Genomic DNA, 60,948 nt, shown 5'->3' with positions numbered 1-60,948 from the left:
TTGGATCTTTGGTCAAGTCCAAGAAGTGCACAGGGCCTTAACGAAGGGCTGTGGATTTCAGCCGGTGTAAGGTTCTAATAACTTCTAAAGCTCCTGCAATCATTTGGAAAAATTGTTAAGCAAAAAGCGCACAATTTCCAGCACCAGAGGAATGTTTCAGAACATGGCAATTTGCTACTACAAATCGACGTTTTCAAACATAACAAAGTTTGCTTATTGCAAGCTATTAGAGCTACTGGTTATTTTTTGAAATTAAATCAGAGAGTGCAACATTACGACTGAGTACAAACGAGCCTGCTTGAAAACAACCACAACAAGAGCCAGAACAATAACTTGATGAAGATTCGAGTTAGAGACCAGTAACCCCACAGCACAGTGCAGAAAGAAAAATGTTTGAAGTGGGCACTAAAACTATGTTCCTTCACTGAATATCATGGTACAAATGGAAACGATCTTCCTGCAGGCCTTGCAGACTGAAATTAGAATCATCCGTCTCCTAAATGAGCTTAGCTCACAAGCATTCAACAGAAATTTTCCTGCAGTGATACAGCGCTCCCGTCTCATCATAGGTCAACTCTCTGGCATGCCCCTATTACCTATCCCTGTCTCATTATGATAAGCCTCAGTTCCACTACTGAGAAGTCCGTCCATATCTTGACAGGAAAAAAAATCCCTCAGTACAAAACGTAACCTCAACTCAGCCCCAGGTGAGCTTTACATTAAATAACCATCTACAGCTCAAATTTCGTTTCCTTCAATAATAACCAGCATAGTAACCCTGCTGGGCTGGGGCTTGCTGTTGGCTATAAGCAGCTGCAGGTTGAGCATAAGTCTGCTGCTGAGGGAAGGCCTGAAAAAACTCCACAAAATTAATTCAAATATCAGATCTATTTCAGAAAACATGATAATTTCCCATACCACCTTGTTCTCACACCTGGACAGATCCAGGATAAAACAGCAGATTTGTTTTTTTTGCCAGTTAGATGTAGGGAGATATGAAAGTTGATTTTCGCCTTAACACGATTTCATCTATCCACAAGTTTCATTAATAGGTACGATTCTATGTGCAACCACATTAAAGTTTACGACAAGCACGCATGCGCACACACAATGCGATGCTTCATGGAGACACAAAATTTAGAAGGCAAGCGAAACCAGCAATCTAAGTGCACCTTGTCAATAGCAATGATACATAATGCACTTTCCGTCTTTCCTCATCTGGAGTGTAAGTGTAGGGCTAGTTCTACATATAAAGCTATCTTCATGCAAAGCGTATTATTTGGCTTCTCACAGAGATAGTGAGGGAGTTTTGTGGGATGGCAACAGAGAGCTTGATTCTGCTCCACTTCTTTCTACATCTAGCCAGACATGCCCATTTTCTCAGTGCATTAAGCTCAGGGCCATTTTCAAATTTTGGATCAAGAATGAGAGTTTATTCTTTCGACTTGTCCTGCACCAAACTTGAGAGGAAAACATCTTAAAACAGAGCTACTAGCAATGTCATTAGATCTTCAAGTTTAGGCCTCTGGACTATGCATCATTAACGATGCACAAACGACAACATAGTACAGATGCATCCAGCAGTTACCAATATTAGCAGTAAAAGAGCAGAGAGAAGAAAGTCTGAATTTAGCCTCAGAGTTCAAAAAGGCACCAAGCAAAAAGAAAAAGGTTATGCGATTAGTCTACCTTATTAGCATTCGGGATCTAAAGTTCTGTCATACAGTAACACAACGCAATAAAAGGAGGATTAGAATGGAATATATCTTTCCGTCTTTCCTCGTCTCTGAGTGTAAGTGTAGGGCTGTGCTCATGGCACCACAACTCTCAACACACTCCTCCCCCTCCACCACAACCCCCCTTCCCTCCACGCCTCCCATTTCCACCACCTCTTTTCTTCCCTCCCCCCACCCCCCTCCATCTCCACCACCCCCTCCCCCCCTCCATCTCCACCAACCCCTTCCACCACCACCACCACCCCCTCCCCCTCCCCCCCCTCCATCTCCACCACCACCCCCTCCACCACTCCCTCACCCCCTTCACCACCCCCTTCCCACCCCCCCCAATCCCTCAAGGCTTCTTGGCATTGTTGCTACGAAGTAAAAAACTCCTCTCTCTCTCATGTATAAGCCATCCTTCCCCACCAAGTTTTGTAAAACCCGCGTGGGTCTTGGTGGTTGAGGCTCTGGTTCATGTCGTGGTGTGTGTGTGTTCGATCCCTGCGGATCGCTTCGGATAAGTCTGTTAAGGCTTCTTGGCATTGTTGCTACGAAGTAAAAAACTCCTCTCTCTCTCTCTCTCTCTCTCTCTCTCTTTTCCCCCTCTCTTTTCCCCCCCCCCCCCTCTCTCTCTCTCTCTCTCTCTCTCTCTCTCTCTCCCCCCCCCCATCCCTCTCTCTCTCTCTCTCTCTCTCTCTCTCTTTTCCCCCCCTCTCTCTCTCTCTCTCTACCTCTCTCTCTCCCCCCTCTCTCTCTTCCCCCCTTCTCTCTCTCTCTCTTTACCTCTCTCTCTCTCTCTCTCTCTCTCTCTCTCTCTTCGTCCCCCTCTCTCTCTCTCTCTCTCTCTCTCTCTCTCTCTCTCTCTCTCTCTACCCCCCCCTCGTTGGCTGCTCCCTACACAAAACTAACCTACTAAGCAAGGGCCTTAAGGCCCTTGCTACTAAGGCACGACACCCGCAGCAGTGCCCATCAAAACGGCCGCGCCCGCGCGTAATCAATGCACATTCTCAAAAAGCCACCATTCTTGGCTGATAATAATACAAGGGATAAAAATGGAGAAGAACTAGGTCTTATCAACCCATCTTCCAACAATTCTTGTCTTGGAATATTCAAGATTGAGCTGGATGGAGCTCTGATAACTAGAGTAGAGGCTACTTAACCCCTAAAACCATCCATCACTTAAGATCACTCACATAGATAGTGAGGGAGTCTTGTGGGATGGCAACAGAGAGCTTGATTCTGTTCCACTTCTTTCTACATCTAGCCAATTTTCTCAGTGCATCAATCTCAGGGCCATTTTGAAATTTTGGAGCAAGAATGAGAGTTTATTCTTTCGACTTGTCCTGCACCAAACTTGAGAGGAAAACATCTTACAACAGAGCTAGTAGCAATGTCATTAGATCTTCAAGCTTAGGCCTCTAGACTATGCATCATTAACGATGCACAAACGACAACATAGTACAGATGCATCGAGCAGTTACCAATATTACCAATAAAAGAGCAGAGAGAAGAAAGTCTGAATTTACCCTCAGAGTTCAAAAAAGCACCAAGCAAAAAGAAACAGGTTATGCAATTAGTCTACCTTATTAGCATTCGAGATCAAAAGTTCTGTCATACAGTAACACAATGCAATAAAAGGAGGATTAGAATAGAATATATTCATCTGCCCATCTGTGAGAGCCCACATATGCATGCAACCACGCACGCGCACACGTCACTATGACTTGAAAACATGTGGGCAACAGATGAGGCCATTGGGTCTCCAGACTACTTGAGATGTGTCTAGCATTGTTGTCAGTTAACCCCAATGGTCCTCATCCAGTGTGACCACAAGCATTCCAAGTCCCAACACTATTTAAATACATGAATATATACCACTATCCACCCTTCTCTTCATCCTGGTCTTGAAAAGTATAACTTACCTGTGGAGCATAGTTCTGTGCATAGCCTCCATATGCCGCTGGCTGTTGTTGAGGAGGGGGCACCTGCTGTTGTGGAGGCCCATATGCAGCATAGTTCCCATATGCATTGTAACCAGCCTGCAAGAAACAAATGACTATACTTTAATACTACTTCAGTACTCAGCCAGGGCGAGTGAAATCCAATCTAAAAAAGCTCCATCTGGAAATGCTCTGATAACTACCTGCTGAGTGTTATATCCAGGATTCCATTGCTGTTGTTGCATTTGAGGGGCCTGTTGTGCTGGAGGCTGCTGCCAGCCCTGTGGCTGCTGTGCATAGCCTTGTTGCCCATAACCTGCACCCCACTGAGTTTGTCCATTGGCATATACAGGAGGTCCAGCTTGAGCTGGAGACACGGTTGTGACTGATGAACCATAGGCCTTCAGCACTTTCGCTCTGTCTGAAACATTGCCATCAGGGGAAGGCCGTTTCTTTGACTCACTGGAACTTTTCCGGAAAGGAAACAGCTGCCTGTGACGGGCTTCAGCCTTTTTGACAGCTTGAATGCCTCCAAAGAGATCTACAAACTGTTAATCGACCAAACCAGAGGTTGGATCAGTACTTAGAAACATGTCCAAATCTGGATGGACTATATCTAGTTGACTGGACCTGATGGTAAGGCACGAGCCTTCCATAAGTACACATGGCATCAAAACTCGTTTGGATACTGAATAGTCCAGTGGACATGAAATAGCATTTTAGTGTGCATATCAACATACATGCACATAAACGAGAGTTACACACTCATGTGCAAACACCACTCATGTACACCTCATCAAAGCTCTTCGAGCAACAAACATGTTGGCAAGTATTTTACCTCCAGAAAAATACTTGAAATTTCCTCTCTGTCAGCTGCACTCAAACTTGCAACATCAGGTCTGGGAGGAGCTGTTGCTTGTTCAACAAGTGAATCCAAATAATCTATTTCTTTTACTCCCGGTCGGAAAGACTCAAAATGAATTACTGCCTGGACAATCAGAGACAAATGCCAACATTTATGTCAATTCAAGGGCACCATTAGTGTTGTCAAGACATACCAGGCAAAATTATATATTCGAAACTCAAAAAACGAAATAAGACATGTTCCCTTAATACCTGTCCATAGTTTTCTCTTTGAAAAGGTTCCACACCAATACCAAATCAAGGAGAAAATCAAGAAAATAGTTATAAAATCCCTTACACTTAAGTATCCACCTGATGCTTGTTAGCTTCAATGAACCAAGCCATTCTCCTTACCCACAATTGTGGTTCTCTCGTCCCTTTATTCAGTCTCTCTATTGAATAAAGAGACAAGCTAAGGAAATTTTATTATAAAGGTGAAATTCTAGGGATCAAAAGATACATAGGATCGCACAAAGACCTTAAGATGAACTCTAATATATATGTATTCATATACACCTTCGCACAATAGAATACATCCAATAATTTACTGCTTTCATAGAACTCTGATATATATGCATATATATACACCTTCGCAGGCTAGAATACATCCAATATGTTTACCGCTTTCATTTTTTTTGTAACATGAGACACATGACCTACATTTGTTCACCATCTACACTCAAGTATCTGGCTAATTAAGAACAAGTAATTTGACTGCCTACAAATTTATTGAAGAGGATCATTTTTCTATTTTAAAAAAAGGAAAAACATGCCCAAGCCCATAATGCTCAAACAAGCCACATTTGAATTCATAATATATGTCCGATGACCCCAATGTCATTTTCATTCATACATAACACGTCACTTAGGCTTTTCATACTCCCTTCTCTGCTAACAGCCACAAACTCACAAGAAATCCAACATATAAATTATGTTATAACTACTCATTGACAGAAACATAACATTGGACATCTGTCTTTAGTAGTGTTGAAGACTCAAGCTCTTCATTGGAAGAGCCAATAGTTATTTTAACTGATACCACAAGTGGCCTTGCAATTGAGCTTCCTTCAGATAGGGATGAAATAATGGTTTAAAGAAGGAAAATCCATTGTAAACCAGGCCCACAATTACCAATAGAAGTTAATAATAGTGCTACAAACCTATACACCATGCAAATGTTGGCAACCTCCAAAATTAGAGCCGTCGTCATACCTAAACAAAGTCAAAGCGTTCGAAAGAAAAGAACAGGGCTCTCCATAGAATCTATACAAGCAAACAATCTAGTTGGTCCTCTCATGCAACCAATACACACATCCCTCCCATCCTCAATGCACTCAACATGCATACAAACACTACAACTTTATGAGAGCATCCTTACCTCCCACAATGTCTTAGAGAGGGGCAAAAATGTAAGTGCTGATGAGTAGACTTCTCTAGCTTTCTCTATCTTCATCGCCACCTACACAAGTCAAACCAAAGAACAGTGAGCCCTTTTGGTAAATAAAACACCCGAATACTAGTACTATATTCACGAATTTTGAAGGAAATATCAATTTCAACATACCATTTTAAAAAACCCTAGGTCTTAAGAGCACATACGTCAATTTGAGAAAACATGCCAATACAAACAACTAATTCAACGGCAGAATAAAATAAATAAAATTTACAAAAGCTCCCAAAGTTGGCGTGAAAAAGGAGATAAAAGCAGGAAAAGAAATAAGAAAGGGAGAGAAAGAGAGAGAGAATATCAAATTTGGTTGAATATCAAAAACAAAAGAAGAGCAAAAAATAAACCAACGCACATATAAGGAGACACATGAAAGACTGACACGAACAAGGAAATTATTACATTATTTCAAAAATAGTAATAAATAATAAAATAAGGGGTGTTGGGAAAAAAACCAAACTAAAGAGGTTTAAGAGCCAATGACCTCCAAAATAGAATCAACCGAAGCTAAAAAGAAAATGGTCTTTGAAGCTCCCCACTTTGGATTTTAATTCTACATGCAAGGATCCTAAACATATCCAAAGCCAAAAAATTCCAAAGCTATAACAACTACAACCTAGGCAAAAGGAATACTGCTCTTGTATTCAGTAACCACAGGTACTAATTAGCGAATTGCCTTTTACAGTTCCCCGTTTGAATATTTTTGATTTAGCACTTCATTTCAAATCTTTTCCTAAAAATGTTAGAAATATGGACACAGGGCAGACCTGATCAAGAAACCGGGCATACTGGATAAATAATAAAGGAAGAGATCGGGACTCCTCTTTTGACTTCTCATACTCGATGGCAGATTCAAAAATGGCACAAGCTCCCTCTACATTATCCTGCAGGTAACTTCAGAATTTTAGTACTCTACAGTCACTGCCAGTTATACTCTCAGAATATTAGTACTCTACACTCACTGCCAATTACTCTCACCAAATTACTTGCGTTCTAGGACAAGGCATATGATAAAATAATACCTGGCGTTGCTCAAAATTGGCTGCCTTCACAACAGCTTCCAACAGGCCAGGTGCCAAGTTTGATAACAAAAGGTCATACTCAAATCGTGCACCCGCAATATCATCATGTTGCTCCTTGAACCTTGCTCCAAACAAATGGATTTCTGGACGTCTCTGCATCAAAGAAAAAGATGCAAAACATAGACATATAGACGACATTAAGCTTTCCAATACAAACAAAGGCATCTATGCCCAGTTACAACTGCATACAAGTTAAATTAGGCCTAGCCTTAATTAAAGGCTTCAAACTATGAGCTTCAATATGCACAAGAGGGAAAGAAGAGGCAAGTACAATGTGTGTATCGCAAAACCATTTCCAATGATAGGGGGGAGAGAAAGGGAGGCATGCAAAAAAGAATGTATGTTGCAAGGCCAACACAATGGCCACCACATCTATGGACCCCTCCTTCCACCATCATCTCCAACTAGCATCGCCCCATTCACCCCAAGGATTCTTCCCTTTGCATCTCCTAACCTTGATCCCTCCTCCCCTCCCTCCTTTGAGCCTAGTCTTCAAACAATAAGCCCTAGACTACCTCCATAGGCCTTAAAGGTGCAACAAGCTAAGATGCCCCAAGCTGTGATGTGGGTATGGCCTTGCTTATGTTTCTCTATACCTCTCTAAATATTTTAGCCAAGCCCATTTTTCCCTCCATAGGCATTTATGTCCTTCAAAAGGAGAGGTATGAAATGGCATTTTCCCCTTTATAGGCATTTATGTCCTGCAAAATGAGAGGTATGAAATGGTTTTCAAAGACCATAAATACTTTGCCATGCATCATCGTCCACATAACTGCCCTTACGATTACTAAAACAACGAGGTAGCTAACCAAGAACCACTTCTAGTTCATATGAAACATGTGCAATTAAGTCTACATTCCAACGAGTTCCTCACCAAAAACCACACTATCCTTTCTACCATGTTTCTTCTCAAGTTAGCTATTATGAAAAATCCATTAGCATTGTTGATAACTCCAAAAGTACATTTCTACCAATGATTGCATAATTAAAGGCATTTTCTCCTAATGTTCACATATTTCCAAGCAATTCAGAACTCCTCTAACCAAATGAAAAGGAGCACTCATAATCATTAGGTGACTTCAATATAATACTTAAATCTACCTTATCAAGACTAGGAGAACTGAATATAGTGATCATCAGCTCTTTTCTTAAAATGGGAGCGCTTAAAGGCACAAATTTGAGACTCAGAAACTTCTCTAGCAGTTGAAATTGAAAGCAACATTGATTTCTTAAATTAAGATCTTGACAAGAGAAGTTTTCTTTAGTATATAGAAGCTTAAAAAGAACCTTAATATTATTAATGTCGACAATCATTCAAGCGTTATTCAATTGAAATAATTTCTTGGTTTGATATCATTTCACAGAAGATTTATCAAGCACTATGCTAAACAAGCAACTGCACTCAATGATATTTTCATAAATATAGATCACGGCCAAAAATTTGATACTAATGCATAATAGATACATGGAGCTATGGCATGTAGCTATGAGTATGAAGCAAAACGAGAAATACATAAACATTCCCAACCTCATCATTTCCTTTGAACTCATATTATGACATGGAGCTGACTTGTGATCTATCCTAAATAGAACATTTATAGAAGTGCTACTAAGGTCTCATAAATTAAGCAAATTTCAAACATGTACACAGGACAAAATATTTTACAAGACATAAGGAACGAAGCAATTTTTGGTAAAATAGAAAAAACCCTTGCCTATAGACATTTTTAAGCCTATTTTCGAGCATTTACTGCTCCTCCATCCCCCGTACCTAGACACACCTCATTCCATCCCCATTAAGGCTTCCAAGCCCCTTCTTGCCTTGGCTTCTGCCCTATTAGATTGTTGGGGGTCTATTAGCAGCAGGCTGGCTGTTTTGAACAGCCAACCTGTTCAGCTCCTACACTTCTCCATTTTGGCCCATTCCTCACCCGCCCCTCCCTCATCCTTATGCCTTCCTCCACACGCACGCTTGCATCAAAAATCTTCTCTCCATCTTACAAGTTGAAACTTGAATCTTCATTTACTCACACCTAGGTATTTAGTTTATACAAAATAAATTAGAAATAAATTTTACCTTTTGAGTTATGAGTTTTCATAATTGAACGAGAGAGAGAGAGAGTGTGTGTGTGTGTGTGTGTGTACTCATGTGTGGTATTGCATAAATATAAATATATATGTATATGCATGCATCTCTCTCTCTCTCTCTCTCTCTCTCTCTCTCTCTCTCTCTCTCTCACATCTATCTATCTATCTATCTATCTATCCAAATATCTATATCTATATCTACATCTCTACACACACACACGTACGTGTGTGTGTGTGTGTGTGTGAGATCTATGCAACGTATTATCTATTTTAAATATATATTTTTCACAAAGCATTTCTGGTGACACTATGCATGTACATGAGATTCTGACTTTTCCTAGTTAAAACACATTATGTTCTAACACATAAAGGAAGGCATTTCTATACCTTCACAAAGATCTGAGATGCTCGAGTCAATGCATCAACTGCTGCTTCAAGGCTCCTTTCATAATCCATCCGTTGCACATATCTAATCCAGTATTCTGGATAATTGGCACAAGCAATTAAACATCTCTCGTACAATTTCACAGTCTGCATAGTATAGAACATCTCCATCAGACTTTAAACACTGGAAAAGTTAATACAACGATCGATACAAATGCAGAAATATAAATCAAACCCACCTTGGTGTAATCCCCTTCCTTTTCAATAAAATCAAGGTAGCGGTGCCAGTTTGCAAGCTGCAGATCATCAAGAGGTTTAACATGGAAGTATGGCCTTCGGATTGCGGACTCAAAATCATGAATCCTGGCATCCTGCTCCTTTGCTGCCTTATACAATGCATCTCTTACAGCAACAAATTTGGCAAATTCTGCTTCTTCTGACCATTCAACTACTTGTTCAGGTTTTATAGCACCATCAGCCTCAGCAGCAGATGCAATCATAGGTTCACCTGCAGTTCCTTCTTCTGGTTCACCACCCTCAGTTGGCACAGCTTCTGGTTCAGCAATGTTGACCGCTGCAGTAGTGGCAGCCACTGCAGCCGAAGCAGCAGCAGCTGCTGTTGCAGCACTTTCCTCAGGGCTCTGAAGCTCTTGCAACGCATGTGTCGCAACCAAGTTCTTAAAACTAAGAACAAGGCAAAACATACCACATCATATACAATTTTACATACAGAGCTACAATAAAAGGCCTGACATTTTCTACTCAATAATACGCGGTGCACACGTCTGGAAATTGCCATGTGAACAGAATCTCTTACCTGGTGTAGTAACGGTCCAGTTGCTGAATGGGGAGCTGTAAAATCCTGGTGATGATTTGGCTGACACCACTGATGTTATTTTGGGAGTTCTCAAACTCCAAATACTTATCCCACAAAAGATGAGACAAATAATCACTCCCTACATACGAAAGACCTCGCTCAAACAACCTGTCCCAAACCAAAAAAAATGTAGTAGCATTCTGGTTAGATCCACCTCAAAGGTAAGCTCACTTAGATGGCTTACAAGGATTAGTTTCCACCCACCAAGGCTTCGATTAGAAGGAAAAATTTCACTGGAACATCACTTTGAGACTGCCAAACATGGGCACAAATGCGCTGCATTTACCTTCCTGCACAAACATACTATGTCCGCAACATGGAATGGCGCTAGCACAGGCCCTCTGTGCCCTCATTGGACTCGATCTTCCACAGCAGCATTTGGGAGTATAGTTCAGATGTGTACCCATAATAACCCTCAATGGAGTCAAGAAGAAAAGAATAACATGGGAGAAGGATCCATCCTAACCCTACATTACTTCACCCGTGTGCTGATGATAGCATGAATGCACCAAATCGACAAAACTCCCAAAAAGCACATAAAACAACGCAAGACGCGTTTTAAAAACAATAAGAGATGTTTCTGTCAGATTGGTAAAGGTTACAATCAGTTATTCTACAGCAACCAAATTTGGTCAAACCGTTCCGCCAGGTTGCCAAAAATAGGTAGAACCAACAGCTGCAGCAATACCAACCACGGGTCAGAAGAAAGGACAGTAATATCCCGGAACTCTAAGGATTTCTCATGTCATTTCCATAAAGGGAGCCACATGAATGTGTTTGCCTGCCAAAAAACATTAACACCACATGCCATTATTTAAGAATACTATCGATAAGGGCTAGTTTCAATGTACCTGCGTATCTCATCTGGGTCCTCGCCTTTGCTCATCAGGTATGAACAATAGTGCATCCAAATATCCACAGAATATGTCACAGCCTGGACTGCACACTCGTACACTGAGGAGATGTGTTCCGGGCTCCCCAACCTGGCTTCGTGATCTGCATACTTCTTCCAATACCCGTAGCAAAGAGGGAACTCTGCCAAGAATGTATCATAGACTCTGCGAATCCTTTCAATATTCTCCTGCAAAGATAAACACAGTTCTATCATCACACCCGTAATCAATCAAACCCAACCCAAAGAAAAAAGAAAAAGAAACAGACAGGGAGGAGACAGTCTGCATTTAAGCTAAGAGCTAGTACATATAAACAGAAGCAATAAGAAATCACCAGCCCAGTCAAGAAATCACCAGCCCAGTCAAGACTACAAATCTCACTTCAGGTCAGTCTCCTACATACAAATCTTCTCTAAGTAAAAGAACAGGCTGCAAGGCGATTTTTTTTTGGAAGGCAATTCATCCTCTTGGTTATCTCAAATCTCACCGTTGAGCCAAAACCATCATCGAATCACAATGGCTTGCCTTTTAGCTCAAACGGTGACTCTTCCTTCTTCTTCCCCACACTTACAACCACTTTCAAGGCACAGCGTCAACCAAGTATATTGCTGCAATATCGCGACAATCTTGGGTTAATCCGACACAGAGCGGCTTAAATTCCTCATTTTTCTCGAGTACCAAGCCCTCAAAATTTCATTTGCTCATTGCTAGGACGTTTACAGCTAGTCTCGTGCAAACTTTAAAAAAATAAAAGTTATTCTCCAAATCACCCTTTCCCACACAAGTGAGATGTTACAAGATAAGCAACATGTGACAAACTCATCCTGAAGTATCCAAAAAAATATCCATGGAACCTCTGAAGTGAAGGTAGGAAACACAATGCATATCTATGCCCCCATGAGGGGACATATAAAGAGCCTTATGACAATATATGATGGCTACCCCAAAAAGAGGCAAACTATTCAAGGGTAGAGAAACTCCTCAAATGCACCTAATTTCCATTTCGCAATGTCCGCAGCACCACCAATTATACATAGCAAGGACACTCTCCAGAAGATAGGAAGGTGCAAATTCTCAAACCCAAGTCGTTTAAGTAGCTCTTCAAAATCTTGGGTAAATTCTAACAAAAAGAAGCAAGCCTTCTTCCATACTTAGAAGATGAGAATGGTATAATGTGCAAAACCACTCTTAACAATTGCCGACAGTCTCTATAACTAACCATAATTGATATACAATACAATAAAAGCAATGGATGCAAAATATATAGACAAACGTAGCCATGAATAGATATCGAACACAAAGAATCATATCAACTATCAAATCAAGTGAAATTGACTACCACATTCAATCACAAAAGCAATAATTCAATAGGCATAGCGGTCTCAACGCACATGTTTATCAGTCTCTTGAATGAGCATGGTCCAAGCCGTAAAGTCTGCAGAGTTAGCCTTCACCACACTCCATAGTCGATCTTCTTCTGTTAAAAGGACTGTACCACCACCACCAACTCCACAAGAATTGTTAGGAGGTCTCTTGGATCAAAAAGCAACAAGCTACAAAAGCTTCACAAATAAAAAATGCACATGTTTCATAAATATTCTAAGAAGATGCAAACAAGTAGTATTCATAGTCAATTAACTAAGAAAAATAGGCGCATTATCAATAAACATGCATAGCTCAATTTCAAACTTACCAATTGTTCATCCTATGAAAGCAAAGCAACTAGCACACCAAAATATTATTAACCATGACCTCTATTGAGCACAAAAATCACTAGCTACAACCTACTATGAGACTCGCATCCCCCATTAAAATCACGAGTACTATGACACTCAAATCCCCATTTTGGTCCCAACACGTTACAGCTTGTGTAGAGCATTGTATCAACATAAGCTCTTGCACATGCACATGAACATTGCATACCCATCCACCACCCATGAAAAATGAGCTAGCATTTATAATGCTAGCTTCCCATAAGACTAGCACAACGCGAATGGTGGTTTTTGAAGGCTAGCAATTGAAAAAGGTTGGACAATCATCCAAGCTATGAGTTCCTAGTCGAAAAAAACAATTAACAACAATATAAAGATCCACAACTTGGTTGAAAATTTACAAAAGAACAAGTTCATATTCAACCAAACCATATATTTATGTAGATCCAAAAAGCGTGTCCTAAAAGCAAGCGAGGCAAATTACCAACACATCCACAACTCGGACAAAAACTCTAAAAAGGTCAAGTTTACATGTCAGCCAGGCCATACATTTATGTAAGCCCTGAGAGCAAACAAGGTAGTTCAAGTGTTAGCCTAGGTTGATATTAATTTCACTGCTAGACCCAAGCACCTGTCACAAACACCGCTGACCATATGGCTACAAATCAACGTAGACATATGCCTTCTCGCAAGAAAACACGATTTTCGCAACTCCAAAAGTGACAACTTGATTGAAATCTGAAAATTCCGCAAAGTTCACATTCAACCAAACCATAAATCTATGTAGATCCAAAAAGTATGTCCTAAAAGCAGCGAGGCAATTTACCAACACATCCACAACTCGGACAAAAACTCTAAAAAGGTCAAGTTCGCATATCAGCCAAGCCGTATACTCCCAAATACCCTAAGAGCAAACGAGGTAGTTCACTAGGTTGAGATTTATTTCATTGCAAGACCCAAGCACCTGTCACAAACAACAGACCACAGGGCTACAAATCAACGTAGATTTATGCCCTCTCGCAAGAAAACACAATTTTCACAACTCCAAATGTGCCAGAACCTTAAGGAAAAGAAAACTTATAAAAGAGTGCTCCATTCTTTGTCATCTTCAAGCGATGGAATCTTGTCAAGATTCAGTGACGCTTGGGTGGTGAATGTATAACTAAAATCATGGAAATGGTATTCAACTATATTTTAGGATGATCAGGCAAAAGGCAAAACGTCTTAGGATACGACAATCCCCGTACACACATTTCTAATACTGTAAAAGTAGCGTATCTACTGAAATAAATAAAGTCCATACATCATCAGCTCGCAATTCTCTACAGGTTAGAAATTTCGGAAGAAAATTTGCTCGCGGTTCTTGGCTGCACACAATTGCAATGTGATTCTCAATGCCTAACACGTTAGGAATTGTCCATGAGTTGCAATTCAGCAGTCACAACTGATCCACACGCGAGGGCATACAAAACAAAAGACCTAGCAACTCTTCCCTCAAGATCTGATGCAAAGGCACCAGAGTAAACACCGAAAATTCAAAACTTAGAACGGAGAGTTCAAAAACTTTCAGTAGCCCAGCGACAAACCTGGCAGTTCTTCAGGCTGAGGCTGCACCTCTCCGACACCGTCGACGACAGGCAAAACACCACCGGAGGCGCTACCGTCGACATCGGGCTGCAACTGCGGCGGGGGCTGAGTGTGCTGCTGCGGAGGGGGCTGTTGTTCAGCAAAAGCCCCGACGTCCATGGCAACAGAGGCATCATCGGGGGGAGGTAAGTCGGCAGGGACATCGGGAATGACGAGGGGGGGCTGTTCGCCAACGAATTCCTGGTCTTCCATGGAGGGAAGGAGAGGATCAAAAGCAAAATTTGCAAGGATGTCGCAGTTTTACGAAGCGAAAGAACGACGAGGGAAGGAGGGGGGGAAGGAAGGGAGGGGGCAAAGTTAGGGCAAACGGAGCAGGAAACAAGGCTTTGAGCAGAGGGACTATGAGAGGAAAGAAAAGGCTTTGCAGAAAAGAAGTCAGTAGAATATGATGGTAGGGTTTCAAAGTCATCTGCCTAGGGTTTGTACAAAACCATCTTCATCCAAAGTTGGCCATCTTCTTGGCCTTCCAAGAACACCAACCACTACCAACAATCTTTTGCTCGAATTTTCTCTCACTCAGGAGCAACAATAGTTGTCATCGCTGGCTTTACAACCTGCATGGCTGCGCAATGGTTCTACATATTGACCTGTGAATAATGTCAGAACGATAGGTTGCAACTCACACCTCTTGCCTGAGTTGGCTACGTTGGGCACACATTTGCCTCAGATGGAAGATGGTGCTGCTAGGAGATCGTGGTAACCTTAACTCTTCCCTCCGACATGTTTGGTATCTTGTGCGAGCAGTCACTTTACAGTACATTTGGAGAGTCCATAATTCCCTCATTTTTCGAGGCGTGCCCATTAGTGGCAATTTGGTTAGGGATGTCCAAAGTGAAATTCTAGATCTGTTGAGTTTTTATAGCCACAAATGGAATGACGTAGCTGTGGCATATTGAGCCTTGCAGGCTCTATAATTTTTTTCCCTCTTTTTCTTTTAATAAGGCTTTCTAATTTTTCACGCAAAAAAAAAACAATCTTTTGCTCTAGCTATTTAGAGAGGGTGCCCCAATTGATTTTACTTAGGAAGTTAATTAGATGAGGGGGACGCTCAGTGCCGATTAACGTAAGCTTGTGGACGCTTCCAGTGCAAACAGCTTTGCTAAGTCATTCTAGTAGGGTTTGTAAAAGACCATGATCATCCAAAGTTGGCCATCTTCTTGGCCTTCCAAGAAAAGCAACCACTACACACAAGGCCTACCTCTCCCATAAAGAATCATTTTCTTTGCTCTTAACAATCATTTTTTTTGCTCTTGCTACATGCCCATACTCCCTAGCCTTTGCTCGTTGTCCTTCGCACTTCTGCGTGCGTACATTCGTACATGGTATCAAATTTTCACTCCTCGCAAACAGTGAGCAATCCTGTGACCTCATCTTTTGCTCTGAGATTTCTCAATGTCCGCAAATCCCTCTGACTCTCGATACATCAACGCCCTTGTTGATATTTACTGCTTCTTTCCCTATTGGCGGTCGAGCTGGGCAGAGATCATGACCATGTTGCATAGCTCTATTGAGTCGATCGTGGAAAATCCATTATGTGACTTTGGACTCCCCCACCAAGGCACTCCTTTAGCAAAGCAATCCCAGCCATGTATTCACTTTCTTCCATTCATTAATTCAAACAAAGTAGAGAGGGGTGTAAAGGTTTAAACTATATGTATTTTGCTTTTCCATTCTTCCAACAACATATCCTCTTAGCCATAAATATACCATTGTTGGTATTCACATTAATGTGTGTGCACACACACGCACGTTTGTGTGCATGCACGTGTACTTGTGTGTGTGCAATCACATGCACATGCATACACAGGGCACGCGCAAGTGTGTGTGTGTGTGTGTCTATGTGTACGTGTGCATGCACATGTCTAAAGTAACTTGGTGCCTTTGCTATGATCTCCTTTACATGCTCATCAATTTGTGGTAGTGGTGCCATCCCCTTTATATCGCTTCAATACACAATGCTCAGTAGGAGTCCCAAGTGTAGTTGAATTCAATCGAATAAGGAGGATCCAAGTACTCTAGGGAATTGGGTAGACCCCACTATCTAGGAAATTAGGAGGATCAAGGAAATCAAGTGGGTCAAGAACACCAAGGAATTTGGAGGAACTCAGAAGTCAAGAGAATACGAGGAATCGAGAGGGTCAAGGGAACTAGGATGATCTTGGGACTTCGGGAAATCAAGAGGCTCCAGGGAATTGAGATAATCCAATTAGGGAATCAAGAGGGTCCAAAGTTCCGAGGAATTGGGCGGATCTAGAAAATCAATAGAATCTGCGGACTCGGGGGGATAGAGCATTAGGAGGATCCAATTTGCCAAGGGAATCGTAGAAACTAGATCTACTTTTGGGAATCCAGGGGATTCAAATCCAATTCTGGGAACCAATATTAGGATCCAAGGGATCAATATCTTGGCAACCATGAACCAAAATTCTGTCTTAGAAACTCAAGCACAATTTGTTAGAGAAAAATGAAACTCCACAATCTTAAACATAAGGGACAAAACTCAAAGCCCATATGTAAATATACTTGCCTAGCATCTCTTATGATAGACTCAAATCAAGCTTGTTAGAAAAGATGGGTGGCAGGAATCATACAACAAAACAATGAAAGAGCAAGACAAAGCTCAACATGGAATCCTAGAGTCCTACAAGCAAAGCAAAAGTAGAAGTCCTATGACGTCAAAAGTAAGTCCTATGACTTCTACTTTTGTTTTGTCTCCCACCCATCTTAGATAAGATGGGCGGCAGGAATCATACAACAAAACGGTGAAAGAGCAAGACAAAGCTCAACATGGAATCCTGGAGATCTACAGGCAAAGCAAAAGTAGGAGTCTTGGAGATGTACAAGCAAAGCAAAGTAGGAGTCCTATAACTTTTGCACTTGAGAGATGAGATGTTAAGATGTAGACAATATCTAGTAGCATTCCATGTATATGGTTAATGAATATTAATATGGGTGATGAACCATAACATGATGATGATGATGACATCTACATTCGTTTAAGCTTATTGGGTTGTTGTGCCTTCTTGAATAGCTTGTTGGGCCACAGGTAACCCAAGAACCCTTCAAGCTAGACCCAGAATCGTAGGTGTTGGCAAGTCAAGGCTACTCATAGGCAATCAAATTTCAAATGCCTTCTTCCTAAGACAATGAAAGGCGGGGATAGATTAACGAGTTAGGGAACAGATTACGTGAGCCAAACAGGTCCCCCGATTAAAAAGAGCTAAAAAATGTCTTAGCTAGGGAGGAGGGGAGGGGTAAAGGCAAGGGGCGTTGTAAAGAGGAGAGTGAATAGTGAGGATGTCCCCCTGTTTATGAGGGGAAATCCCCCTCCCCTCTTATTTAAGAGGATAAGAATTTTAAAACTGTTACAATAATTTTTTCACAACATCTCATGTAACTTGCTACTTAGTACTATTTAACACATCTGATGAGTATTGGATAAAGGATGTCTTGAGTTGAAATCCCCTAAAATTGAAGATTATCTTTCTTACAGGAGAGAGAGAGAGAGAGAAAGAGAGAGAGAGAGAGAGAGAGAGAGAGAGAGAGAAAGAGAGAGAGAGAGAGAGAGGATAGAACCACACTCTCCAAGCTTGGCAATTGCCACTTGAATCATTCCTAACTACCTTTTGGTTACATGCCAGTGACATGGCAACTTTGGAGCCATGGTTACATGGACAACTCTTGGCCACTTTGGAGCCTATGGCATGGCAACTTTGGAACCATGGTTACATGGACACCTCATGGCCACTTGCTAAGCTCCAAAAAAACCTGGGAGAATAAACCACTCTTGAGAACCTGCAACAATTAATTATTAATCATTAGCTCTTGCATGCAAAATCAAAATTTGCCTAATCCTAGTCGATGTGTGCAGCCCCACCATGCAAAACAATGCACACACATTAATTTTTTGGTTGACCAAGGTCAACCCTCTTTGACCATGATTAAGGACTTTGACCAGTGGTCCAAATATCTTAATCAATCTAATATTTCTTACTAGAGTCAAATTGCTTTGGTTGACTAAAGTCAACCCTTCTTGGCCAAAACCAAGTCTCTTTACCGAAGTCAAGTATCTTTAATCAAAGTCAATATTTTGACCAAATAAAAGAACTCTTTGACTGTAGTCAAATAAAAGGCCAACTTTATTATTTACTTAGGATTTTTTTACAATTTGGTGACAAAGTTCTCTATCTAATTTTACACATGAAACATTACATGGTAAGGAGCACAATATAGATAGTTAGAAAAAGAAAGTAGAGAAAGGTGTAGGAAAAAAGAAGGAAAGATACATGTAAAAAGTACATTGTAAATCTAGCTTTTCCCTTGCACCTAAAGTGATACTTTCCCACTTTTTCTATGCAAGCGTGATGTTGTTTGTACTTCTCAGGGTTTTCTTTACTTCATCCCTCACCTTCTTCCAGCCATTCTTATTTATAACAAGCAAGCTTGACTGCATGTGACTCTCTTGCAGCCTTTTGAATTACCTCCTTTTGATGTTTCAAACAATCTACCATTTTGTTTAGCATCCTTCCCAAATTCAAAAAGTGTGATGCTCAAGCATCAGGAACACTTGGTGCAACTATTGGAGGACATTGCTCTTCTTTGCTTTCCATTGCAACCTGTAGTCCATCATGACTTCTTTGAATTCCATACCCATTTGCTTCCATATAATGAGGTCCCCATCACCATGGGATGGGTAGAAGAGGGATGAGGAGAAGGGGATAGGGAGGATGGGAGAAGGGGGTAGGAGGGATGGGGAGAAGGGTGTTGAGAGATATGGTGCCATGAGCACATAGATTAAAGGGCAAAGGTATGTGATAAGGAATGTATTAAAGTAGCCACCCTAAGATGTGGACTACATGATGTGAGGATGTGGATTGAGGATATCCACAAGGAGAGATGTGGATGAGAGGATCCCACATGGTTTGACTATTCAAAGGGCACTCTCTATATAAGAGGCCTATCATGTATTGTTGTTATATAGATTTGCAATAGATTGAGTGTTTCATACTTCCCGTCTCTCTCCCCATGGCTTTCCATATTTGGTTTGATCCTCTGTGATCTTTATGCTCATAAAGTGATAGATTAGGCTAGTACAATCCACACTTTGTCATGGTATCAAAGCTTAGGTCTAGTCTCCTAGATCCATTGTAGGCACACCTTAGAAAGCTTCTCTTAGATTAGTTCTAGTTTTAGATTGAGCATTATCTTCCATGGCGGAGAGAATTTCAGTTTGTTTTGGGGAAGTTCCACTCATTGAGAGAGCTTAAGACCTGTTTAACTCTGCTCTTTGAGAGAGAGAGAGTTAAGGGAGAGTCTCTTTGGTATACTGTGCATGTTTTTCAGTTTCAGAGGATTTCGGTTTCTTCTGATCACGCGCCTCCACCAACCCCTCAATGATAGAGGCTCTACAGCCCAGCAACACCTTCAGCTTTGATCTGTAGTAGAGACTCCTGTAACAAGCGATCTCATAGTAGCAACCCCAAACATCTCTTCAGGTGCGACGATCTGAGCAATGATGGGACTACAGGTGCACGACGGACCCTGCACCTAGTTGGTTCCTACATACAAGTACATGACTCCTACAGCGCCTTTGTAGTGCTTAGTCACCATCAACAACTCCAACAATGATGCCCACCAAATAGCCCTTCTCCTACGGACTCCATCTACAACTATTTCTTCAAAAACAGCCCCTGGTTCCACTCCACCAGCCAACGACTACTCTACATAGGCTACCCAAACTGCAGCCAGCCGACTCCTTAACTTTTCCACAATAGCCTCACTAGCTAAAGCCTCCTTCTACGCTCTCGGGCTGACAGAGCCATCGCCTCCTACACCTCAGCCAGCTGCAGCAGTGGCTATCTTATCTAGCTACTTCCTTTGCCTTCAATTGCTACCTCCGTCTCCGACCACCCAAACCGACAGACCAGCGCACCTCGTTTCTAGCCACAGCTCCTTCAAACGGCTCTTCAAAATTCCCCAAGCAAGTCATCCATCAACGAGTGTCCACGAGCCTCCAGCATCTCCATCTTTAAATGATCAACAACGCGCTCTCCCATAGAGCCTCGCAGCTTCTCCAAACGCTGGACCTACACCAGCAAACCCCATCGAGCTCCCATCAGATGAGCAACTTTGTGGTGTCAGCGACGACATAGAGAAATGAAAAATCCACCTGAAACCTTATCCTCCTCCACAGTTCTCATTTTTTGACACGTGGTAGACTAAACTAACCATGATTGAGTGCTTAAAACCAGGGTGGTTAAAAGTTAGTGGAGTTAGGTTCACTTGCTTGGTTTATTGGAACCATGGTTAAGGCTTTGGTTAGGGGTAGGATTAGTTAAGTGCCCCCTAAGCACATAGCCCCTGCCAAGCACAGTTTGGAATTAAGTATATGAATCCCTATGCTACATCATCAAAGGCCACCTCTTCTTCACAGAAACTTCGACAAGGCGTAACTTGCAATCTAGGAGGAATTTGCACATGCTCCAAAAAGGAAAAGTGATCATCTTTTTGAGCTCGACGCACTTGTCAAGTCAGAATTATTGTTAGCAATTAGACACTGGCAATATTGAAAGAAATCAATTGGTAAGACCTTTGCAACAACTGGAAAAGCAAAGCATGAATGCACACATCATTGTCATAAGCATGCCAAAAGCACAAGTGCATGAGATGACCATAGCATGAAGCATGGCATCCACACATAAAGCATCAAGGCACATGGATGATGCATGAAGCTACACAAGGAAGAAGATTGCAGATTGAAGAACTAGCAGGTCAACTACATAGCATCGTCATCATGAGCCAAATGGTGACATCAATGGAATGTATTGAGAAACAAAAACCTTGCCAACCTTGCCTATATGTTGTAAATCAAAACCTGACCACCTTAGAGTAGCTATGAAAGCACCCAGGGGAGGTATTGACATGTAAAAGCCACACTTGACCACCTTAAGTAGCAATGTATGCACTAAGGGGAGGTGATGGAATGTAAACTCACATCTGACCACCTTGTAGTAGCCAAAGGATTATGGCACCAAGGGGAGGTGTTGAGAGATATGGTGCCATGAGCACATAGATTAAAGGGCAAAGGTATGTGATAAGGAATGTATTAAAGTAGCCACCCTAAGATGTGGACTACATGATGTGAGGATGTGGATTGAGGATATCCACAAGGAGAGATGTGGATGAGAGGATCCCACATGGTTTGACTATTCAAAGGGCACTCTCTATATAAGAGGCCTATCATGTATTGTTGTTATATAGATTTGCAATAGATTGAGTGTTTCATACTTCCAGTCTCTCTCCCCATGGCTTTCCATATTTGGTTTGATCCTCCGTGATCTTTATGCTCATAAAGTGATAGATTAGGCTAGTACAATCCACACTTTGTCAAAGGGAGGTGGGGATGGGGAGAAGGGGTATGGGAGGGATGTGGAGAAGGGGGATGAGGGAGAAGGAGGGATAGGAGAAGCGGGATGGGGATGGGGGAGAAAGGGAAATTTAGACCAAGATAGGAAAATTAGAAGGGGATGGGGGAGAGGGGAAATTCAAAAGGGGAAAGGCATGGGAAAGAGGGGAGAAAGCGTGGAGAAAAGGGGGGAGAAAGAAGAGGAAAGATGAAGAATAGGGGTAAAATGGAAATATTTGAAGGGGCAAAACAGGGAGAATACGGAAACATTTGAAGGGGCAAAACAGGGAGAATACGGAAATGGGGAGAATACGAAAAGAAGGAAAATGGGGAAATTTCAAAGCGAAAAGGGATGACAAAGCTAGGAGAGAGGAGGAGCAAAGAAGTAGAATGGGGGAGAAAGAACGAAAGAAAGGGAGTAAGAATGGACTAAACTTACATCTCAAGATGAATGGAGACTAAGAGTCTACTACACTTGAATCTCCCTACCTAGCTTCAATGTGGATAAGATGAAGAGGATAGACATGATGTTTAGGGAGAGTATGGAATAGGGAGGTAGTTTTTTTAAGGCATTACCATCAAAATAAGCATAAAAAATACTCGATAGCATCGAGATAAGTGTTAAAAATACTTGATAGTGTCGATATAAGCATCAAGACTTTTTCCTAGAAGATGCTTTGACAGGTTTATCGACAATTATATCGACTCTTTCTCTTGGGCTATATTTTGACGATTATACAGATGCCTAGGGTTTTTGTCAATACATTAAAATTATATGGTAATAACAATGAAAATTCACTCCAAGGGTGTCGATGCACAAAAGGTCCATTGATCCCCCTCCATGCAAAGTTTTATGTCACCTAAACCTCATGAAGCCATCCAAAAAACTTACATTGTGAAAATTTTGACGTTTAATGTGCAATATGATGTCAGTATTAAAAGGTTTTGAATGGCCAAATGAATTCCACTTGTGTGGGGCATTGTATGTACTCGTGTGTGCGTGTATTTAGTTAGGCTAAAAACTAGCTCATGCGATACAAGCGTAATCCACACTATGTACTTATACTATGGAAAACATGTTGGGATATCTCAATAGATCGACAAAATATGAAGAGGGGAGAGGAGAAGAGTGGAGATGAGGAGAGAGGGCATAGCTAGAGAGCACACCACAAATGACTAATTGTACACTAGATTTAGTTGAAAATGTAGAATATATACAAACCCATTTAGGGTTAGGGTTAGGGTTAGGGCATCTAACCCTTTCATTTATAGCACTCTATTAGGTTAATGCTATGCACATATGATCACATGATGGGTTAGTGCTATGCATACATGATCACATGATGTTGAGCTTGAACTCTTAACACCTTCCCTCAAGATCAACATCATGAAGTAGGCTTTCCCTCAAGATGATGATTCTGGGGAATCGAAGAAGGATTGAGCATTACATTCCATCACACCCCTTTAATGGGAATGTCCTTCCTCTGCGTCAAACCAAGAGCTAGTCGGTGTTTCTCAAAAAGCTCTTTACCGAGTGGTTTGGTAAATATGTCTGCAAGATTCTCTTTGCTATCACAATGCTGCAGTGTGATGTCACCAAGTAACACTCTTTCTCTGATGAAGTGCTCTCTGACATCAATGTGCTTTGTCCTGGAGTGATATACTAGATTCTTGGCCAATGCTTGAGCCGATTGATTATCATAGTAGGGAATGTCCTTCCTCTGCGTCAAACCAAGAGCTAGTCGGTGTTTCTCAAAAAGCTCTTTACCGAGTGGTTTGGTAAATATGTCTGCAACATTCTCTTTGCTATCACAATGCTGCAGTGTGATGTCACCAAGTAACACTCTTTCTCTGATGAAGTGCTCTCTGACATCAATGTGCTTTGTCCTAGATTGATATACTAGATTCTTGGCCAATGCTTGAGCCGATTGATTATCATAGTATATTGTTGTTGGCTTTAACTCATCAAAATAATCTATTTTTGACAATAGTCTTTTGAGCCATATAGCCTCACATGCACCTGTATGAGTGCCCTATATTCTGCTTCAGTCGAAGATAAAGAAACAGTTGGTTGTTTGTTTGACAACCATCATATAGCACCTTAACCAAGGAAAAATGCATATCCATGTGTCGATCTCCTGGTCTCATAGTATCCATGCAACCGTGGATGACTTCCTCTGTATTCTATTCCAAATTGTCTTGTACCTTTGATGTATCTCAAGACTCTTTTGGCTGCATTCCAATGAGACTGGATTTGCCATAAACTGTGCTAGTGAGCTTATTGCATAATAAATATCTGGCCGAGTGATAGTCAAATATATAAGAGATCCATTGAGCTGCCTATAGTAACTGTCATTGACTGCAGGTTTTTCTGAATCTTTAGTAAGTTTCAAACTATGTTCCACGGGAGTGGCTGCAATCTTGCAATCTTCCATATGAAAATTCTTCAGGAGACTATCAACATACTTGGGCTGACTCATGAATGTGCTAACTGAATCTCTCCATAACTCAATACCAAAACAATAGTGCATAAGTCCAAGATCTTTCATGTCAAACTCTGTAGATAAGTCTTGTTTTAGTTTTCTGATGAAGCTATCCTTGCTTTCTGTCATAGTCAGATCATCTACGTACAAAAGTGCAATAGTAATGTCTTCCCCTTGAACTTTGTAGTAGAGAGTATGATCTGCATTGGACTTCATGTATCCCAGATCAACAAAATACTTATCGATTCTGATGTACCAACTTCTAGGTGCTTGCTTTAAGCCATAGAGACTTTTCTTGGGATGGCAAACCTTATTCTCCTTTCCTAGTTCAACATAACCTGTGGGTTGTTACATGTAGACTTCCTCATCTAGGTAACCATTGAGAAATGCATTCTTGACATCGAGCTAGTATACATTCCCTCTGTTGAGTGTCGCTAGTGATATCAAGAACCGTATGGAATCCATCTTTGCTACTGGAGCATAAGTCTCATCATAGTCTTGACCATATTGCTGTGCAAATCCTTTTGCAACTAGTCTAGCTTTGTATCTTTTAATACTGCCATCTGAATTGTACTTCACTTGTATACCCATTTGTTTGCTATGGCCTTCTTTCTTGGTGGAAGGTTGCATAATTCCCAAGTATTATTCTTGTACAAAGCATCCATTTCTTCATTCATAGCAGTTTGCCATTCTAGCTTGTCTACTGCATCTTCGAAGTACACTGGCTCTTCCATAACCATGATGGTAGTCATAAGAGCATAGTTGGTGGTTTCAACTTGAATTGCTTTGCCTTTCTGAGCATATGTCAATCTGGCTAGTGGTCTGCTTTCCCTAGTAGACTGTCTGAGCTGCCGTGGCTCTGCTTAGGGTGTTTCTAGCAATTCTTGCTCTTCTTCATCAATCTTTTCTGTAGATAACTGAGTAATCGGTGCGTCTATCTATTGTGTATTTGAGGTTTTCCATTCTGATTCATCATCAAAGATTACATCTCTAGAGATAATGACCTTTCAGTTGATGGGATCATATAACTTGTATGCTTTGCTTTCTTCACTGTAACCAACCATGATGCATTTGTGTGACTTTGCATCCAATTTCCTGCAATGATCATCATGTATGTGGGCATATGCTATGCAACCAAATATGCGGAGATGCCCAACATGTGGCTTATGTCCAGTGAATGCTTCATAAGATGTCATACCTTGTATTGGTTCGGTAGGAAGCTGACTAAGCAAATAGTTTGTAGTGGCTATTGCTTCTGCCCAATACTGATTCAGAAGATGCTTCTCACTAAGCATTGCTCTAGCACTGTCTGCTAAAGTCCCATTCTTCCTTTCAGCTCTTGCATTCTATTGAGGAGCATCTGCACAAGTGAATTGTCTTCAAATGCCATGACTTCTGCAAAAGTTCATGAATGCTGAAAACATGTATTCACCTCCTTTATCTGATCTCATGACTTTGATCTTTCTGCCTATCTGGTTTTCTACCATGGCTTTGAATTCTTGAAATCTGGAAAACACTCCAGATTTCTCTTTCAGAAAGTAGACCCAACATATCTGCTGTAGTCATTGATGAAAGTCAAGTAGTAAAGTGAACCATTCATGCTGTGGGTCTAGGCATAACCCCATACATCTGTATATATCAAATCAAGAATACCTTGTGCTTGAGATTGTGCTCGAGAGGTGCTTCTACCAAAGTTGGTTCGCTTTTGTTTACCGAAGCAGCATGCTTCGCAAACTTTTCCAAGAAACTGTAGCTTTGGAATCCCAATTGCCATATTCTGATTCCTGAGATCTAGCAAACTCTTGAAATTAACATGACCATATCTCTTGTGCCATGTTGCAGATAGTGGCATTTGTTGCGGTTGAGATGACACGGCATGCTTATCTGGTACTGTAGCTAGCATTCTATACAAGTGTCCTTCCTTGACACCTTTTGCTACTAGCTAACATCTTCTGGATTTATCTCTGATAGTGCATTCATCTTCGTCGAAGATGACTTGATAATTATGTTCCATCATTTGACCTATTGACAGGAGGTTCTTGCTGAGCTTCGGAATGTAGAGTACATCTTTCTCCAATCCTTTCGTACTAGTGAAATTGTTCATAGGGATAACACTTGTCCCTTGAACTGGATTCGATGTATTATCTGCTGCTGTGTAGATGACATTCTTTTGACCTTCTAATGGTTTCATCTGTGTGAACCATTCCTGATGATTTGTCATGTGAGATGATGCACCATTGTCGATGTACCAAGGATCCTGTTCTGCTTGGTTGACTTGATAGCTGAAATCTTCTTGTGGATTGCAATCAATGGCTAGGTACACTATATTAGTTTGCTGCATTTCCTCATTTGCAAGGAACATATTCCCATGTTCATTTGCAAAATGCTTGTGACTAGAATGTCCACCATGATGATTTCCTCTGCCGTGGAAATTCCCTCGAGTAATGTTGGATTAACCGCCTTGGTCTTGCAGCAATCTCTTTCATAGTATCCAAACTTATGACAATAGTTGCACTGGATGTTTGACATGTTGGTGGATGCATTCCCTCGTCCGTGGAATCTTTCTCGGTTGGAATGATTTCCACTTTGTTGATTCTGATGTTGCTGTGATGCTGATACTGATGCTGACTTTGCTTATGCTGACCTTGTTGCTGATGATTACCACTTTGCTAGAATGATCTACCTTTGCCTCTGCCTTTGCTTCTATTTGAAGTTGTGAATGCTTGATCATTAGAATGACCTTAGCATGCTTGAATGGCCTGAGTCTTGAGTTCTTCACCAAGTAAGACTAACTGAAGTTCTTTCTGTGTTGGAATTTTCCGTTGAATGGCAATATTCTGGACTAGATTCTCATATCCCTCTCCTAGTCCATTCAGGATGACTTGAACCATTTCTACTGGATTCATAGTCTCTCCTACTGCTGCGAGTTGATTGTTATAGTTTTTTATCTTGAGTACGTAAGCACGACTGGTTTCGCTGCTGTTGCGGAAACTCTGGTTGATTTGATTTCTTAGTGTGAGAATCCTAGAAGTGTTCTTGGACTCGTAGAGAGCTGCGAACATATCCCATGCTTCTTTCGATGTCTTGATGGTGTTGAGCCATCCTAGCATGACATCTTACATATTTTGCTTGATTAGATGATATGCGTACTTATCTTTCTTATCCCATTCTACCTGTGCTTAAGCAATGGCAGGACCTGCTACAAGTGCGGAAACTATTTGTGTAGCTGGAGATCCTGCTACCGGTGTTGTGACAATAGGTGGAATAGAGCTACTGCTAGCTAGATCATCCAATGGTCTAGGTGTAGATCCAGTGTAGATCCATCGACATACTCCCATTTGTCCTAAAGTACTAGAATGGTCTCCATTCAGTATTTCCATGTGCCATAATTGGAGTTATCTACCTTAGTAGATGCCTCCAGATTGAGGTTGCTAGTTGTAGACATGGTGCAAGAAATGTACTCAAAGTGTCATGAAAATCACTATCTGAATCAATTGCAAAACACTAACTCTGAACTGTCGATGAAGATAGAACTGCAATATATATAATCCGATCTGTATTACAAGGCTTGTAGCAAATGATGCAAGGAATAGCCAAGAGGCTTTACAAGGCTGAAATGATGTGCACAATGTCGTGAAATAGCCAAATAGGCTTTATAATGATGGCATGTGTTTGTGAAATCAAGTCATGTGCTATCTGCCCATTGAACAATCAGCAATGCCTCTAAACTGCTCACTGAACTGATGAACATCAAGTTTCAAGTAATGTGATGATGTGAAAACATATGTGAGCATATGGACTGACTTCAAGAAGGTACTAGTCGGGAATTTCAGGCATGGCTTAGATTGGCAACTTGGGGAGATTCAAAGCGTCCCCTCTATGGTGACCTAGTCTACTCCGATCTAGATCTATACCAACCGTCGATCAATGAAAGAACAGTAAATAATTTCTTTTTTTTAGTTCTTTTTATGTGCTAGGATGGAGGTGTCGATGTACAGGTGGATGTGCATGTAGGAAGTAGATTTGTTGGCGAGGCTCAAAAGTGAGTGATACTTGTGCCGAAATGAGCGCATGATGTGACGAGCGCGTAGAGCACGAAATTTTAATCGGTTTTTCTTTTTAGAGCGCCCTCAAATTCTTCTTGGATCAAGAGATACGACTTGATCTAAGTGGAGGGGCAAAAGGAGTGCAAATGTGCTCAATGATGATGTGGCAGTCATCAAGCCACATGCAGTGACTATGGCAGGGTTCAGACTAGGCCGACGGAAGATGTCCAAAAGGAATATTGAAGGGGCGTTGTCCCACGTTGACTAATCGAAGTAATTGGCCCGGATGCTCAAAGGGAAAAAAGTTGTCTGGTGTAAGAAGGCCGCCCAAGCAAAGGATTTCTGAAAATATTGAACCGCGAATGAATTTTATTGGGTATTGAACTTGGGTAGCGGGGTCTACACCCATCTCCTCATCCACCAAGCCAATCAACTATCATTGAAATTAAATGCTCAATTGTATTTTATGTCTTTTCCGCTGGGTGGTGTGAACCACCACATAGACGGTCATGTCCTTCTTTTTCAAAACCTTGAGACCTTCCGTCGGCCTAGTCTAAACTGGGGGCCTATGCCTAGCAGGGACTGTTCCTGTGGAGCCTTGTGCTAGGGTGGCAGGAGTGGTCACATGAAGTGCCTGTGAAGAGGTAACTGTGCTTGCAAGGGTCAGTGCTGACTAGATAGCTGAGGTGGCAATGGTTGACCTAACCCAAGGTCATGTTGACCTAACCACGATCTAGTTTACTAACCCCAGGGTATGGTTAACTAACCCAGGGTCAAGTTGACTAGGGTCAATTGATGATGTGGTTGTGCTGACGTGGTAACTGAGGTGGCAACTTACATGGATGATGACATGGCAAATCAAGTGCCGATGTGGCTCCTGTGACTGGACTATTAACATGGTAGTCTACGTGGACCTGGTGATGTAGCAAGAGGATAAGGTCTGCTGACATGGCATTCAGTTGCCACATGGCAGATAACAATGATGTGGCCAGATAAGATGCCACATGGCAATTTGGTGACCAAGCCTAGTGCCTTGACCTTGAGGATAAGTTCTGATTAGGGTGTGCCATGTGTCTCTTGCTGGACCGTGGTTACCCAAAGTATGCTGAACTAAACTAACTCAGGGTTAAAGCTTGACTATGATTGCTCTGTGACATCGATGGAGATTTTAGGCTTTCGGTTGTTGTCGATGGAGCCGTTGGTGGCGCAGTTGAGAATGGAGGCTAGTTGCTGTTTGTAGAGATGCTAGTCGCCATTGAGCAGCACCGTGGGCAAACTGTTGGTTGGAGAGGCGTAGAGGTCCTATTGGACATTCTCGAGATCAAATGGAGTGAGCGTTGCTTATTGTGATGGAGGCTACCGCGGCTGGAGCTCCTTGGTCGTGCATTGTCGTCCGGTGTTAGTCACAGGAGGGCCATTGATGAAGCACTTAGAGGAGCCATCAGCTCGTTGATGGCGCTGGCGCTATGGATGCACCTTGGTCTAGCTGTTGGGAGCCTTTTGGAGCCTGTGAGGAGCCGGCTGGGGCCCATAGCTGAGCGTGTTGGAGAGGCAGGCATGGAGAGGCAGGCGCTAAGAGCGTGGGTTTGTGTAAGCAACCGCCACTGTTGCAGAGGAGCTGCTGAGTTGTTGTTGTTGAAGATCGTCTGTAGAAGGCTTTGCTAGAGAGGTTGAATCGTAAAAGCTTGCTTTAAGTGTCTATGAGCCGCCGGGATGTTGAAGGTGGTCTGGTTGTTGCTATGCATGGGTGAGGCTTGTTGATGTGACTGGTGCGCACTTGCATGAGCCGTCTGGTTTGCAGTATTGCACGAGCTATGAGAAGGTTAATGGCAGCCGTTGTCAAGGCACTGGAGAGGCTCCTTGTTGAAGGTTGTCTGTCGGGTCATCATTGCTAGCATTCATGAACTTTGGCAGAAGTCATGGCATTCGAAGACAATTCACTTGTGGAGATACTCCTCAGTGGAATGCAAGAGCTGAAAGGAAGAATGGTACTTTAGCAACAAACAATGCTAGAGCAATGCTTAGTGAGAAGCATCTTCCAAATCAGTATTGGGCAAAAGCAATAGCCACTGCAAACTATTTGCTTTATTGGCTTCCTACCGAACCGATTCAAGGTATGACACCTTATGAAGCATTCATTGGACACAAGACACACATTGGGCATCTCTGATATTTGGTTACATAGCATATGCCCACATACATTATGATCATCGCAGGAAATTGGATTCAAAGTCATGCAAATGCATCATGGTTGGCTACAGTGAAGAAATTCACCTCCTCTATCTGATCTCATGACTTTGATCTTTATGCTTGTCAGGTTTTCTACCATGGCTTGAATTCTTAAAATCTGGAAAACACTTTAGATTTCTCTTTCAGAGAGTAGACCCAACAATATTTGCTATAGTCATTTATGAAAGTCAAGTAGTAATGTGAACCATTGATGCTATGGGTATGGGCATAACCCCATACATCTGTATGTATCAAATCAAGAATACCTCTTGCTCGAGAGGTGCTTCTACTAAAGTTGGTTCGCATTAAAAAAAATTGGACTCAAAAAGGGCCTTGTAAGGGAGCCCTTGGGCTGGTGACATGGAAGAATAACGTGAATAAAACCCAATAGAATATTGATTGGTGGAGGGCAATAGAATATTGGAAGTGGTCTGACTTCTCTATTTCTTTAGTCAATGGCCCAAACAATGATGTGGAGCACCCACTTGCTACCTCAAGTCACCCATCATGTTTTTAAACTATAACCAAACTAAGAAACCTAGTTTCTCAACCAAACTTGTACCATTTGACCTGAAACCAAATCCTCCCATCCAACTACCACACTCCTTTCATTCTCTCTCATTCCTCTTGCTTCCCCCTCATTTGTGAGCACCATTTTGAATTTTTCTTTGCTCTAGCCCTCTTTTCAAATTTCCTACTGGCTCCTGAGCCGAGAAGCTTTTTTCTCTATTCAAATTTCCTACTGGCTCCTGAGCCGAGAAGCTTTTTTCTCTATTCTCCCTCTCATGGGATGGACTCTCACACCAAAATCTTGTGACTTCTCTTCTCTACCTGCATTTCACTCTCATTCTTTCAAAACTTTCAAGATTTTTGAATGAGATTCAACTTACCTTCTCCTTTCTCTAATTTGGGCACTTCTCCTTCAAGTCTCGCCACTTTTTCTCTCATCTGAGATTCTCCCATGATCTGAAATCATGTTCATGAAGACAAGGCAATCAATGTTCTGAGCAAATGCAGGGTGTTTGCAGCTTAGAAGGAGCTACTGGACGAGATTCTTTGAGAAAGGATCAAAGAAGATTGATTTTTAGGCGTTGCAGTTGCTGATGCATGAAAATCAATCTTTCTTTTGCCCATCTCTCAATACTAATTACTTCCCCTGCTGCAATCTCTAAGGTTGGGTGTCCATCCAGATAGCTTGTATGCAGGTTTAGGTGAGATAATCTTTGGAACAATGCAATAGAGTGATTATAATGAGATTTGTTTGTTAATGATGTAACTTTGAAAAAATAGTTAGTTCGTAGTTCATTTTGTGTAGTTGTGTTGTTTTGTATTATTACATGGTTTGAAAATGTTGAAAATTTTGTTTTTTTGGTAAGAAATTCGATGAGAAATGAGTCTTTTCCACTCTTACTATCAATGGTTTTCTACAGGAGATATTGCTTGAAATAGATTTCAAGATGTTTGGGAGCATATAATTTGTTTTAAAGCAAGAACCATCAACTTCATCAATCCTGGAACACATTTGGGACCACTGGGAGGAACAAGTTTGATCACATTTTTCTTTCAAAGAACCTTGCTCCAAGAATCAAGAACTTCTATTCATTCATGTAGTTTTAGAATGTTTTTAGATTTCAACTCAAATTAGGGTCTATCAGAGTAACTTGCATGAAGATCAGGTGAGAAAACCTTTAGAACAATGCAAGACAATGAAAATAATGAGATTATATGATGCAACTTTGAAGAAGCAGTTAATTTGTAGTTTGTTTTGGTAATTGTGTTGTTTTCTTTTAATACATGATTTGAAGAGGAAGAAAGATTTGTTTGTTTTAAAAAAAACACTCTTACTATTGAGGTTTTTTACAAAAGATGGTTTGAAATAAATTTGGAGTTTTTTGGAAGCATACTATTAGTTTTGGAGAAAAATCCATTAGCTTTAGCATCCTGGATTACAAGAGGGACCATTGAGGAGGACAAGTTTGATCACATTTTTCCTTCAAAGATCCCTGTGAGGTATTGTTCATTCACATAGTTTAACAATGTTTGATGATAAGTAAACGTTTTTTTAAATTTGTAGATTTCAATTGCATGCAATTGGGGCTTTCATTTTGTTTGTTGATGTCAATGTTATATTATATTAGATGGAAAGTGCATGAAATCATACAAGCCGCTCGGAATTTAAAAAAAGGTGGATATCCATTTTCAAATAGATGCAGAGAATGCACCATTTTTAAAGAGGAATGAATCCTCCTTAGCAAGTGAAAGTGATTTAGTAGCTCTTCAAAATCGAGGAAAAACACATATGGATTTGTTGTTAGAAGGGAAAATATATTGAGTAGATCCATAAACTTGTTAGACTCCTCAATTCCATGGATTGACCAGCTTGATAAAGTTCCTATGTAAGGGTGACAATGGTTTGTTAGGATATTATTGAATGTTGATTGGTCATGGAGCAAGTAGCCTTCACAGCCAATATCAATCTTTGCTTGATGAAAGAGACAAAAGGATCGCAATGTTGGAGGCTTGGAATCAACATTTGGTATCATCTATGCAAGCTACAAGTGTTCAAATGTCTGCATATGATGGCATAGAGAAGAAAAAGTAAGAATTGCAGGTAAAGGTTCAAACATTAGATGCTCAATTGGGACAAAGCTTACAGACGCAAAACACAACTCTGAAGGATGAGATCAAAAAGTTAGAAAAAACATTACGATTCATGAAGGATACTCCAATGGGTCCAAGACTACGTAAGAAGAAATTGCATCCAATGGATGAAATATACAAGAAAAGTGGTCAGTGGAAGCGTCGAGTGAGAGCTTGTAGGAGTGTTTTAAAACTCATGTCTATCCATGATGGACACTATGGTGCTATGGGTGAAGTGTTTACAAAAAAAATGTTGGAGTCTATTATACAACATCCAAAATTCAAAAGTCTAAAATCAAAGATAACATCTTAGTCAATGAACAAAGTTGTGGATCATTTCAATGCAACTATTGCACAGGGAGTCTGTGATACTACATGGATAAGTACAAGGGCATATCGGCTCATATTTAAGCTTAAAAGCAACATGTCTTTTTGTGGGAGCAAAAGTTAAAGCCTTGCTTCTTAAAGTTAAAGCCCTGCTTCTTAAACCGACTGATGTTGATAAGGCCAGGCAATGCACTCAGTTTTGATGTACTTGATCTAGTCAGTGAGCCCCAGCATGTATTAGTACACTAATTTTGAAAACAAAGGTTGGAGAGTCTAAAGAATTGGAATTGACAATCAACAATAACTTTGTGATGGATGTTCAAAGAGTTTTGCAAGCCATAGTGAAGTTTTATGATATGCCTATGGAGAAATGCAATGGTATTTTGAAGATTGTACTAAAGCTTGATGAAAGTGAGTGATCAAAGGTCAAAAATTAGAAAGAGTTAGTTTGACAGGAGATTTGGTGGTTGGCTGCCTTTGAGGTATGATGGAAATTTGAGTTCTAATGCAATAATGCAAAAAGGCTTAGAATATTTTGAGATAACATGTGTTTTTTTTACAGGTGCCAAAAGAGTCACATTCAATTTTGAAGAGGTTTTTTGACCAAACCAGTATCCCAAGTGTGATCAAACGTCATAACAATGGTGAGCTTGAAGTTGAGTGCTATGGATCCTACCATGTGGAATGGCATTTAGCTGCTGACCTCAAGACTTTTAAATGTATGTTTAATGTGGCACATGGAGCAAATACAAGCTATCCTTGTCCATTGCGCATGCAAACAACAGTAACTGCAAAGGGTGGTAAAAAGAATCGAAAGTAATGGGCCTCTGAACTTGCAGAGATAGATCAAACTAAAGCACCAGATGGGGATGGAAAGATCCATCATGGAGCCCAATTCTTGAAATTCCTCTTGAGAGAGTACACATTTGTGTGCTTCATGCTATTGTGAAAATAATTGAAAAGTTGGTGCATCTGTACATCATTGATGCATATAACTTGAAGCCCCAACAAGAGAGTCGGAGGATGATTGTAAGATTGAAAAGGTTCTTTCAGATATGGGACTCCACTGTGGGCAAGTAAAGATTACAGAAGGTGATAAAAGATCTTTGAAAAACAGACATTGTTTCTTTGTAAGCCAAGCTTTGGTGGTGTTAAGGCTTTAAAATTTCTTTATGCAAAGAAGAAGAATGATGCTCAAATGCGCTAATGTGTTTGATGTATGGAGAAAGTTACACAATGCCTGTTGTGAACGAGAGGGGAAGGGACAAAAAACACTAGAAAAGGGGCAAGTGTGGTTAGCTCTTGATAGCTTGGTACCTTTACTACAAAAGAAAAGATTCAAAGATGATGATGCACAGTGTTTCATCAATGCTGTGAATGACTTTAGCTAGAATATGGAGATAGCTTGGGGAAACAATCATTTCACACAGTACATGGTAATCTCTAACTTGGACATTGAGATGTGCATATTGAATGGTCTTATATTTACTAACTTGTTTTTTGATTTGGTAGCACATTTTATGTGCTCATGCACCATACATGGCATGGAATTATGGAAGCATCGGAGTGTGGTCCACTCAGGGCATGGAAAGATCGCATTGGCAAGCACGTTGTGCATATAATAGAGCGACCCAACATAGGGGTGGTAGAACTAAAGTCAAGCCCAATCGTTCAATTGGTTCAATGGTAGTATAGGCGTATCGAAATAAGAGCAGTTGCAACACTAGCATTCAAAGAGTCCTTGGTGTCCCATGCAGTGCGAGATGTTAACGCAGAGAACGTCAAAGAAGAATATACAACTCATCAAATGCAAGACAGAGTCATGCAAGGTGGCATGCAACCCGTCATAGACAAGGGCGCATATGGGCAGAGATAGATGAAAATGATGGTGTAGACTCTTCCAATGTGGATGCCCATGCATAAGTTTCAGAATTTCTTTGTAATTTTAGTTATGTGATTTGTAGTAAAGCCAACATATAATGGCCATGAGTTGCAATATAAATGAGAAATTTTGTTTTATTGGATGTTATTTATAAGTATTTAGCTCAAGGTTGCACTAATTATATATTTTTAAGAGTTTTTATTGAAACAAGTATCTTTTAAAATTAGAAGTTTTCGGCCCTATATAAAAGAATGGGCCCTCATTTTCATTTCATTGTTTAAAGAGCTCTCCACTCCCACACCACCTCCCACTTGCCCCTGACATTTCCACCCTATCTCTCACATCCTCACCCTTTCTCTCGCACACTCTCTCCATCCCCATGGCCAGGCCCAAGATCAAGACACCATGGAGACTGGCATAGCCCACCTCTAGACTCAGAGATAGAGAGTGATAGCCTTCTCCCCTCTCCCCCCAATGATCCTCGTCGAAGGGAGAATCTACCAATCCAAAAGCCAGATAGGGAGCAAGAGGGACAAAGGAAGGCCCAAGAAGAGGGACAGAGGAAGGCATAAGAAGATCCTTATGTAGAGACCAATGACTTAGAGAACATAGAGGAGGAGTGCGAGGAAGAGGAACAACGAAGGATAGAGTAGAGGGTCAAGGCAAGAATAGACGATCAGGGTCCATGCCAATAGGGGAGAGGTGCTTGAGCTCGAGGTACAAGGCAAAGAGGCCCTTAACATCCAGGAAGAGGCCCTCCACATCAAGGGTAGAGAGGCCCTCCTCTAGTGAGGTGATATAGATTCAAGCCGGGAACAGTGGCACTTTGGGAGATCAGAAAGTTTCAAAAGTCCATCGATCTGCTCATTCCGATGGCGAGCTTTGCAAGGGTGGTACGCAAGGTCATGCAGGACCTTAACCTTAGCTCAGTATCTTGATTTTACAGGCACAGAGTTGTTGAGGCTCCCTGGCATATTTCTAGAGACGCCTTTCTTGCCATGCAACATGTAGTTGAGAGCTTGCTTGCCATGCAGCATGCAACTGGGGCCTACCTAGTAGGCCTTATGGATGACACCCAGCTAGCTGCCATCTATAAGAAAAGAGTCACGGTGATTGCCTCAGACATGCAATTTATTGTCCGTCTTAGGAAGCCCAAGGGCACTTAGGGATGTTGTATGCTTTGCCTTGGGCAATAGTTAGAGTTCATGTACTCTGCCTATGGGCATCTATCTTGTATCAGCCTCTTTTCAATATAATAAAATGTCTTTTTTTGAATTGTCTTTGTATGTGCAATCTCAAATTTATTTTCAGTGTATTTGCAATCTATTAATTTACTTACATGCAATCTCAATTTACTTTTACGAAAGACTTTCTGATGATGTATACAACATTAAAATGAAATAATAAACATCAAATCTCAATAGAACATGCAAAAGGAAATAATACTCAATTTTACTTAACATGGAAAAGGAAACAATGTTCTGTAGCAGGAAGAGAGGATAATTTGAAAATGGCATTCTTTATTGACATAGAGTAGCATTACAAAGAGCATCCACTTGAATGCACAAGCTACTCTAGTCTACGCTTCTTCCTACTTGGTTCAGATCCCTTTTTTGCTTGCTGAAGTAGAGAGGGTTGCACAATTTCATTCTCTATAGCTTGGGGATCTGCAATGCCAGCTAGCCCTGCAATAGCTATGATACTATGGCAGGATCGGATTGTATGTCCGAGAACAAAAATAAAGCTACACTACGCCTAACCAGAACAACACGATCTGTAGTGGGACGGATGGGCCTCATCTTCACCATTCAACTGAGGACCCTGAACTTCATGATATTCATCTTTCCATCCACTGACAATTTTTGATAGAACACCAAAATGTGTTGAGGCACTCTGTTGATGTAGTGGCTGATCGAAGCCATACCCCCACTAGAAGACCCTCTAATTCCACCCTTGCATCCAGTATATTCATCAACCCATAAGATATCCTGCAACCAACATATCACGTCAAAACCCAAAGATTAGATAAATTAATAAAACATCATTTTTTAGGAATTGATAAGAATAAGGGTTTTTCATAGATGAAAAACAATATCTTAAAAAAATCATATTTAAGAGGCCATTGAGACCCTAGCAACCATGTGCATCAATTTTATGCAAAAAAAAACCCTGCAAGCCCTAAATCTGACATCCTGGATCAGAGCCTAGTTTTTGTAGAAATTGGGTTCTGGTCACATGATGTTGGATTTAGGGGTTTTAGGGAGTTTTTTTGCATGAAAAAGATGCGCATGGTTGTTAGGGTCTTAGTGGCCCTTTAAATTTGATTTTTTTTAATATTATTTTTCTAAATTACAAAACCATAACCCTAAGTGTTTCTAGAAATGGAGTGGCATGGGCAAGTGGCAGTGAGTAGGATGTCCTCGGTTTAAAATCATAAAATTTGGTTGGGATTTGTACTCTGAACCCTATTTTTTATTTCTACCAGTTGAATACAAAGCAATGATTTTTGTTGCTAAAATGGAACCTAGAATTATATTGATGATTTTGAATCACATGATAAAGCTGGCAAAGCTACATACCTTTTTTGCCTCATCGTAGAGTGCATCAGCTACTACTATAGTGTCCAACTGGACTTCCTTTTGTGGTTGGTCCTGAACTTCATGTTGGCTTGAGGTGCCAGCTTCTTCATCTCTCTCCCCAACCATTTCTCTCTGCAAATTCATAAATTGCTCATCGGACATGTCATACTTTGGTGCGGTATCCACGATTGCCTTCTATGTTAGTTGGATTGCCTCCAAATTGGTGAGGCTTGAGTCATCAAAGTGTGCAATCTCATCGATTCCTAGATTGACTAGAGAATCAAAGCCAATGAGATCATCAAAGGTGTCATTCGAGAGTCGACATAGCACCTTATCCTCTCAAAGACTGGTTTCTTCCATCACTTCCAATAGGGTAAGGTATTCTTCACCCTCAATCTTGATTGGATCAACTGAAGCAAGGTGTAGCTTGGTTGCTACCTCATCTGGATAATAGGTAGAGGATGGATATGTATGAGTTGGATATGAAGATAAGATGACCTCTCTTTCAATTTGCTCCTCAACTAGGCTAATAGTATGCTCCTCAGGCTCCAGGTCTAGGTTTAGGTCATCTCCTCCACCACTTATTGATGGACCTGCTCTGCCACTTTTGGATGCAAGACCCTCGGGCTGCTCACCAACATCCTCATCAAACTTGCTAGTCACAAGGATAATGGTAAGGGCTGCATCTCTCTTGATCAAATGAATTGGGGAAGATGAATCATCCATGATGGGAATAGCGTACTCACGGAGAGAGATAGGGACATTATCCATGGCCCTACCTAGTGTCTTCTTGAAGTTAGCACTCTAGTCAAAAGAGCTCAAAATATCCAATGAAACCCATTGGTGATGGGAGTTAGCAATCGTAACAGATTGCCCATGGATAAGTCTATCAAAAAACTGAAGAGAGGGATTATCAACAGGAAGGAGAGCTCTCAAGTGTGACTCAAGATGGAATGCCTTGCAGAAGATAGGATAAACCTGATCTGCAGAGGCATGGGAATCAATGGATGAAATCCACTAGTCAAAAGCCTCTCTAGGGGAAGCCATGAGTGTAGGAGGATGCTTGGGAAGACGAAAGAGGAGGCTGTGGAATGCAAGGTTACTCAAAAGTGGGAAACTGAAAATGTGAAAATGACCTTAGAAGTGTACTTTATAAAATGGGCATTGCCCTTAAAAATGCTCTTAATTACAATATTTTTATATTTATTGTTTTTTCTTTGGAAAGTGTTTCTCTCTCTCTCTCTCTCTCGTTGCCCTTAGCCATCTCCCTCTCCCTCCCTCTCTCTCTCTCTCTCTCTCTCTCTCTCTCTCTCTCTCATAACTTGTAAGGTCTTCCGAGGATGTTAATATATTTCTTTCTTTCTTTCTTTTCTCTCTCTCTCTCTCTCTCTCTCTCTCTCTCTCTTGCTCTTTCTCATTGAACAAGGGAGGAAGGTGATAAATTTCTATGAATTTTAAAAGCACAACACACATCCACTTAAGGTGATAAGGGTGATGACGGAGAGGTAGAAACTCTGTGCAAAGCTGCATCTCTTATATAGGCTCTTTCAAAACCAAAGCAAAACTCTAAAAGCATTCTCTTATTATACAAGCTCTTTCCAAAGCTAGACTAATCCAAAGCATAGGCTCTTCCCAAAGTCTAGACTGATCCAAAGCAAACTTGGATCTCATCCTCTTTGCAGAGCCCTTGTGTCTAACTATTGGAGTTGGGTGATTTTATTAAAGCTTGGAGCTTGCTGTGAAAGAAGAAGAAGAAGAAGAAGAAACAGAGATGGAGTGGTGGGAGATAACTCTTGCAACAATTACAGTGCCTTGTTCTCCAGCCATACTCCTCTTCTTCTTCATCATCATCTTCTATCTTCGAAATAGAGCTTCTTCATCTTCTTCTCCACCTTCTTCTGATCATCCCCTACATCCTCCCAAACTCACCCTCTTCTCTACTTCTCGCCATAGCTCCTGTGTTGCTTCCGCTTGGTGCTCCTCTTACCCCATCAAACCTTTCTCTTGGTCTCAACACCCCTCCCTCATCTTTGATGTCATCGAACATGGCTAGCCTTTCTTTTGCTTTGCCTTCTCCTACTCTACTTGCCCTATCCCCCCCAACATCTAGGATTTGTGCACCTCTTGCTCCCATCGCTAGTCAGTGACACATGGCATATGACATGGTAGTGATGATGTGGCTACCATTGTGGCAAATGATGTGGCAAGATAAGTGTGATGATGTGGCAGTAGTAGGATGCTGCTAATGTGGTGCATGGTCGGTAGTGATGATGTGGATCCTATGGATAAGGATGCTGATGTGTCACCTATGGGCCAGCATTGCCACATGGCACAAGCTTGACCAAGCCCCTGACTAACCAATTGTTGTTAGTTTAACAACTATAGTAATGTCTTATTTGCCACGTGGCATTTCCACATGGCCTCGGCTCTAGATCTTAGAGTTTGTTATTGATGCAGAGTGCTAACAGAGTGGCTATGCATTGGAGGTTGATGTGAGCCGATATGGTGATGGCGTAGCGCTGGTTGGAGCTAGCTTGTGGCTGAAGCATCCATAATTGCAAGAGAAACCTTTGAGTCAGCCTATTGGAGTCATCTAGAGGTGCGTGGCTGGTTGGCATTGAAGAGCCATCGAGTGGCTACCGTTGTGTGTTGGAGAAGGCTTGTGAGTTGTAGGAGTAGCTTTAGTTGCTAGTGCAACATTAGTTTTGGAGAGCCGATGTTACGATGCTATAGGAGCCATTGTTAGAGCAGGGAAAGAGTAGGTCATTGTAGCTGCAGGCTCTTGGAGCATGGTTGATCGTTGGCGGCAGCTTGGCGTAGGCTGAGGATGTGACATCCATTGGAGGAGCATTGGAGGAGCCCACTGTCGATGAAGCTCTGTCGATTGGTTATGGAGGTTGTGGGCGTGGCTGAGCCTCTATTGCTCCACCTATGTGTACTGGTCGCACTGAGGCCTAGGAGCGGAGTTTGGAGAAGTAGAGTCGTTTGAGCCACTGGACTGCTCCTTTCGTTCAATAGATGATGGAACCTTAGATTGTAGAGGCTTAGACACTGTTGTTGAGCCGCGGTCATCTTGCTGCTAGAGCTATGGCACTGGGGCTTCTGTTCGGTGGCACTGAAGGTTTAAAGGAGCCTTGTTGAAGGAGGGCCGGCTATAGACAAGCTCTATCATTGAGGCTATAAAGGGAGCTGAAGATCGATTGGAGACATTGTTGTAGAAGGCACGTGAGCCTTAGATGTTGGAGGCATGTGTTGAGGCTATTTTTAGAAGTGGAGCAGCTACTATGGCGCTATGTGCCTACCGTTTATGTCGCAGGCTAGTGAGCTTTGTTGGAGAAGCTTTTGCATTGTATGTTGTAGATAGGAGCTTAGCTTAGTTAGCTGCCCAGTCGTGTAGACTCCAAGCTTGTAGGCAGCCGATCTTGCTAGAGATGGGTATAGATAGAGCTTCAGGATCTCTCCCCCTCTCTATTACTCACATGCAATGATAGAAAACTCCGCTCTCTCACTCAATGGATAGAATTGTATCAACATGGATGGAAATTCTCACAAGTAATGTAGAAGTTTTCTCAATGAATTCTCACGATTCTAAGTCTCTCTCTGTATCTCTCTATTTCTTTCAATAGGAGAACACACAAGGAATCCCTCTCTTTCACAACTAGAATGAAATGAACTCTCATATACTCAAGAGAAAGAAAGAAAATCTCTCAAGAATGACAAAAATTCCCTCATAGAAATGAACGAAAATATTTCATCAACGTAATGAAGGATGAACTCTCAATCTCTCTTGATCTCTTAGTCAGTCACACTCTTACACAAGGATGGCACCTCAATAGAAGGTAGAACCATGCTCTGATACCATGACAACATATGAAGAGGGGAGAGGAGAAGAGTGGAGATGAGGAGAGAGGGCACAGCTAGAGAGCACACCACAAATTACTAACTATACACTAGATTTAGTTGAAAATGTAGAATATATATACAAACCCATTTAGGGTTAGGGTTAGGGCATCTAACCCTTTCCTTTATAGCACTCTATTGGGTTAGTGCTATGTAGATATGATCAAATGATGTTGAGCATGGTCTCTCAACAAGATTATCCCTTTCTTCCTAGTTGAGGAGATATCAAAGCTAATTAGTAGATTGGAAATATCATGGATATGTTTTAGTTCCACATGGATAGGGGCACACCATTAATTTGACAGATCTCATTCACAATACTAGGAAGGGTGGTGAAGTAGAAATCAATATCACACGTATCTTGGCAATAAATATTATGGAGAGAGGAAAATAATCCTTTAGTATTTAGTTGGGGAGATCCAACATTTTTGTTGAGCAGTTGATGCATGTCTACTTGCTATTTGTAGTAATGCATGTGTGCTCCTACATGATTGGATACATGGCTATGTCTGTATAAGTGTGTGGCATTGTGTGCACCACTTATGCGATGATGGTATGTGTAGCATTTGTGCACCATTTGTGTGATTTCATGTATGTGTGGCATGAGATGCACCATCTAATGGCATGTCTCATGTGTGCACCATCCATCTATGATTTATTGATTTTGTGTCACTAAAATGTTTAAAGGCTAATTAATTATGGTGATTAATTCCAAGATTATTCTATGCTTGAAAATTTTTACTATTATTGATTTTGTGAATTCAGGGAAAGAGTAATTGATTGGGCTATGGCATTTGGGGAGCATGATTCACCATATTTCTGGTGCGTGTGTAGTGTATTAACTAAAAAGGGAAAAAATAGCTTTATCTTTAGAAAAAGCAAGGTATTTTGAAAGTGTCTTGTAGGGCTTTACCCTAATTCATGGATGGGGAAGAGGTACATGAAGTTTGTATGATTTCTGATCGAAAGCTATTCAATCATAATTCAAGTCAATAGGAGATAGAAGGAGAGCACCACTCCTATGGGAGAAGATTGCACCCACGCACACTTGTTTTCTCTCTTTTTGTTTGTGAGTTTTGATAGTTCGTGCATATTTTTGTATGGTTTTTTGCCATGTTTTCAAGGATTTACAAGTTTCGTGAGCGTTTCCCATTGCATTGGTAAAAAGAGCTAAGTTTCATTGGTCCATACCATGGGAATCTGAGGTTTCTACAAACAAAGAAGCTCTGCGTGCAAGTAACTAGGAAGAAAGAAGGTTGCAACACAACGGCTTGCTTTTAGCATGTGAACAGGAGTAAGAAAATAAGTTCAACAAAGAAAAACAAACTGTGAAGGAAAGGACACCTAGGGAAGATGTTTTTTAATAAAAAGAAAGCAATAACATCGAATACTACGAGAAGCCAATAGCTACAATTTTGTCCTAGCTCCTGCTAAGCAAACAACGATTACCAATACATAGTCCTTAGCATACCTAGCACCAAAGGTGCTATTGGTTGAATGTGAGGGAGACTTGTGAGATTTCTCTCAAAACTTCTTGGGAGGTCACCCATCCAAGGATTGCTCTACCCCAAGCTCGTTCAACAATTATGACTATCCACTAAGTCAAGTCACTTTGTTGCTTTATTCTCTAAAGTTCTTGGTGATAAAGATATCTTTCAAGGGAAAAAGTGCAATCAAGGGAGCAACCCAATATATTTTGGAAGTAGGAATTTCTAAAGGCCATAAGCAGGTGTTCATGAGAGCTATAGACAAACTACAAGTGCTATTGGACAGCTTTGCTTTGTACTTTGCAACATAGATGCACTCGTTTTGGAAGCATGTGAGTCTAAGAGGCCACATAGACACTCTACTCGATAAATTTCCACTTTCAAAGCTTGGGAACCCAATCAAGATAAGTCTTATATTTGTGTGTATTTTCTTTTATAGTGATTTCTTGTTTACTCCATTGACCTGTCTTCGGCATCGAGTAATGACCGATTCACCTAGGACTTTATAACATTTTGGCTACTATTGTTTGTAAGCACATCAAGCCCGCTCAGGTTGTCTACATTGCATGAGCGAACAAGAGTAGAAAGAGAGTTGTATTTGTTGAAGGTGACCTAGTCATGCTATATATTGAGAAGCATCGACTCAAAAGTGTTGAGACTGATCCTATAGTTAAGCTCGTCAATAAATCCTATGGTTCCTTTAAGATTTTGGAGTTTCCACCCTAGAGAGAAACTCATGGCTTGACCAAATAGAGAAACTCCTAGCTTGACCAAAGAGAGAAACTCATGGCAGTCTCCCCTGACAATAGGAGCATAGACATCATAGCTCCATGAGGGCATAACAAAGGGCACAAAGACCCAGATGACTAGGAAAATTCAAAGACCCTCAGAGCCAAATATGAAGGTCGACTCCCACCATAAAGAGGAGATGCGAAAAGAGAACCAAGAGAATCGCAACCCAAAATTCATGGGCAAATGTTGGGCAAATGTATACAAAAAGTGACAAACTCCTATCTATAATAATTAAAGTACTTGTTGTTGAGTTTCTTACTAATTTTTTTGACCCTTTTTTTATTCTTGCTATGTATGCACTAGATAATTTGCATACTGAAAATTCAAAAACCTTACATCTTTGCAAATTTTAAGATGATGTTCAATTTAACTATGCAAAGCCACGAGTTACACCAAAAGTCAAGAAAATGGCCTCGCGTTTCATCTCTACACAGCGATTCAAATTCCCTTTTACCTTGGTAAAGAAGGGATAAATTCTATGTTTGTTACAAACCACGATGGTCAAGGAAATCATGAAGAGCCTACAGGTTAGCATTCAGATTACGATGACAACACAGGTGCACATGCAGACAAAGAGGCTATCGATAAAGGTGATCTTGACAAAATGATGCTCAAGAGTAGACCAAGACCAAGGTGTTAATCAACAAAGTGAAGACCTAGTCGATCAGCAATGATGGAGAAGCTGCCATTGACGATGATGATACAATAAAGATCCTAACGGCAATCAAGACATATCTACTCAGCAAGATGATTGGGCAACAATAGAAATGATGATGACCACCAAGAGTCTTAGAATGGCTCCAAGAAGAAAATGGTAAACATGGTTGTTTTTATCGAAGCTATACTTATATATTAATATAAAATCCTGGTGAAAGTTTATCGAGCTAATTTTTTTAGTTTCACAATATTCATAGAACATAATAGATATTTATATATTTCCTTTTGAATTTTGAAGTAAAAGATGTAAATCTTGGTGAAACTTTACTTTTTTTCTCATAAAAGTTTCAAATCTTGGTGAATATTTCACATGTTTATTTTAAAGAGGGCATACAAACCTTCGACATCAATATAAAAGTTTCGCTTCTTAAGGAAACTAAGATGAAAAAATCATCCATTAAAGTAGATGTGATGCTTATAATGAAGATAATTACAACTATGATGATCAAGATAATCATGAAAACCAAGATGCTCACATTCAAGATGAGGCATTGATCCTTTTATCCCCTTGAGGGGGAGTAAGGGTGACAATCAAGCTCGAGAAATGCTGAAAAGAATTTTGAAGCTCAAGCGACCGGCAATTAGGTTGCTCATCATACAAGCAACACTTGATCCTTGATAGCTAAGAATGCATTTGCATATTTCTAAATAACTATAGCATATCACTCATAGCTAAGCACCACAAGACTAGGGGTGCATCTTATTTCGTAGTCTAACAAACAATAAACTTTGACACTCGCCTCAAGACCTTAAGAGTCTTAAGGGAGAGTATTAGAAGATAAGACCATTAAAGCCTTGGTTACACACACACTTACCCAAAGATGTCCGTGTGAGCAACTTCACTCGATGAAGACTAGACCACACTCTAACACAATTCGTTCTATTCGTTCTATTGCATACACTATCGAGTTCCTATACTCAATAAGGCAAATAGACGTGTCGAACCTGCTGACGTCTATATGAAAAGGCTAACAGAGTTAAAAAGCTACAACGAATGAAGACAAACGTGTTCTGTTTGTGGCAAGATGTTCATATTCGAGAACATTGCTGGAAACGTTGTTATCAAGAAATTTGAAAAAGGAGAATGAATCCTCTAGCAAAGGGAAAACAAAATTGGTGGAGGATTCATGTACTTTGACAATTGCATATTCACTTGTCACTTTAGCCGTTCACATGATATGGTGGCCGGCAGATATAAGCGTTGCGCGTTGCCGTCTCTAGGTTCGTTGTGAAATCCAACATTGCATTGCTTAGTGCCCGTTTGTTTGTTTTGGGTCGTAGGCCGGCTCCCTCACTTGTCGCTAAACGATCTATTCGATGCTTTTCACACGATTTGTGTGTTATATATCAGTTTTTCCTGTGGTTTTGATTAGTCAGCTGAAATATACCGCTATAGCACCAGTTTTGCAGCTCCTGCTTACCTTTCACAAGCTGTCAACCCTCGGCGTGTAGCACGCGTTCTGATGGATCGAGCAGCAGCATTTTGGATCAAGTTTTTGGTGCCGCTGACGTTACTTTTGCTCATTCAGGCATCCTTTGGATCGTCTACCACTGGTAACCATCTTAGGCCATTGGTCTCGTGGAAGGAAATGGATGGCGTGACAGAAACACTGAAATCTCGTTACCCTTTGATTTCAAGCAAGGCGCACTAACGGTAGTCTGATTTTCATGGATGTTTTTCGAAGCAATGACAAGTTTATGTCCCGTGTCTCAGGTAATGGGACGTCCAAAGTCTTCATGGAGTACATAGGAGCTTCCGGAAACCCGATGAATTTTTCTGTGCCAATAAACAATGGAGTGGAGTTCCATTATATTATGGGCTTTGCGGTGGACGCCTCAACGAATGGGACTTACAACAACGGTCAATTTGTCCCTGTTTGGGATGGAGGACTTACACCATCTGCGGTTGCACAGGTCAAAAGCGCTTACAGCAATGTGAAGGTCAGGATGAGCCTTTGCGGTTGGAGCCTCTACAACGATTCTGGCATGGATCAGCCCCTCTACTGGTACGAGCCCAATAATAGGACAGAATGGCTGGATAACGCGTTCACCTCAATCTCGTCTCTTATAAACAAGTACAATTTGGATGGGATTGACCTCGATTACGAGAATTTCAATTACCCAAACAACTTCAGCTCGATAATCGGCGAACTGCTAGTCATGCTGAAGAAGCAAAATCCATCCTTTGTGGTTAGCATCGCTCCGTTTAACCACGTGATTCAACCTTACATCGATCTGTACAAAGCATACAACGCCACCATAGACTACGTGCTGTATCAATTCTATGCAGACGCGGTGCCCACTCCGGCTGCGTATCTAAAAGCTTACAACGCCAAAGCGCAGTTTTTTGGCTACGAAAAGCTGACACCGAGCTACGAAATCAAGGGCCGGGGTGTACAAGGCCAAGCATGGTGGGATTCACTGGCTTTGATTCACAAGCAGAACATTACATTCCCTGGGCTCATGATCTACAGTGCAGATGAATCCGTGCCGCTCCATTACAGCTACGAGATAGACTCGCAGGCCCTTCTGGCGAATGGCACCTTCTCTTGAATTCGTAGCTAATTTTTAGCCCAATATGCTGAAAACATCTTTCTTCTGAAACGGCATGCTTTGTTGGGATCTGTACCTTCTTCCTCAATTCGTCACGTATTCATTATCACTGTTTCGCTTGATTTTTTGCTTTGCACACCTAACTTATCGTCCTTACCATAGCTTTGGTGTTCAAATATAGCACATTGCTCCCGAAATAAATCAGTCCATTCTGCGCATAAAGCCATCTAAATGCTTAAATTGGAATATGAGTATTCTTCTTCCCTGAATGAAATATCCTCTCGTTGTCGGTAGAGAACTGTATGACCATTTCGCTTGAGATTGTCAAACAGGTTATGTGAATTCTGTACAGCTTGCAGACCGTTGTCATGTAGACTGTAAATAAGTTTTTGAGTGCGATTATTTGCACATTATTGGAATACATACGATGACGTGTAGATGTAGGTGAATAAATAGGGGAGGACATTCCTTTTGAGATTTGCAAGCGTACATTCTCTGATTTCATTCCTCCAGATGAGGGACTTGGTGTTTTTTAGTTTAGGAATGGTTAATGCTAATGTAGGAATATTGTGGGAATTGCACAACATATTTTTAGGGTTCTACAATGCTTTTTTTTTGTTTCAACTTTTTTTTTTTCCAGTTATCTCCACCACTACAAAGTAGTATGAATATAATGTGGAAAACACGCTAAAAAACTAAGCTGGTAATTCTAACAGATAGTACAATTATTGATGGTAATATGTACTGGAATATAAGACCAATAAGGTTTGCATTCACACTCACACCCACCAGGTGATGCCAAGAGACACACACCTCTTCATATCCATCTCTTACAACTCCTATAGAAGTGTATTCATAATTCATTCATTCAATTCAACTCCTATAGAAGTGCATTCATGATTCATTCAATTCATAGCAGTGCATTCATGATTCATTCAATTCAATTCAATTCGTACAATATGCATTCGAGGCTTCCACCTTGTGTAAACCATGTATACAATGTGCATTCAAATGGTATTTTTAAAACCACTCTGTAACCCCTATCTCCCTCTTTTATAGGCCCCTACTGTGAGTTTTGGGGTTAATAATTATATCCCTTTTATAAATGTGAAATTTGAAGAGCATTTAATTTTTGTCCTTCTCTTGTATATTTTAGTGTAAGTTGAAGTGACGCCACCTATTAGAAGTTGTGTTGTGCAACCAAATAATATACTTTATTTTTAATATCATGGGCACATGCATGCACACTGTTATGGATAAAATTGTCTAAGGAAAAAGGCATTAATATGTGTGTGTTTGTATATGTGGCAATAGTATAATAAAATATGGTGTGCATAGGGCCCAAGGTTGAGGTGGCAGGGCATGACCATGTGCCACCCTTCCATGTAAGAGGACCCATAAGGTGTGTTGTACATAATCCATGGTAGTAATATTATAAAATGTAAGGTGGCATGGCTCCTCCATGTGCCACCCCTCCACCTAGGCTGCATTTAGTGAGATATGGCTCAAAGTCCATGGGAGAAGCAATATAAAATAGGTGGAGATGGATATTATATTGAGTTATTCCCTCCATATGGGATAGGCCCATGTGGGGGAGGTATAGAAGGTCCAAGAGAGCAAGTTAAATAATGGGGAAAGTAGGATGAGGTGGCAAGATTCCTTGTGCCAACCCTCCACTTGTCCTCCTAGAGGTTTGAACATATTATAAAATTAGGAAGAGACCAAGGGAATATCATAGACTTGAGATATGGGGCTTGATTTATGTGGAAAATTGAGGTAAAGGGTTGTCTCACACAATTGAGAGTGCGTAACCACCTAGCCCACATGGGAGACTTTTCCACACACACCATGCATGTGGGAGGATACATTAATTGGAAGAGACCCCCTCTTTTGGCTATAAAAGGAGGGAGCTATTCCTTGATGAGACACACTCATTCTTATAAAGCCACCTAGCTAGTATTTTGATATTTCCCTCTCATTCTTTCTTTCAAATAAAGTATGGTTCTCTTCCCTTGATGTCTCCATCTCTACATTCCTCCTCATGTCATGTACATGCTTCTCTTCCCCCTCTCCTTTTCCCCTTGTATCATAGTTTCCCTCTTCCTTCCCTCCACTTCTAGCGGCCACCCTCTCTCTTTCTCTTTCTCTTTCTCCTCTCCTCTCTTTTTATTAAAGAGTAGGATTTGAACCCAAGACCTCCCCCTTCACAAAAGGGAGACTTATCATTGGGCCAACAAGTTGGAAGTGGTAAAAATGTAATGATTTTTGTTCATATATTGAAATCTCGGGGACTGTAACTCTCTAATCGGAGGGAGTTTGCTCTTACTGTAAAAAACAAAAGTATTGCATTTCATGTGCTCTATTCACATCTCTTGCTAGATTGCCGATTCAGAACTTCTCCAAGCTCACTTCACGGATGCACGCCACACGAGGAGGGTGGATATTTATGTCACTTCTCGATGCGTTTAAAGAATTGGTGCCTGGTGCTCCACACCTTATGGCTACCAATGCACGAGATGTCTTCCTTGATCTTCATGTCGACCTTCAACGGCTGATTGTCCAGTGCATCGTTCAAGGAGATGACGGGTGGAATGATACATCGTGGATGATTCATGGTGAAGAACTACTGATACGCTGGGAGAACTTTGATTTTACCTCTACTCATTTTGCGGTAATCGAACTACTTTCTGCCTCAGAGGTAATTAAAACGTTATCCTTCATCGAAGGGTGGGATGCTCAGCTTGGGGGGAGATTTGGTGCATCTGTTTGTTGATTCCTGTGGATAAGTTCGTCCTGAATGGTTTATTCTCAATCTCACTACAAAGGTTTCTAAGCCTCGGCTATGGTTGGTAATGTTTCGACCAAGGTTTCTAAGCCTCGGCTATGGTTGGTAATGTTTCGACCAAGGAATCCATTTGTACCTAATCAACCTTTTGTGCCTCATTTCGAGCTTCAAGTTGTAATTCTTTTTGGTCTTAAGATAAACTATCAACAAGGGATTGCAAGTTTGTTTGGTGCTGAACATTTGGCTCAAGTGTTAAATTCTCCCCACCCTCTCCTCCTACCTATCTTGGACTACTGAGAAACTTGGGATGTCCAAATTTTAGTCTTGGTGTGATGACATCTTGGATCCTTCAATTTGATGGAGCTTACAAACCTTCGACCAAGGCTACTGGTGTGGATGTGAAGCTCACTTCACCGGGTGGTGAGGAGTATTGTTACAGCAAGTCTGCACCTGCAAGTACTTACAATCAAGCTGAGTACTCGGCGCTCATTTTTGGGCTACAAAAGGCACAAGAACATCATGCCAAGCAACTTGAGGTGCAAGGAGATTCTCAACTAGTGTGTGAACAAGTTAGTGGAAGGTGGAAGGTGCGGAGCAAAGGCTTGGTTCCACGACATCAACAAGCATTGGAACTTTGCAACCAATTTGAAGAGGTAAAAATTCAGCATATCCCTCGAGCTCGAAATCTAGTTGCTGAATTCTTGGCACGTGAAGCTTGTACTTCAATCATGCATGACACAAGTGGAAGCACCACCCCAACAAAGCCGCAAGCCACGAAGGAGGGTGATCATTTGTAAGGAATGCAAAGGTTGTGGTCATCATAAAACTAAGCGTTGGGCATACTTGATACGAGTTCACCGACTTCGAAAGATCATCAGGAAGGTCCTCAAAGACATTGCTCAAAAAAAAGGATGCCAGACTGCACACCCCTTGAAGAAATAGCATGGCGACTACAAGAACTGGAAGAAGCTGAAAGTGATGTGCAAGCTCTCCAACTGTTGACATTTGTCATGGCATTCGTGTTTGCCTTGATGAACAACTTCATGCAACGCCGCGCCTCTAGCACTCGCTTGTAAAGATGGATGTGATATCATGAGGGTTGGTCCTTTTAAGATTGTCTATGTGCTATTTTATGCTGAAGATTCTTCCCGTGTAGTATTTCACACTACACCAGTCACACCCTACCTTGCCTATGTGTGCTTTGTGGATGTATCTTCACCCGATTTTCAGTTCAAGCTTCCTCTTTCTATTATTTGTCCATAGATAAGCCTCTCTTTTCCATCTTCCAAGCATGGCTGACATTCCCGTGTTTTGTGGATGGGCGGAAGAAAATCCAAATGAGTATCTTGTGGCCTTCAAGCGCCGTTGTGTTTCTCTCAACTTTCTTACTGAAGATAGATGGTTGTTGGTTATTCCCACATTTCTAGAGGGATTGGCTCAAGTGTGGTATGAGAAGCAGGCCGAAGACGTCCGCCAAAGCTGGCCAAGGTTGACAGCAGCGATGATTGAGTATTTCGGCAAAGAAGAGGAGTCGGAGAATGTGTACCTGCAGGTGCCAAACTTGAAGCAGTCTGAAGGTGAGACGGCACGTCAATATGTGGATCGAGCGGCCATGCTTTTGGACCGTTTAATTGCCACGCAAGAGGACAATGCCGGATTTTGAGCTGGAATGACTCAGCATGTGCTGGGCTACCTTGTAGCAAGAGCAAGTGATGAATTCTGCCTCAAGCTTAAATGGGAGAATCCAGAAACTATGGTGCTAGCACATGAGATTGCTCAAAAGTTTGATAAAGTTCAGTCTGCCCTTGCTTCAAAGAAGAAGATTGTCCCTCCGCAACCCCCTCAATTCTTGCAACAACAACCTGGGGGGTCTAACTCAGGGGCATACCCCCACCCCTCATCAGGGATGTATCCACCGCCTCCACCTCAAATGTATGGTCCTCCCTTAGATGCTTACCCTCAACAAGTTGTATATCCTCACCCTCTGCCTCAAAGATTTCCCCAGCCTCGCCCACGAGCCCCCCTCCTCTCTACTCCCGCAGCCCCTCCAGCTAAAGAGGCCCCCCCTGCAACAGAACTTGGAGTCAATGACCTAGCCAAGGCCCTGAATGATCTTCGGCTTGAGATGGTGGGCATCAAAAATCAAGCCAATCGCCCTCTAAGAGACCATGCTAATGTTGTATGCTACGAGTGCCACCAGAAGGGTCATTAATGCACAGAATGCCCCAATATTCCAAGGGTGAATCTTCTAAATGAGTCTGGCACTGAGGATTCTGATGTAGAGATCCTTGACCTTGGGAAAAGAAGTCGTGCCACCTTGGACCCCTCTCCAAACCGTGGACCAAGCCGCCCCAGGAAGAAGGTGTCCTTCTCAGAGCCCTCAGATGCTGAGATGGCAGACCCACCCACAGAGAAGACTAAAAGATCTCACAGGAGTAAGTGGTCACCCTCAGATTTTCCCATCGGCTCAGGGCAAGAGGACTATTCGGTCATTCAGGACCTTGCTCATTGGTCTTTGAGCATCACACTCCCTCAACTAATAGCACTAAGCCCTAAGGTGAGACGTGAGCTGTAGTAAGGTCTCTCAACAAGGAAGAGCAAGAAAAAGGGAAAGGTACGAGAGGTATCTTCTATCTCTGAAGAAATTGATCGGCACCCACATACAGTAGATGTCATCATAGATAATTGCTGTGTCAAAAATGTGTGTGTTGATGGGGGAGCTGCATGTAATATCATGGTGCCCCGAATCATGAAGAAATTGAATTTGAAATGTACAAGGCATTCCTCCACTCGAATCAAGGTAGCAGATTGTCAATGACTCACCACCCTGGGAGTCATTGAGGATTTGCCCATCACTGTCAATGGGTTGACCACCACTGTTAATTTCTATGTAGTGGACAGTGAAGATACAGGCAGAAGTTACCTAGCCATACTCGGGAGACCATGGTTGAGAAAGAGTGATGCAGTCAGCTATTGGAAGACAGGACACATGTCTTTTGGTGCTTCCAAGGGGAAGATCCCGGTGCAACCCGGTGCCATGGAACCGGAAGAAGAAGAGGAGCAAGACAATGATACTCTCTCATCCTCGGTGTCTGAGTCCATGGAAGAATCAGATGGGGGGGAGGAATTCTCAGAGGAGGAAGTTTACATGATGGGGGTGTCTCCGACCCTGCCACCTGCAGAAAAGATAACAGCTAGTCCTCAATAGCTTGAATCTATGCTTTCCCCAGACCTCACTCCAAGTGAGAAAGATGAGTTCCTAGAAATGTTCAAAGATTTCCTTGACCTCTTTGCAACTAGCTACCACCACCTTCGCCATGTGACTACCATAGAGCACAAGATAGAGCTGAAGCCTGATGCGAAGCCTGTGGCTCAAAAGTATCGGAGACTAGGGCCCCTGCAGACCGATGCTTTGCGCTCAGAGTTGCAAAAGCTTTTAGAAGCTGGGTTTATTGTTCCGGTTCACAATACTGAATGGGTTTCGCCAGTGGTAGTCACCCCAAAGAAAAACAACAAGTGGCAGGTCTGCATCGACTATAAGAAACTCAATGCCGCCACCAAGAGGGATCATCATCCTCTGCCCTTTCAAGACCTCATTCTTGAGAAGGTAAGTGGTCATGAGCTGTATACTTTCTGTGATGGTTACTCTGGGTTTTATCAAATCAGAATTGCTGAAGAAGATGTGCTTAAAACCACATTTGCCACACCCTGGGGGACATTTGCATTCAAGGTAATGCCATTTGGCCTCACCAATGCTCATGCTACCTTATGCAGATGGTGTTTGCTCCTTATTTGGGGGATTTCTTGGAGGTGTTTTTAGATGAATTATGTATATTCTCGTCACGTAAGGAGATGTCATGAAGGTTAGATTGGCCTTCCAAAGGTCAATGATGCAAATGGCAGTCTCAACCCTGAGAAATGCACCATTGGAGCCACTCAAGGAAGGTTATTGGGACATATTGTCTCATCCGAGGGTGTCAAGCCTAACCCCGAGAAGGTAGAAGCCATCCTCAAGCTCTCCCCACCTACAACCAAATGTCAGGTATGCTCATTTGTCAATCTAGTAGGATACTATCACCACTTCATTGATCAATATGCTGCTTTGACATGACCCATGACTATGCTATTAAAAGATGGGGTTGATTTCTCTTGGGATGAGGATTGTGATCATGGGTTTGCACAAATCAAGAATGCTCTAGCTTCAAAACCCATTCTACGCAATCCAGATTGGTCAAAGACTTTCTATATCAATCCTGGGTTTGGTGAGCACACTTTGGCAGGTATTCTTCTCTAGCAAGGGGAGGATCGATTCATGTATCCCGTTCGATTTGCTTCTTGACAATTGCTCGACACTGAGCGATGCTATTCAGAGGCTAACAAGCATGCCTTGTCTTTGGTGTTTTGCATTGAGAAATTTAAGCATTATGTGGCTGGAAAGTCCTTCTTTATAGTCACTAGTAGTGGTCTTGCAAAGCAGGTTCTTCAATCACCAAATCCCATGGGCCGGTTGGCCAAATGGTTGGCAGTTCTACAAGAATATGATTTTTCTTTCAAAATTGTAAAAGGGGGTTGTTCCAACTTGAAGAATGCTTTGATTGATTTAGAGGAGTGCCTTGATGTAACCCTTGTAGCAGCCATAGAAGTTGGGGATCCATGGTATGGTGGTATCTACAAGTTTTTGACTGCTTTCTCCTTTCCTTCAAAAAGTACTAGCTATGAGAGAAAGAAGATCCGCAGAGATAGTAGGCGCTACACCCTCCTTGATGGGGTGTTGTACCGCCAAGGCATGGATGGGGTACTGAGATGTGCCATTGATGCAGATGGAGTGCCTAAGGTATTGAAGCATTATCATGATGGATTTTGTGGAGGCCACTATGCCAGTGACTATACAGCTAAGAAGATTTTACATGCTGAATACTATTGGCCGACTTTGTTCAAAGATGTCACTTTGTATTGCAAAACCTGTGAACCATGTCAATTCTTTGGTAGGAAGGATTTGCGTCCTGGGCAACATCACCCAGTGATGTCCATCCGTCCGTTTCAGAAGTGGGGAATAGATTTTGTCGGGCCCTTGCCCATGACTGCCTGCAAAAAGAAGTATCTTTTGGTAGCCACTCAGTATGTCACTAAGTGGGCTGAAGCTATCACCCTCCCCACTGCAAATGGTAAGGCAGTTTCAAATTTCATATTTGAACGTATCTGCACAAGGTTTGGGACACCCATGGAGATTGTCTCTGACCATGGGAGTCCATTCTTAAATGAAGCAGTGGAGTTACTCATGGATTGCATGGGTATTGATCATCACACTTCTAGCATCTATTATCTAGCATCCATGGGTCAAACAGAGCGGACCAATGGCCTCCTTTGTAAAACCATGGGAAAAATGGCCACAGGGAACAGGAGCCAATGGGATCAGAAGGTCACTAAAGCCGTGTGGGCTTACAACATCACTCATAAAACATCTACAGGTCACACTCCTTTTGAGTTGGTGTATGGTACTGAGGTAGTTTTACCACTAGAGATAGAGATTCCGGCCTTGAGATTGGCACAGGAACAGAGGATGATAGAAGATGAACATGTAGAGGCCAGATTGGTACAACTTGAGAAGTTAGATGAAACCCGACACCTTGCACTACACCAAACAGAGATCCAAAAGAATCGACAAAAGGCTCGCTTGGATGCTAAGATTCACAAGGGATGGGAAAGACACTTTGCTGAGGGGGATGTTGTGCTATGCTTTGATAATAGAGATTGGACCACCAAATGGATAAGAAGTTTCTGCCACTGTGGACTGGTCCATACAAAGTCATCAAGGAACGTAGCAATGGGTCTGTACAAGTTCAGGAGCTGCATGGGGAACTGTTATGGATAAAATTGCCTAAGGAAAAAGGCATTAATATGTGTGTGTGTTTGTATATGTGGCAATAGTATAATAAAATATGGTGTGCATAGGGCCCAAGGTTGAGGTGGCAGGGCATGACCATGTGCCACCCTTCCATGTAAGAGGACCCATAAGGTGTGTTGTACATAATCCATGGTAGTAATATTATAAAATGTAAGGTGGCATGGCTCCTCCATGTGCCACCCCTCCACGTAGGCTGCATTTAGTGAGATATGGCTCAAAGTCCATGGGAGAAGCAATATAAAATAGGTGGAGATGGATATTATATTGAGTTATTCCCTCCATATGGGATAGGCCCATGTGGGGGAGGTATAGAAGGTCCAAGAGAGCAAGTTAAATAATTGGGAAAGTAGGATGAGGTGGCAAGATTCATTGTGCCAACCCTCCACTTGTCCTCCTAGAGGTTTGAACATATTATAAAATTGGGAAGAGACCAAGGGAGTATCATAGACTTGAGATATGGGGCTTGATTTATGTGGAAAATTGAGGCAAAGTGTTGTCGCACACAATTGAGAGTGCGTAACCGCCTAGCCCACATGGGAGACTTTTCCACACACACCATGCATGTGGGAGGATACATTAATTGGGAGAGACCCCCTCTTTTGGCTATAAAAGGAGGGGGCTATTCCTTGATGAGACACACTCATTCTTGTAAAGCCACCTAGCTAGTATTTTGATATTTCCCTCTCATCCTTTCTTTCAAATAAAGTATGGTTCTCTTCCCTTGATGTCTCCATCTCTACATTCCTCCTCCTATCATGTACATGCTTCTCTTCCCCCTCTCCTTTTCCCCTTGTGTCATAGTCTCCCTCTTCCTTCCCTCCACTTCTAATTCCTTTTCCCCTCCCATGATTAACGGTTTGCCCTTACGATCTCCTTTTCTCTATGGCCCTCGAGCATTGCCATGCTTAGCCTCTAGCCTCTGGTCTTTATTTCTTTTCCGGCTAATAACACACATACATGTGCACGTGCACGCACACACACATATGCTCAATAGAACCCATTTCCAATTATGCAGCTAACCAATTCTCAAACTCCCATGCATGTGCTCCATTATTCTTTTTATCTCCCTTTTACACTCCCAAACTTGTCCTTAGTAATAGTTTTTCATGAAGTAACTCTAATTGGAACATGGATAGAATGAAACAAAAATATAAGAAGATGCACACAAACAATTTTTTAAAGCCTTACTTGTTAATTGAGCGAGACTGTTTATATCCAATATGATGCATAGACTAGCATTTCATTGTTGGAACTCATTAGGCATCATGCTTAAAATATAAAGAGCACACAAATCACTTGCTATCACTCAATCAATATCATTTTCTCAATTTGTCTCCCTTGATTTTTTTTCATTATCTGGTTCTATGTCTACGCAATCACTTCATTTTTAAATAAATTTTCAGAGATCCTAACTTTAAAAATATACTCTATATGAAGATGATATAAAAGGCAAAGTTGCAAAAAAACAGAAATACTACAATTCTTTGTTCAACTTAGATTCTGGTTATTCATGCACATGAATATATTTTAGTCTAGAGACGAGTCTTTACTCCATTTGTACTCTATTTCAAAGTTTGGAATAGCCCATGATTTCCTTCTTGATTTGACACCACAAATAAATAAAAAATGAGTTGTCTTAGTACTAGAGTTGGGATGTTAGTCAAACCCTAGTAGAAAAGCAGGATCACAAGCTCAAGCAATAGGTAGCAAAAGCCTCATGAAAAGTACCACAAGAGAAGATAGAATTGGATCAAGGGTACAATTGTATCAATAATTGAAAATAGATTTACAACTTAGAATTGTCATCAAGGGTGAATCCAAAACCTACTTGAGATGTGGCAAAATTTCTAATTAATTTAGCTAGACGAAAGGCTACTGTACATTTCTCATCCTCCTTGATGGAACCCAAAATATCCTTAGTAGGATTAACATGTAGAGGGGGACAATGTCCTATTTATAGTGCAACAAATATAGCCAAGAAAGGGCCTTAAAATTAATCGCTTCTCCTCCCCGAATTTGCTCCAAATCTAGCCCTCCATCCGATACTACCATGTGTTTTCATCAATAAGAATTTGAAATGCCTAATGTAAGAAGAGAAAGCTAGAAAAAATTCAAGTCTATCTAAACGTATTCAACTTACAAAAAATGTAGAAATTTGTCTCAAAATTCAACCCATCTCCTTATGCGGTACATGTGAAGTTTGATTATTTGAAACCACAATCAGCCAAGGATGAGCTAACACATCATAAGACATTTCTTGAAATTTACCACATACATGAGAATGAATGGAAAACTTACTAATTAACAGTTTTTAAGAAGTGATTAAAAACTTTGTAGTTATTCTCATCTAGATGGTACTTATCCATTCTTGCATTATATGTCAAGTTTGCTAATGCAATAATCGTCTCGATGTCCACCATGTTTAAGTCAGTCAAATCATATGTGAACATTTGTGCTCCTTTCACCCTTTGATACCAGCCAAGTTGAATTTCCAAACCTTGGGGCCTATATGTTAAATAAAAGCCACACTTATAATCCACATATCTCCCTCCCACTTTCTTCCTCATCTTTTGAACTCTTCCCAAGTACCATGTACCATGGGTTGCACCCATCTTCCTCGAGATTGTAGCTTTTCCATTTCTTTTATTGTGTTGACTTGTTTCTCCTCATGGGACAGTCTTGAAATAGATGCTCCATTCCACATCTCACACACAAGGGGGTGGGGTTGGTCGTGGTTGGGGCGGTGGGTGTACGATCCCTGTATGGATAATCCTTTAAGGGTCATAAACCAAGGAAATTGTAGTCCTTCTTTCCTGGTATTTTAGTCCTTCTTGTAGTAAATATAAATGATGGCAAAAGTACAATTTAGATCAAGTGAAAGTTGAGCATATAACCTATTATTGGACATAAATGTACATTGTAATCTCTTTTGCTCAACTTATCCCGAGCAAAAATTAGACAGAGGATCTTACATTTATAAAAACTCGGCAATTGCTGAGAGCCTTAAACATTACAAGTAGTGGCCATAACCATTCAAATACAAATATAAAAGTTAACAACAATGCATATTGAGAGCCTCAAATTGAACAAAAAGAGATTACATAAATGCCTTAGAGACCAAAACATTACATCCAATGAGCCAAAATATCATTGAGCTTGCCCAAAAGATTACATCTAGCCATTGCTGAGAGCCTCATCTGAGCAAGAGGGAATTTGTACAACTCAGTTTTCTGCCAGTTTAGCTTGTTGCATAAAAAAGATTTAGGGAGCCGGAGGAGGATACGATGGAGAGGCCAAAGACCATGCACATTACCAGGACTCAGATTATGCCCCCCCCCAGCAAGTTGAGAGTACTCTGCTCTAAAAATATTGAGAGCTTCATTGACATCTAGGGGGAACCCATATAGCACCGCCAGAAAGAGGCCCTCTGTGAGCATGTTATGTAAGATGATGACATTCAGATGTGTGGGGAGTCGCTTGTGTAACGGTCTCCACTAGTGCTAGCATAGAGAAATTTTTATTAGTGTCAAAAGTTTGTATACCCTAAAAAATAAATATTTCAAAGATTCACCAGGATATGAAACTTTTATGTGTGGAGCAAAGTAGAGCATAAAGTGTGGTGGTGGGTGAGTAGTGGCACGGTGGAATTGTAGCCACCACAAACGTGACTGATGACAGCCATCACCATCGGGTAGTAATTCCCACAAAAGTAAATCATGAAGCCTAATCACCTCTAATCTCTCATTACCATAATTTACTACACTCATAGTAATCATGTATGCAAGCCTGGTGGTGGTAATCGAAAGGTGAGTAATTGTAGGCCACTACGATGGCTGGTAATTAACTGACAGCCTGGTGGATCTTAGCTGCCACCACAGTCGTGGCTGGAAATCTTAGATGCCACCACCTCTAATCATTCATTACCATAGTCAGTACTGCCGCCTTGAATTATTCAAAATTTGGGCCAACCACCATGGTGGCTCTCACCTTGATAGTAGTCGAACTACAACCACCATGATGGCTCTCACCTTGATAGTGTAGTCAGCTATTCCACAACCATTTCCTCTTATATCCCTCTCGAATGTTTCATTCTCCCTTGCAATCTCAACCCTCCACTATTCCATTTGCTTCATTGCTTCATCTTCTATCCCTCTTGACCATTTCTTTCTTCCTTGCACTCTTCATACATCTTCTATCCCCTCTTGTAATGGACCCTGCACAGTCCGGGAGCTCCTTACACAATCTTTCCTCCCCCTCTATAGCATAGTGTGAGAGCCCCTCCGCCCCTGATCTTGAAATCGTGACATATGGGATCTCCTCTCTCGCTATTCAAAAGCCCAATTTGCTCTCATGTGCATGCTCTCCAAAACTTCACCAGGATGGTGTAGGAGGTGAACATGAAGGAGGGGCAACTAGTCTGTCAAGGTCACAAGATTACCATCAATGAAAGCATGATTGAAAAGGCTCTAGGAATTTATGGAGGTAGTACATAAGCACACTTTTTCGAGAAGTAGTGGAAGAGATAGG

General features: G+C 41.4%; 2 protein-coding genes across 2 annotated transcripts; one reads left to right on the top strand and one right to left on the bottom strand.

Annotated features, from left to right (window-relative positions):
• Nucleotides 1–270: 270 nt before the first annotated feature.
• On the bottom strand, nt 271–15,158 carry PRP39 (Tetratricopeptide repeat (TPR)-like superfamily protein). The gene is made up of 13 exons (XM_087390061.1): nt 14,631–15,158; nt 12,724–12,821; nt 11,291–11,520; nt 10,380–10,547; nt 9,802–10,246; nt 9,566–9,709; nt 7,031–7,183; nt 6,776–6,892; nt 5,940–6,020; nt 4,497–4,646; nt 3,862–4,206; nt 3,641–3,757; nt 271–850 (listed from the first exon to the last, which is right to left on the bottom strand). Exons 1-13 carry the CDS (start codon nt 14,881–14,883, stop codon nt 755–757), a joined length of 2,397 nt encoding a protein of 798 aa, XP_087246187.1. The 5' UTR covers nt 14,884–15,158; the 3' UTR covers nt 271–754.
• A 14,919-nt stretch (nt 15,159–30,077) lies between these two features.
• On the top strand, nt 30,078–47,731 carry LOC147891138 (chitinase 2-like). Its single transcript, XM_087389162.1, has 3 exons — nt 30,078–30,215; nt 46,552–46,732; nt 46,893–47,731. The coding sequence occupies exons 1-3, from the start codon at nt 30,078–30,080 to the stop codon at nt 47,729–47,731; spliced, it is 1,158 nt and encodes a 385-aa protein (XP_087245288.1).
• The last annotated feature ends 13,217 nt before the right edge of the window (nt 47,732–60,948 follow it).

Source organism: Dipteris shenzhenensis, chromosome 18 (genome assembly GCF_047967505.1).
Source record: "Dipteris shenzhenensis isolate YYH24624 ecotype China chromosome 18, Dip_SZ_1.0, whole genome shotgun sequence".
Taxonomy (NCBI): domain Eukaryota; kingdom Viridiplantae; phylum Streptophyta; class Polypodiopsida; order Gleicheniales; family Dipteridaceae; genus Dipteris; species Dipteris shenzhenensis.
This window is presented reverse-complemented; position numbering and strand designations above follow the sequence as displayed.

What these genes read in the sequence shown, in the direction of transcription:
- PRP39 (XM_087390061.1), bottom strand. Translation starts at nt 14,883, where the DNA reads ATGGAAGACCAGGAATTCGTTGGCGAACAGCCCCCCCTCGTCATTCCC. An exon ending in TCAGCCTGAAGAACTGCCAG is followed by an intron (nt 12,822 to 14,630) that starts GTTTGTCGCTGG and finishes GTGGTGGTACAG; the next exon opens with TCCTTTTAACAGAAGAAGAT. An exon ending in TTCAAGAGACTGATAAACAT is followed by an intron (nt 11,521 to 12,723) that starts GTGCGTTGAGAC and finishes TTATCTTTGCAG; the next exon opens with GAGAATATTGAAAGGATTCG.
- LOC147891138 (XM_087389162.1), top strand. Translation starts at nt 30,078, where the DNA reads ATGGCGCTGGCGCTATGGATGCACCTTGGTCTAGCTGTTGGGAGCCTT. An exon ending in CGCTAAGAGCGTGGGTTTGT is followed by an intron (nt 30,216 to 46,551) that starts GTAAGCAACCGC and finishes GGTTTTGATTAG; the next exon opens with TCAGCTGAAATATACCGCTA. An exon ending in CTTTGGATCGTCTACCACTG is followed by an intron (nt 46,733 to 46,892) that starts GTAACCATCTTA and finishes CCCGTGTCTCAG; the next exon opens with GTAATGGGACGTCCAAAGTC.